The following is a 71,596-nucleotide window of genomic DNA, read 5'->3' on the forward strand; positions in this document are numbered from 1 at the left end:
GCGGTTCCAACTGCTTAGTTAAGCAAACCCTAAGTCGAAGTGGTGTAACTGTAAGTAATTCTTTCCTCCTCTCCCCTCCCTATATCTGTTTTCTCCCTCAGAAAAATAAATAAATAATATATATATCTCTAATCATCTGATAACAACAGAATATCACAGAAAAATACAAAAGAGTAATACAAAAATACACAGTAGCAAGACAATCCTTATTCAGCCAGCCAGATGAACATAGGAAGCATCTTCAGACACAGAAGCAGATGACTACTGCTTTGATAGTGACTTTCTGTGGTATCCCCTGGGAAGGATTTCCTCAATATAAGAAGTAAGAGGCATTTTCTACCCTTTACCCAGTGTGATGCCGTTTGAAGCTGTAAAGCTCTGCCGTGCTCCCAGCTACACTTGGCTTTGCCCTTCCTCCAAATTTCACATCTATGACTTTTCAATTAGATTATAAACTGTTTGGCTTTGCCTTTTGTTTCTGAAGTGCCGGGTGAGCTCTTACTGACACTTGCATTAACTGTATCTGTTTAAAAGGGGCATGCTTTTTAAAGGACAACATTTGCCTGCAGACAAAGAGCTCCTACACATCATCTCCCTTGCTGACCTAACTGGATATTTGAATATGACTTAAGTGTTCCAGATGTGTCCTTCACATAAGGGTGAATTTTACCGGACTGCCTGATTGAATTCTGCTCATTCCTCTAGACCACACTACTTTGCCTTCTCTTCCTGTTTATTGATATTAGAAGCACTTTTATTCAGAAAAATAATAAAAAGAAATCCAGAAAAACTCCAACCTTTCCTGCAGAAGGTGGGCCATTTATATGAAGATAAGATTTGTTTACTATGGTGGGACAGTGATGGCACCCTGAGTCCTTGAGTTGTATCATCCATTTCCTTTTCGTAACATACTTTCTTTAGTTTACATTGAAGAGTATGACTAAATCACCTGTGTTTATATAAATAACAGAAGTATAGCACATGTTCAGGTGAATTGAACAAAACTCCATTTGATGATAATGCCATTTTGCTTGTGTGACGTTACTTCTACATAATTCTTCATTATTCAAAAGAAATATCAGAAGAAGTCAGGATGCAGATAGATGAAGGACTTTTCCTCAGAGGAATAGCTATAGATAAGTAAGGCTAGAACATATCTGAACATACCATGCCATACATTGTATCTGGATAGGTGAGGGAAAGCAAGTATTTAATGATTTTCTTTTTTGAAAAAGCTTTCTCACTTTCTCGATATAGAACAAACCTCTTCTGATGGTGAAAGAAAAGGCAGACAAGAGCACTGATATGTCTGTCCATCTGATTCTTAGATGCCTGTTCTGCATCTGTCATCTTGGGCTGGGTTTCAAGATCACCAAAGTCAAAGGAAAGATCTGTGCCCCCTTTCCACATGTGGAGTTTTCCAAATACATATATAGACACATAAAGCAATGTTTATTCAATTTAAATCTGTTGTGATTAATCTAGAAAGGTTTCTTTCCGTGTGGGCTCCCTCGTTGTACTAGTACTGAAAAGACTACTCATGCAGGGAACTAGCAAAAACTTTCTCTCTTGCAACATTTAATGTTAAGTGAGAGACAGGAAGAGGAAAAGAAAAGGCTGAATTCTGCAGAACTTTGTCTCCCTCAGCACCCACTATAGTCGGCAGAAGCAAAATCATGGGGGTGGCCAGGGAGCATAAATTAGGAACCTGCTCTGAATCCTGCAGTGAAGGATTTTCCCCTCCTGTCTCCTTACACAGAGGTAGCTTATGGAGTAGCTTACGGAGGGAATCTCTCCCAAAACCCAATAAAAGTTAATTCAGGGAACCAGTCCTTTAGTAGCTCTTAGCCAACGACAGAATCAGATAACTAAAATGCCTTTCCTAATCCCCACATTATTTTTTTTTCCTTGGTTATTAGTACTACTTTTTTGACAGCCTCTTAATTGTGCAGTTTTCCTGAGAGAGTGAGTTTCCCTTCATTTTCATTAATGTATTCCTCTTTGATTTTAATAGAGTACTACATTAAAGTTTATTTCTTTTTTTAAACTCATATTATTAACGAATCCAGCACATATCTGGTTTTGCTCTCTAGCTCAGGCACCCTCTGCTGGTCTTCCCAAAGCAAAACACAAAATATCAGAGAATTTTCATTAACAACCAACATTTTTAAGAGAAAAATCCAGATTTCTGTTTCTAAACCTTTTACTATCAGAACAGAAATTACGAGGAAGATCAGCTTTGGAGCTGTAAACTGACCGTGGAGGGAGTTTTTAAATGAATTCAAGAATATAATTGCATAATGAAGCATGTGAACCTGTGGAATTTCTCAGGCAAAAAGTCCAAAAGTGAACGTGGCCTAAAAAGCTGACGACAGTCTGACCTGGCTCTTAGCAGAACCCTGTGATTGTCATTTTAATGAAGATATTATGTAAGGAGCTCTAGAAGCATACACTATTGGGGATGGTTTTTTTCTATGTATCTCAGTTAACAAAAGTCACAGGCAGTAGTCCTGCTTAGATAATGAGGTAAAGAAGTAAGGAGATACAGTGGCTAAATACTAGCTTCCATTCCAGCCGCACAATAAAACAGGGAGCTGATTTAATTATTCATCTGGGGAAATCCCTGGGTGTCAGAGAAGTGGATTACAGCACAGCGCTTTCTTAACCAGTTGAAGGAGAAGGCATGCCGGTGTTGGGAGAGGGGAAGCTTGGTGCACCTGGAACGCCAGTAGGCCCTTTCTGGTAACCTCACCCAAGACAAAGTAGCTCTAAGTCTGCTCTAACTACTATCAACACCTAAAAAAGTTTCCTGCTGCCCAGGATCAGGCAGATGTGGGTCTGTCAGGAAGGTGGCCTTGTTCATCTTCTGAGGTGTATGGGATGGTATGCTGCAAGAAGTTTTGTTTTAAATCTACGGGAACACAAATCCAAGATGTATACGATCTGATGAGCATTTCACCTATTCCACTTTCTCAAGTCAACTTTTACTTTTACTTGGCATTAAGCCTCGGTGTAAGCAACCAGGTGCTTTGAGGATCCATCAGCCGGCTGTATATGGTAGCACAGATATCTACCCAGAGAGCTTCAGAAGAGTTGCAAAAGATAGTAATGTTTTATTTTGCATAGCTGAGTTTTTTAATTATGTTTAAAAGCACCTTATATGTTATAGCAACAGGCAAGATACTAGCCACAAGTATTTAAATCAAAGCTATGTAAGCAGCCTCCCATTACCTTTCCTGCATAAGTGAATTCTTCAACATACTGGACAAAGTGCAGCAGAGGGCCACCAAGATGAAGAGAGACTTAGAGAACCATCTTTGCTCAGCTGTAAGAAGAGAGGGCTAAGGGAAGATATTATCGCTGCCTTCAACTGCAGACCCTTTTCAGAGGCACACGGTGATAACACAAGAGACAACGGACACAAATTGCAACGTGGGAAATTCTGACTGGAAACACAGGAACAGGTGCCCAGAGAGGTGGAATTTCCATTCTCAAAGATGTCAAAACTTAGCTGGACAAAGACCTAAGCAACTCCATCTCACTGGACCTGCTTTGAGCCGGGGGTTGAACTAGATGACTTCCATAAGTCCCTTCCAACCAAAATTATTCTATGATTTCATGATAAGTGACTACTGTATCATTAATCCATCTTAAACAGATGAAAGTAATTTTGACAGTACTGATGCTTCCCCGAGGAAATACATTTAAACCCAATCCAGAATTGCTGAAGTCACTGAGAAACTTGAGTTTAACTTGAAAAGCATTGGATCAATTTCAGTGCTTTTAGCATTCATGTTCAGCAAAGATCCTACAATTTATTTGTGTAGACAACACTAGAAATAGCATCAGAATGGTGTTGGGGTTTACTGCGGCTTCTCAGTAGGTTGCTCTCGCAGCAAGATGAGAACGAAGCATTCCACAACTGCTATCTTTGAGTATTCACAAATTCTACCTAGAGAGTTCGCAGCAGAATTAAGTGTTTGCTCAGTGTCCCGAAGGTATGTAATTTTGCTTTTCAGTTTGCACTTGCAGGAAGATTCCTATTTGCTAACTGGTAATGAGCCTTTCATCTAACTTGGGTTCAGCTCAGGTCAACTGCTACTTTCATGTTGAGACACTGTCTATATTAATTGAAATTTATGTCATAGAATGGCAATCTTGTGACCTCTGTAGAGTGAGCTAATGATTCCAATCCCATTTTCAGCAGGCTGCTGTGAATTAACATCACCAGTGCTTTCCCTTTTTCACCTCATTGTTTTTCTCATCTTTGTAAGACAAGCTTTTTTCCTTATAATATAATAAAAATATTTAAAATAATATAATCCAGGGATTAGAGTATGTATTTTGAACATAAAACAGAGTAAAACAACACAAGGGAGTAATCAGAATACAGCACAATAAATGTCAAGTACTAGCCAATTATTCTGATTATTCCTATAAAAGTTAAAAAATGAAAAAAAAGAAGTGTGCTTGTAAAAATATAATGTATGCCTCTACACACAAATATATGGAAACAGAATTGCCTTGATAAATACGAGTGATATACTACAATGAATGAAAACAAGCAAGAAAACAAACTTATTTCAAATCCTTGAAAGAAATCACATTCCCAAATCTCTCAAGAAGTAGTTGTACTCCTAATCCATTGGATTAATTGAAATTTCCTGAGAAGGAAGGATACTTTTCTGTTTAGGGTGGAGACCTGAACTATCTCCAAGTAGCATCCACATTTTGAGTAATACTCTAACATGAAGCTGCACCACATTACTTGCACTAAAATGTTCCACAGAAGAACTTAAGCTAATGTGATCTGCAATATGAGATTTTCCTTTCCTCATAGGTTCCTCCTCCTGAAACTCTGAGAATGAGTTGCACAAGTTCTTGCTACACAGATTGTTTTCGTAACGGCCTTTATCGCTTTGCTAGTATTTTGTTCTGCACCATTCCCAAAGTAACATAACACTGTTGAGGGGTGGGGGGCGAGGGTTGTCATAAAAATGGTAAAATCCAAATTACTACTTGGTTTGCTTTCCTAAGAAATCCATCACATATAGCTTTTGATCTCATACCCATTTTTATTATGTCCCTTATGCCAGAAAACATGAAACAATGTCTTTACTTCTTAACAGCCATACCACACCAGCACCTATGTAATGCAACTAAACTTCACTTATGTTGTCAACTAAAAAAGGCGAAGTGGCAAAACCAGAATAAGGTTATCCTTTAGATCCTGGACTCTCCAGAACCCCTGGTACTGTGGAAAACCTATTATGCAAAATACTGAGCAATGTTTACATTTAAAATATCTCCACACCTTGACTATTTGATTCTGACATGCTGATTTTAGTTTAGTTTAACTGTTTAATTGACACAAAAAAATTATCCCCTCAGCTCTGTCCAGATAACAGGCTTGTTAAAAGAGACAACTGCTTCAACATATTTATATGAATGAATGTAGCAAAAAGTAAGTTGTGTTTGGTTGTACAAAGAACATGACTAGATCCAACTATTTAAAGAAGAAAACGACCAGTAATTAAAAAAAAAATAGTTTTACAGAATATAAATCTTATCCTCTCATCAGGACTTATCTCCTTCACATCTGGAAATTCCAGTCTTTATTGAATTTCAGTCTTTAGCTTGAATGTTAATAATTATAAAACTTTAAGAGCATCATAAGACTCATGATGACTCAGTATGAAGTATTCTTATGCATCAACAGTCTGACATGTAATTTTCGCTGTGATTGCTAAGCTAATTTTTAGGTTAAACAACTGACAATTGTAGGCAGGCCCATTAAAACTGGCTGGGATAACAGCCGTTTTTACAACATGCTAATGACTAAGGGTTTGATCCTGCCACGCTGAGGTCAATGGAAGCTTTGTCACTAACTTTCAGGGTACAGGCTTTCATGCACGGACTACTAATAGCAAATGAAACCAGCAACTTACATATACCCTCACATTTTTAAAACAGAAAAACCATCTAATGAACAGAATAAGCTAAAGCCTAGCTGATAAAATATTCTGGTTGTTATCTACTTCACGGCTTGTCTTATAGCAAAAGATGATCTTGTCAAGAAAATTAAACTTTCAGCAATGGAACACAAAGATGTTGTAAACATTCACCACTGACAGATGAAGATTCAATAAAGTGTACTCCCCTCAGGTTGGAAAGGACCATGGAAGGTAGCTGTGCTGGAGTCCAGTCAGGTGTGAATTCAACCCAGCCCGTAGAATACTGCAAATCAACTGATGTTTTCTACTAATGTTGCTTTAAGCTGATTCATGGTTTCTGCGTTGAGGAGTAATGCAGATGGTCCCAAAGAGACCATTTCCGTTGTACCATCACAAATGGGGTAGATAGCACAGGGGCCAAGATGAACTGGCATACCCTGGCACGCCATGCCAGCACTTCCTCAGACATTAAACACCTCCCTGGAGGTATAGAAAAGACATGTAGATGTGGCACTTAGGGACATGGTTTAGGGGTGGGCTTGGCAGTGCTGGGTTCACAGTTGGACTCGATGATTTTAAAGGTCTCTTCCAACCTAAACAGTTCTATTATTCTAGGTCTGTCTTGTCCCTTTTTATATAACAAGTTCAGTGCACACAGGCTTTCTATCAAGACTTCTCCATTTCAGTTACTGAGGCAGCTGAGATTCTAAAGGGAGGGGAATAAAATCAGTATTTAACTGGTTCTCTTTTTCACCCCTCATTTTTAATTTTCTTTAAAATGCTCGTAGACTATATTGATGCTCTTAATTTCCCCATTTCACATGAAAAGCAAATTTTCCTGGCCACCAGGTCTTTAGTGACGTCTTGCTACAGGTAGAAGGAATTGCGAAATGTAGGTGATTTGCAAATGAGCTCTGAAAACCTTGACAAACTGCAGTTAGCTTCCTGAGCTGCCTGAATTTTTGTCATCTTATTTTGGTCTTTTCAAGACATTGGGAAGTGTCATGCTCTTCCCATATCTCCCATACATAAAAGTAGGAGAAAAATGGAGGGACAAAAATAATAACAATATTCTAAAATAAAGCTTTATATTAATTTTCAGCATAAAAGGATTTTCTCTCTATTTATATTTTGGTCTTTACTGTACTTTGCTTTTGCTGATTTTCCAGAATTGCAAGTTACTTCCATCAGCAAATTCTCACTGGAACCCCCCCCCCCTCATAACCAAGCACTGCTTGCTTTCTCTTATAGCTAGAATAAGAAAACCACATTGTGATGCCCTAATGATTTTGCACCTAATTTTGTCAACTGAAAATTACTAGAATTGTTTTTTAACAAATGTCCCAACTATCTGAATGTTGTATTGAAAAGCTGTCAGGAAAGCATAAATCTCATCTCAGAGGAGCCTGTGTGGCAGTTCGTGTAGCACTTTTCAAGACTCTAGCAGAAAGTGACTTTTATCAGAACTCCTGCATTTCAAGAACGCGGGATATTCACACAGGATGTTCTTCAAAAGACCAAAGTGTTTGTGACATCTTTCAGATAAATTCACTTTGGATACAGGATACACCCTAGGTGTGCGCTTTTGATGATTAAACATCATGTGATTATTAATCATAGCTACAGTACTGGCATTTTATGAAGTTCCCAATGGCACAGCTGCCTTAGCAGATACCTACACATGTCATCACAGCAGGGCGTTGCAGCAACAGTACCAAGAAGACATAAAGCCTGAAGCATAGTCATCCAGCTGGCTTTTAGATCCCAAAAACAGGTACAGCCCACTGGAGAAGAGATGAGGCAGGGCATCAGTACTTCACAAGCCAAGTATAAAGTTCTGGCAAGTTCATGATCACACTATTACAAGCTACACATTTCATTAATATGACAGTTTCTATTAGGTAACTTCTAAGTACCACAGGTGATCCATTTTAGCCATCTGAAAATTAGGGGTCCAGTTTAGGTGATCATCTGAGCTTCTTCTGTAGTCACGGAAACTATAGGAGAGAAAAAGTCACCTTCAGTAGGCAACTCACCCAACCTGCTTTAGACAGCAGTGCAAGCATGGGAGTAATGATTATCTGAAGGTGCCTGTCTCCCTCCACTGAAGCAAGACAGCCTGGACAACACCTTGATTATACATCTAATATTTAATGAGTATTATTTGGTGATACAAACCCTATTCCAAACAATCAAAACCACAGTCTACCAGTTTTCTAGGCTGCAGAGTAACTTCAAATACATTATTCCCTGCCTACATTCAAGGCACACAATATAAGAGAGGAGAAACAGGGATGATAAGTAAGGGAAGCTGAAACCAAAAGGCTCCATTTTTTCTGACCTTTTGAATAAACTACAGGTGAGACACTTGGAAGAAGTACAGCTTTTTTATTTAGGGATCAAGAAATCTAAATCCGGCAACATAACAGCTAATATTTGTATTAAATGTCTCCTGTTTAAGGAGCATACAGACAAAATTCCAACACCTCATGATATACCTTCTAACAGAAGTTTAACCAACTGGTATTAAAACTGAATGAGTTAAAAGAAGCAATATTACACACAGCAATTACAGCAGACTCCTACAGAATATGGCCATTATGATGGAAATAGATTCCAAAATGCAGTTAAATTGCCATGTGATCCTGTGACAACTGCAGTCCCCTATTCTCTTTTTATAGGAAATAATGTCATTGGGAACAGCTTCATTGGGCAAAGTGTGGAATTTTCTAAATTGACAGTTTTAACTGAAAAAAAAATCACCCTTCTGCCTGTAATAACCAAGTGTGCATAGGTGGAAAATATCTATTTATTTAGATACATAGATTTTTTTTGGAAATGCTCTTGGCAAATACCATCCATCTAAAGACTTTTTTAAAGCTGTAACAGGAAGCAGAAATAATTCTCTAAAACTAGTATTATTTAAAAATACACTGTGGAACAGCATGTCACTTTGAATATGCCTTATTATACTAATAGAAATTTCTGGTTCCAAACAGTGAAATATGAATATTCTCCATAATTCAGTTATGGTTTATGATGCAGTGTTGAAATAGTTTCACAGTGGTTCTTGTTACTGGCTTCTAGGTGCTAATGGCTCTAGTGACTACAGGTTCCAATTATCTGTATCCCATCTTGATCTACAGCTAAAGAGAAAATAGACCTGTATGCTGGGAGATGTAGTCTCAGCAGCTAGCTACAAATATACATAGTAAAGGCATACATTACACACAGATTTTTTTATCCTAATTACATGTGATGTTTGGATTTCTTGTAAATATTTATTACCATTGTCAGTACAACAAGCCAGGCAAAACTAGCAAAGTAAATAAAAGTTACACTTTAAGAAAATACTGTGGTAATTTGACTCCATCCAATTCCCCAAGAAAAACATATAAATAGAAAATGACAGCAGCAAACTCTCTGCTGTCATTACATTCTTGCAGCTTAAAAGTAGGGCATCACAAAAAAAAAAAAAAAAAAAAGAAAAGCTGGGCCATGTTTTCATTCACTTTTATTCAAAAAAACGCCACACACAAACCCACAGCTGTAGGTAACAGAATCTAAATGAAATTCACAATTGTATATAATTCAGTGTCAGGGGAGACTTACTGAAGCGGAAAAGGAGGATGAAGAATTAAATTTATGTTTGTAGAGGTTAAGGAAGCATGGCACATGCCTGCAGGAAACAATTCTGCATAACCTCTACCTTGTCTGTACACTGTTAAGGTGTGGGGGGGATGGGGGCACGGAGAAATGCAGTTTTAAAAATCTGAACTGCATCAAAATTGTAACCAATTGTCTTTAGATACCAAGAAGAAATTCAAAATTGTATTGATGAAGATGATGGGAATTACCCCATAACCTTCCAAAATGTCCCCCTCCTTGTGGAATACGCTACATGTATGCTGCTCCCCTGAAACGTATTTTCAAGGTTTCTTTCTGCTAAGGAATTTTGCTGCTCTGTATCATGCTAACAAACACGATTAGGATGAATACAGTGCGATTGGGTCCAAACATACCATTCAGCCAGAGTCAGCAATGGAAACTGGAGATGTTGTAACCGCACTGAAACAGTCAGTTTATCTATTACAGGAAAGCCTTACAACGATGAGGTTTTGTTACGTGTTACAGCTCTTCTAGCTATCTCTGGGTAGGGCTTTGCTGTTGCTGTAGGTCTTATCTGAGCAAGAGCCCTCCATTAACTGCCCTCAGCTGCTGGCACGCTCCAGATGCTGCTGCACCGATTGTTATCTGCAATGGCTAGGGCAACATAACCAGCAGTTTGATGTCTTTCCAAATACTGTTTCGGTAAACCTTAACGTAGGGGTGTTCACTCTGATTGCTGCTGAAGACAGGAACTATCTAAGTAGACAACCTTCCCGATCCTTTACCCAAGTACCTGCTTCACCTTTCCCAAGCCCTCTTCAGTATCTTGTCCTCTGTACTGAATTCCTTCTTCACAGCCTCAAAACTACTATGCATTCCTAATCCTGCCGTTAAAAGCACTCCTTGAATCCACCTCAAAAATCCCCAGCCCTGTGATTTAACTCTAACTTGGCTGGAATTAGCCGTACAGGAGTCCCTGAGCCACCCCGCTCCCAGCGCAACCTCCCCGAGCACCCCCGCCACATTGTCACCCTCCCCCGCCACATTGTCACCCTCCCTGAGGCGAAGCAGGTTTCTCTAAAAGCCCATCCCCTACATGTGCTCCCCGTCGCTCCCTTAACGGGCTCCTGTCCCTTTTGTCAACAGGCCAGGCTTCATCAAAGGGCTACTGAAAATCATGGGATTATGAAACCCATTAGGCATTCATGGCTGGTAATCCGCTGCTGATTTGGCCAGCAGTTGTGCTGCCAGCGGCGAAGCCCGCGGGGCTCTGCTGCAGCAGGGTGAGATCCCCCAGCGTGTCCCTGCGGCCTTGGGCCGGGACACCAGCGGGGCGGCGCGGCCCCGCCGAGCGGCGAGAGACGCTGCTCCCCGCGCCCCCTCAGGGGGACAGGCACGCCACTGCGGCCGGCCCCGCCGGGGCCGCAGCTTGGCCCTCACTGCCCGCTCCCCCGGCCTCAGGCGAGCAGCGAGCGTGAGCTGCCGCCACGACACCGGCACCGACTCCCACCGCCGGAGCCGCCAGCGCTCGCCCCGGTCCCTCCCCTGAGAGAAACAGGCGGCACCCATGACGTCTCCCACCGCCCCAGCCCGCCCGCGCTCGTGCCGCTCCCTCGCGCCTGCGCAGCGCGGCGAAGCAGGGGGGTCGGGGCGGGGGGTGATGTCATACCCGTGACGGCGCCCCGCCCCCCCGCGGCTCTGCCGGCCCCGACATCCGGGTACCCCGCGCGCGGCATAGGGCGGGGTTTTGCCCCGAAAAGCGGCGTTTGTCGCGTTTGGCGTTTTGTTGCGTTTCTGTTCTGTTTTGGTTTTTAATGGCGGGGGCGGCCCCGGCGGGGAGGGAAAAGGGCGACGGGGCGCGCGCGCGCACCCACTCCCGCCTCCGCCCCCACCCCCCACCCCGTCCCCTGCGGCGCGCGCGCGGTGGCCGCGGCGGGGCGGGTGGGGGGAGGGGAACGGCGGCAGGCACGAGCGCGCGGCGGGCGCGCGAGGCGCGCCTGCGCAGAGAGGAGGCGGAGGCGGCGGCGCAGTGCGCGCGCGCGCGTTTGTGTGTGTGTGTCTGTGTGTCCGTCCGCGGGAGAGGCGGGGGGCGGACGGCGGTCCGCGGCGCTCCGCGAGTGGGCGCGGAGCTCGGGCGGGCGGGAGGGGGCCGGGGCGGGGGGCCGGCGGCGGCGAGCGAGGAGCGGAGCGGAGGCGAGATGAGCGCTGGGCTCCCCCTGGGCAGAGAGCCGCCCTCCGCAGCCGCCGCCTGTGAATGAGCTGAGGCGAGGCCGCCAGCCGGGTGCCCCCCTCCTCCTTCTCCCCGTCCTTCCCCCTCTCCCCCGGCCCGCCCGCCCGCCGCCGGCCCCTCCGCGGACGTCCCCGCCTGCCCCCGGCCTCCCTGCCCCCACGCACCTTCGGGAGCGCGGCCCTGCCCGCCACAGCCGGCGCCGTCCGCCGCGGCCGGGGGGTAAGTGGTGCCGCGCCGCGCGGGGCTTCCGGCGGGCCGGGCTGAGGGGGCAGCGGCGGGGCCGGGCTGCGCCGGGCGCTGGGCGAGCTGCGGCCGCCGCCGCTTGGGCCGCGGGGCCTGTAAACAAGCGGGGGCGGCCTGCGCGGGGGCTGCTCTGCCTCTCGGCCCTGCGGGAGCGGGGAGCCCGTGGCGGGGGCCGTGCCTCCTGCGGCCCGGGTGAGGAGCCAGGCGCCATCCCTGGCGGCGGCAGCTGGTACCTGGTCGGGGGTGGCGAGAGGGAGGGAGATGGGGCGGGGGGCGGCGCGGGTGCGGGCCTGTTCGAGATGCTGCTGCCGGGAGCCCCCCCCCGCCCCCCCCCCCCCGGGCTGAAGGTGGCCTGGCCGCGGAGCTCCGCTGCGCAGCCCCTGCATTGCAGGCGCCTTTGCAAAAGGGTGGGGGGTGGTAGGGCAGCCCCTTGGGGCTGGGCATGGGGAAGGAAAGGGAGGAGGAGGACGACGACGTACAGAGGGGTTTGGGCCCGGCTCAGGTAGCAGCAGCTTTCCTTTTCTCCCTCCCCCCTCCTTTTCTTGGCCGATCCAGAGTTCATTTAATAATGGCTATAAACAGCCTGCTCTCCCATCGCCACCCAAACGCTTGGGGCACGGCACTAGGGAAAAAAAAACCCGCATCTATTTATAAAGCACCCCACCCTAGCGAGGGTCGGAGCATCAAGCACTCCCCAAATAGTGACATTATTATGCAGCGGGCGGTTTTCCCTTGCCAACGCCTAAAGTTTGAGAGAGATTTCGCTGCCTTTGAAAACAATGTCGTGAGCAAAGGTTACGCTGATGATCTGAGATCTGTCATAGCATGCGTGTTAAAAGCAACTCTCCTGTATTAAAAAGTTGTCCAGTGATGTACTGGATAATTGGGCTTGCATGTTAAATGCCAGAGTTTCTGAACATATGTGTAACCTTTTTATTACATTAGCTGCATTATAATAGATAGGATAGGATACAGTTTTAAGACTGTCAGCAAGTTAGTTTCAGAAGAACTGATTTTGTAGACATCTGTTCGTTAATGTATTTGTATTTAATTAGTACAGCTTCAGTTTTTCAGTGTTGCCATGTGTATGGCAAAGTTTTGGTGTTGCAAAACTAATGTTTAAGTTTACGGTAGTATGTGGGAGGAACTAATTTTTTTTTTGAGTTGTACCTTTTGTGAAAAGAGAAAGTCCTAGTTATTAAGATGGCCTGTGTGGTAACCCTAAGGTTTAAGGTCCTGCGTGTCATACAGAAGATTCATTTATTTATTTGTAAACAAAAGGCAGTGTTTAGATCCTGAGAGCAGTAGGTTTGAAGGTAGGTGATACGTTCTCCTTAGATTGTGACATTTAACATCAGAGTAAGTAGAACTGTAAAGTAGAAGTTCTAACTCCTGTGATTCTAGGAAATAACTTTCCAAACATGAGCCTGTGTAGGTAGCACTTTGCTGAGCCTGTACATGTACATTATCAGTGGTTAGGTGGCTGAAGCAGGATTTGTGAAGCACTAGTGAAATTAAAGGAATACGGCTGCTGTTCCTCGGGACCCTGTGTGACTTGCCAAATGACCAAGAACTGTGCAAGTTCTACCCACATTTCTTCTCTTGATAGCTTCCTTTCTGTTGCTGTTCATAGTTTTTCTGTGAATAACATCAGAGATGCCGGGGGGTGGGGGGGGGAATGTGGGTCAGGAAGTTTTACAGTTGACCTATCCAGTCAAAGTGGCAATCAGGAAAGGCATTGAAGGAAAGCAGTTTTGATAGGTGTACCAGCGTTTTTCCCTGGGGTAGGGATAGCTGCCCCTAAAGTTTTCTCTTCCAGGCCTTTCTGGGTCTATCTTTTGTTTGTGAGATTGGGCTGAGAGTAAAAGACTTGCTGATGCATCATGCCAGTTATTAATGTTTTCCTCACAGACATAGATATCTGATAAAACCCTCTAATAAATGTAGCTTGTACTGGAGAGAGCTGGTCTGTACTCTCACGCTTTTCTGGCATAGCCGTGTTTTTCTGGTATACAGGCAAGGCTTAGCTCTGGTTTGTAGGTGTAGTCCTTTGGCTGGTGGTTGTCTGGTAAATCTCTCCCCTTGAGGTACAGTAGAAAACTGTACTTGTTTCCCAAGTATTTGCTTAACTGTCTATAGGTAAGCTTAAGATACTTTTGTTGAAATGAGGAGGAGAGATGGAAATGCCAAATGACTGGTGAAGCTTGCAGGTCTAAACAAGCAAACTCACTTAGTGCAATTTGGATTAAAGCAGAATACAAAAAAGTTTTTTCTATAAAATCAAGCTAGTTGCTTATCTGAAGTGCGGCTTAGGCAGTGAAGTTGAGTCATTCTTGCTGAGATAGCATTTTAACGACAGTTCTTAAAATGCTTAGATATTTAACTGGCACAGTATAATTTGCAAACTTATGTAACTGGTATGTTTTTGAATGCAGCTGTCAATAAGAGATCTTACTGCACTTTTCCTTTTTAGTGGAAGTAGGGAATACAAAGCAGCTGCTTTCACAAGGCGACCTGAATATAAGTAATTTAACAATAACGTATTTCCTCCTAAAATACTGATACTACTATTGACTTAATTTTTATATGTTCAGGTTTATTCTGATGTAAAAATACTGTTTTATGTAATTGGCTGAGCAGAACTGCATTGCAATTAAGTGATTGAATGATGTAGGTTGTGCTGTTAAATAAGCACGTTTTGGAATGAATATGAATTGTATTTGTTCTGTGTCTGCAAACCTGCAGCTCATTTTAAGACTTGAACAGTAACAGTGTTTGAAGTCAAGACAGTAGTGGGTTATCATAGCTACACCTGAGTCAGACAACATTTATTCTTACTATTGCACATGGCCCTTTGTAATTTTTGTTCCTCTTCTCTCAGAAATTATACCTCACTTTTATGGGTTTTTTGAAACATTGTTGTATCGTCTGTAACTGTTCTAAATGATGGAACCCGTAGTGTCATTTGTTCTTTTGAAAATTAAGCTCTTTTTGGATACTACTTTGTTGCTGAACTCTTACAGATCTCTGTAGTTTAAGTCACGTGACCCAAATTTCAGTTAAAAATACTAGGAAAAGAAATAAACATGTAAAATTTAAACATTCTTAACTCCATTGCTCTTCCTTGAAAGAATGGCAAAGTACAAAGTCTGTGTAAACACTATGTAATCCCTGAAAAAATGCTGGTGTTCTTAAGATATTTAGGAGATTGAGGGAATTTACATAGAATGTGGTTTATATGGCATTTTATGTACATTCCATTAGCCAGTGCATAAAAATGATCTTTAAGAAGGATTCGTCTATTTGAGCCATGATGTGGTGTAGATCACAGTGGAGACAGCATTATCTGCTTGTAGCTTCTTCATGTTGTTCCTGTTGCTATCTGTCTGTGAAGGAACAATTTAGGATTTATTAAGATTTGATATTGATAGAGTAAGTAATTTAAATCTTAAGACTAGGAAGAATGTTTGGACCAAGGAGATTGTAATTGGGCTGGAGAGGAAGGCAAGTGTGATACTATGGGAGTGAGTAGACTGATTTTTTGTTCCTGAGTAGAGGCAGCACCTGGCTGAGTGTTACTGGTGTTAAACCAGTGCTGTATGGTCTGCTTTTCAGTATTTCTGTCTGCTAAACTCTGCTCTGTGTTAAACCACATACTAAGTTACAGATGTATGTCAAGTCTTTTTGTTTTGGTTTTTTTTTTTTGAAATTTCTGTTTGTTTTTAAGCTGAACAAGAGTTTGTTTTACTGAGTGTTTATTTTAAATTTTTTGTTTTCATGTACTGTTAAAATTAACTAATGGATATTTCAGCTTGCTACTGAAGTCTAAAAAACAGAGTGTGTTTATAAATATGTGAAACAGTTGCTCAGATTTTTTTAACAGCTTTTCTAAAAAGGTGTTTATATGTGACTAAAACAACAGAATAAAAACTTCCTTACTATACACATAGTTCCAATGAAGTACATTTCTGCTGTTTAGAGTATAAACTTCGTAGCAGTATAGTAGCAAAAGAGCATCTAAGTGATGCAGAGGAAAAAACCAAAACTGGCTGATCAGGTTTCAGTATTAAAATGTAGAGAAATGCTAGCAGTTTACACATATAGAAAAAAGTACATTAGCCTTTTAATTGCCAACATCTTAGTTCTCCATTCAGATAAGATTATTTTAGTAGATAAAAAGGTCTCTAAAGTGTTCTACGATAATAGTTTACAAACCCAAGAAACTCAAGTGTAACGTGACTTGTGTTCTGATAGCTGCAGTTTAAATAAAGCAAAGTACTTAAATGTGCTTACCCAGATGTGCCACATGCAACTGAATTATGTGGGACTGATCAGATGAATGATGTTGCTGTCATACTTAAATGTCTTGCTGGATTGTGGCCTAGAGGATGAAACAGGGTCTCAGCTGTAACTTGAAGGATTTTCTGTATCTATGCGTACAATCATTTTAACTGCCAACTTTAATTTTGATCTGGAATTTGAATGGTAGCCTGTATTCTCCTTGACCATATATCATAGCTATTTGTGCATAAAACTACGGCGCATTTTTTACTTATGAAATGCCCTAAAATGCAATAGCCATGAGAACTGTGTAAACTCTGTAAAGCCTGAGTTCTGTGTTTGGAGATGAGTTTAAGGAGTTCTCCAGCTGTCTGCTAAGTTAAGTAAAACCTGATATTTGGAAAGGGGTGCAGAATGCAGGAAAATGTGGGCAGGTAAGTGGTTAGGATGAAATTGTAGTAACATTTCATGAAGAAATAAGCAGTTTCGGTCAATAGTTGTCTGGTTCCCCCAATCAATTATACTAGATATTTGGACAGGTCCCTCTTAAAAACCTAGTACTACTGCTTTCCATGAAGAACTACTTGGAGGCTGCAGAATGAGGCCCTGAAAGCTTTGGAAATGCTGGCACTGGCATTGTTTATATTTTGAAGAGCAGGTGAATTTGACAGTGACATTTGGTGACCAGAAGATTTAGAGCTGTGGTGAACTTAAGTTTGGACTCGGGAGAGCACCTTACTGCCTTGTTCATCTAGGCAAATGTCAGCTCCACACTGATATTGATAGAAGGGAACTTGGTAATCAGTGTGACCCTCTGAGGAAAGCTGCCTGTCCTGCAGGTCATTGTCTGCATAAAAGGATAAAACAATAGGGGGTTTCGCTTGGTTTCTTTTTTTATATTTTTGTGTAGTCTTGAGGGGGGAAAAAAATCTGCTTTATTGCAGCAGTCATCCTCTGTCCTTGTTCTTTTAATGAGATAGGAATGCTGGGGACGTGAGGGCAAAATAGCTTTGTAAAGAAAAGCTGTGTGTGTGTACAAATGAACAAACTCCAGCTTTTCCTAAGCCTTGAGGCTTTGACTTCCACGTCTTAATGTGCTTCTGGCATAGTTTTGATGTCATTTCCTTGCAGGCAAAGCCAGGTTACAGCTGTACACTTCACAGCATTTCCTATTTTATTCCCATTCCCATGTGTAGTCATCAGGTTTTAAGTATCCTGTATGCTACTTTTCCTATGTCCACCAGAATAGTGGTTATGTTGCTGAGATTAGAGCTCCACAAATATTTTCATGTAGAATGAAGGGTCTGGGAAATGGCTTATGTATCTTACTTGGAATTATTTCATAATATTGAGTACTTGGCTAAACAGGAAATTTTGGGCCCTTTATGCAAACATCTTCTAATCACTGGGCACATGCATACCAGTTGCGTGTTCTCTGAATAGTTTATTTTATTCCCAAGCACTATCTGTATAAACCATATTTTCACTTGAGTTTTATTCTTCCATACTGATTAATAAATTACTTGTAAGACAAATCAGAAATAGGTGGCTGATACTTATTGTTGAAGTTAGGAGGATCTGAAGTTTGAAAGCTTTAAATAATTGTTTCAGGAAGAGCTGTTACTTTGGTGAGCAACTGGAGACAGAAGTAAAGAGGAGATAGATTTTACGTTAATACAGTCCTAGATACCTAAAGAAAATGGAATCATCACACTAAGTTGTTTGTTGTGAGATTATTGGTGAAACAGCGTGACAGAAGGATGGTGGGATTCTACAAGACTTCATCCACGCTACCACAGGTGACAATGCTAAATTATGTTAACTGTTAAGAAACCCCAAAAAGTGGCAGTGTCCTGAACTTCATCACGACAGATGAGAGAGTGAGTGTGCATGTAATTTTTTAATGTTTTTATATTTTTTTGCCATGTTTCAGGAATGGTTCAATTAATGCACTTGGTGTTCTGTTGTTTTTTTTTAATTATTGTTTTTGTTTTTTGGAGTCTCAGTGAATAATCCCACTGGTACCTTTTTCCATGTAGCATCATTTTCCTAGTTTATTGTAACACTTCACCTAAAACACTGACAAAGACAAATTGGCCGTAGCTTGACTTTACTCCGGTGGCTTTTGAGCAACCTGAACAGTCCTGGTCATTCTAATAAGTCATTCTGGTGTAGAGGCTTTTTACCCAGGAACTTCACTTTCCGGTTTGGGAGTAGTGGCAGGATGAGCTAGGACTCCAATTCTGCCTTGGTTTTTCTAAATATCTTTAGCTGGACTTGATGAAAAAGCAAATGCTCTTTGGGTTTTGTGTGGGTTTTCTTCTTTCTGATGCAGAAGTAGCAGTGGAATAGTATGGTTCTTCCCCTAAAGAAAACATTCCGCTATGAATCCTCAACTTGGTTTTTTTAAGGCAGGTATTGTTTGATTGGCAACACTGGCAGTGAACGAAGATGCTGAGGCTTCAAGCTGTAAATAAGAGATTTTTAAAAAAGTAAATGTAAAGAACATGGGGTTATATTAGCTATTACTTGAAGCATGTGATGTGTTCAGATCTGTTTGATTCTTGGGCTTTCAGAGGCTTATACTCAAGTAAGAATTGCCAGTTAGGCCCATGATGCCTAGGAGTGGGGTAGTAGTCTGTTGTGATGGTAGGTGACAGTGGCAGAGCCCGCTTGGTGGTACAAATACGGGGGGGGGGGGGGGGGGGGGGGGGGGGGGGGATGTAATTCAGTTCTTAGCACTTACTGTAACTCCATTCTTCTGTTGTCATTTTCTGTTTCTTTTTCACCTGTATTTTCTCTCTGGTGAAACTTGCTGTGTGTAGTTCTGTTGGAATAGCTGCATAGCACTGTGTACTCTTTCTGACATGAGCAGTTTGGTAGGGATTCTTATTTTCACTTGTTTGCCTTGCTCTTTTAAAAATTTTGAATCTTTCTCTCATTGATATATAAGATGAAGCAAGGCCTTTCCTCCTCCCAACTTCTGTCTACATAGACTGCAGCTTCCTTGGATCTTCCAGTTCCTTTTTACAGTGCTTATTCCAAAGGAGCTTTGAATTTTGGCTGGAGTCTGCAGGAGTTTGTGTGCTATTAACAAAGTAGTTGTCTAATCTCCGTGTCTAAAATGGGTGTCTTTTGTTTATCTTCCAACACTTTTAAGTAAGAAATTTTTGGAAAATTAAGTATAACCAGAAAGGTGCTGAGCAAGACACCAGCATGGGCATGTTTTCTGCTTATTAATGTTTCAAGCAAGGACCTTGGCTTTTTCATTCTCATACTGTTCAAACAGCAGTATATGAATTTATGCAGAGCTACCTGATTGATTTTCGAAGTCCTTACACAGTTTTGGTTGTCTACGCAGTTTTCCATAGTGATTGGGCTGCTTGTACTTTAATACTGCTGCCTGGTGGGGGGTTTTCTTATGCTTTCCCACCTCTAATTTGTAGTATAAATATTGAGAAAGAAGAAAGAGCTCTTTCCAGACCAAGAATTGTTACCTTAGTTGTGTTCTGAGGGTGCAAGTCATGTTAGGATCATGATGAGCAAGTGGTACTTGTGGATATAAGTTGTATCTCCTCTCAGAATCAATATAATGATTTTTCTGTTTCTGGTAGTGGTGCTAGTGATTCTCGAAAGAAGTTAATTTTCTGCAGTAACTGACCATAGTAAAATGAAAGCAACTCCATAAATCTTGAAACTACATCACCATCTTTCAAATTTCTGCAGGAATAATTTATTAGAGGTTAATTATCTTTTTCAACATCCAGGGCTTTCTTTTTAAAAAAATCAGATTACATACATCTCCTTTGGAGAGAGTTTGGACCTCAGCCAACATACATTCATATTGAGACTAGAAGCTCCTAGTTTAACTTTGGAACAGGTTTAGTTGTCTGCAGGAAAGTTAGGTAGGAAGAGGAAAAGGTATTTTAAGAAAAAGCTGAAATGTGTTGTTGGAGGGATAGTGTTAACTTATAGTGGTTACTTTGTGTTCCAGAAAACTTCTGGAAGCTTTAGCAATTCTCTCCTAAATCCTACCTACTCTACCATGTACACACGTAAAAAATAAATTGACATAGGAAAACAAGTGAGATAAAATGTTTTGCTGCTTAGTACGGGGAGGCATTTGGAAAGGTTGTCTGCTCCTAGTGGTTTTAAGCAGAAGTTAAGGTTTAAACAACAAAACAACCTAGCTCAGTGAAATGGCAGTGCCTGTGGACCAGCTATCAAGAGGTCAGAGTTCATAGGAGTGTATCAGAGGTGCAGTGATTTAATGTTTTCTGCTGTGGTAAGAAGTTGTAATTGTAAGCACTGTTGCATATTAATTACCCTCCCTCCCCCCTTGTAAGTGGGGAAAGGTTGAAAGTATTCATACTTTCCCTTGCACACAGTGTCTCACACACTTGCTTACCTTTGGGGGTTTTGTGCCCTGTCTCACTTGTGTCCAGTCTGAAGGCCTGTTTCTGAGAGCTTTGATATTTCTCTTTACTTTCTTTAAAGTAATGTTTCCAGCTGTCTGTTTTTTCCTGTTCCCTTTGTCCACCATGTGCCATAGCTCCTACGTCTGTCCTAAAGCAAAAAATTCTTAATGTTATTACAGACTTTTTTTTTACCCATATGGTAGTTTCTTCGTATGTTCTATTTGCAGTTGTGTACTGAAATGCAGTGCAGACTAGTTGCATCTCCAGGAAGCAAGTACTCTGATGGGGAAATCGTGTGTTAGTCCATGTTTATTGAAATAGCCCGGTTTCTGTCTTTTACTACTTTTAATTCTCTTTCATGGACAATTCATGTCTACTGGTTGGCAGTGTATTCCTGTGTCTGCAAATATACATTCAGAAACATCAACTGTAATTTTCAGGACTTTGTTGATGTTGTTGAACTGTGAGTGCCAGAACTCAGTCGTATAGCCTCCAATAGTTTTTAAATAGTTTCGTTGGCAGGAAGCTTTTTCATGACTTCATTCGGCCCATGACTGTGGTGTAATTATGTCTCCTCATCTGCGTGTTCTGTTTTATTTTAGTCATTCTTCCGATCCTTCAGATGATCTCTGACATGTTGTTTGTTAACATAAATTGATTTGGGGCATCCAGTATGTACTGTCAGTTTTTCATTCAACAGGCTTTAACTTCTGAGAATGTTTCCACATTTGCACAGTTACGTGCTGACTGGTTACTGCATCCAGCAGCCTGCTTAAGGCAGGAGGAAAAGTACCACGGATCAGATTGGAGTTGAAGTGATCAAATGCCCTTTTTCTGTTCAGGAGCAGTCTGTATAATTTGGTGACTTGGTCTGTGCCCTGTAGTTCAAGTAAAGATTGTAATCTTTCTTTATGGTGCTCATTACAACACACAGGGCATGATGTCACTTGGAGAATTGTTCCAGGAAATTAAGAGTATGGGGATGTTTGTCACTGTAGTTTGAACAAGTGCCTATGATTTCAGTGTGATTCAGATAAGCAGCTTATCCTAGTAGAAGGACTACAACTTGAACATTGTTTAAAAAGGATTATTAAATTAGATGTTGTTGAAGTACAAGTTTCAGATGGGGGTAGTTGATTTTCTTGGACAAGACAGTCAAATCAGTGTCTGGATTCCTTGGAAAAATAAACTGTGTTTTTACAGGGGTGCATGAAGTTACATGAACTGTCTTTTGTGAACAACTTAAGACTTACCTTCGTTTGAACCTTCAAGCAAATGAATAACAAATAGGAAAATAGCAGAACTTACTTTCCTGTGTATCAGAAGGAGTTATAGTTCTCCTGTCTGGATAGCGTAATTTGAGAGACAAATGAAGGGGCAAAGAAATTTCATGCATTCCAGTGATGTATCTGTGGTTGTCCATGGTTGTCCATGGTCCAGTATACTAATTACCCCTCTTTTTCTTTGCCACTCTGTTCTCCACTTGTGTCTGTTTTCAAGGAGTTTAGCTACTGACTCTTTGGCAAGCTCCATTCAGTATTTCACTTTTGTTTCTGATGCTGTAGTCCTTTGAATTTTGGCACTCTTGTGTTTTAAGATAATGTTACCTGTGTTGATTTTTCTAGACCCTGTACAGTATTCTTGCTTTTCTGTCTGCAAACTGCAACTTGAATTTTTCCTGCACTTGCTGTAGAGATTGTCCTTCAGTTTGACCTCCACAAAATCAGCATTTCAGAGTTATAGTTTAGATACACTTGCAGATGCACGGATGTGTCCCCTGCATATTTGTTTTTATGGGGTCCATTTTCACTTTTAGTTTTGTTCAGAAGCTTCTCTGTTCTTCAGAGCCAAAACCTAGGAACTTAGACTGCAGAAAGCTCTTCTCTTTTAGGAGAAACTAATGGAAGTCACTAATAGGGAGATTGTGAACCAAGAATCATCTTAGGTTAATATTGAAGTTTGCTTGACTAATTGTTGTGGCAGTTGCAGTACCAGGTGATGTTTTAGAGCTACTGTTTCTGAAGGAAATGTTGCTCCTCTGATCTTTTTACAGGGCACCGCTGCTGTAGTACTGTTAAGAGTTTTCCTTCTCTTAAAAAACAACAGCGGGTGGTGTAATTTGCCACTAAACTTCATGATTAAAGTGCATTTTCTCTTACTTTGGCTTTAATAGGAATATGAAATATGTCTGTCGCTTATAGTATGTACATGCATTGTTCGAGCATCCTGAAAATTGAGGCTTCAAGAGCAGAGGATTTGTTCTTTTCCCCCTATGAGGCTGCAGTTTTCTAGTGTGATTGCAGAAATGTGTGGCTGGGTTAAGAAGGGCAAGGGGAAGGGTAGTAAAATTATTTGAATAAGGGTCCTAAGATGAGAGCTCTTGTTTAGGAAGATGACTGAAATAATGTAAGAGAGGGCTAAGTTCAGTCATGTTCAGAATCTGTTGCTTTATTACACATCACGCACGCAGACTGTTCTGGGTCCGGCTTCTCTCTCTAGTGTTATTACATAACAAAATCGTGCTGTAACTTGGGTGCTTGTGCTGCTGTAGGTTAATCAGATTTGCATACAGTTATATGCTTAACTAAAGGTGTCATTCTGACTTAATCAGTAAAGCGTACAAACTGCCTCATGAAAGAATGAAGAAACGTACTAGTGATTTAGGTAGACGCTTATGTGGGAAAGATGTTTCTGTAATATGGACTCAAAAACAGGTCTAAAAGGTACTTTTAGTAGAAAGGAGGCATGTGTGTCTTATGTCAGCCTTTTGTGTGTGTGTGAGTATGCATGTCCCTTTTAAAATTATTTTTTCTTTGTTTATAACTAAGACTTCTAAAATTCTCCAGGTTTTAGCCACACGTAAGGGTATGGGAGGAGAAGTAGCAGGTAGCCTCCAATTAATAAGAATTCACAGTCACAGACTGGTCGTATTAAACTCAAATTTTTCTGAACAGGAATTGGAATTCTATAAAAACTAAAGGCTTGGCACATTCATCCTATCCACAGAAAACTGCTTTCCCTTCAGATACAGTGAGGATTTTGAAAACCTGGCCTACTTTCCTACAGGTTTAGACTGGTGTTCTGGTGGAAGTATGACGAGCTGGAGTGTTGCAAGGAAGGGAACTGCAGTGTGTTACTGCAGTTTTCAGAAGGTGACTACTTCATGCTATGGGCTGTGAATAATTTCCTAAGGAGAAGTTATGTGACCACATTGTGGTTATCCTTCTGTCTGGTTGTATTCACTTCTACAGTGGGTCGCTCACACCCTTGAAGAATCATGTGTCAACAATGGCTACAAGGCTTAATTTAGAACAGCAACAGCTTTCAGTTTACCTTCTGGGGGAGGGATAGAGGGACTTGATTTTAAATGGAGGGCGGATTTGTTAACTTCTGAAGTGTGGTAGGATTTCTGTATGAGTTGCTAGAACTGCACACGACCTGTCTGTAGGTATTTTTAATTGTGGTTTAAGTGACAAATTACTGAGAGGGACAGCTTACAATACACAACTGTGAATACTGAGTACCTAATAATGCAAGAGATTAGAAGGAAAACTGCCTTTCTTAGCCCAAATTTGACAGAGATTTTGATCAGTTTAACTGTATCTTGTTCTTAATGCTTTTGTTTTGTTTTAAACACAGTAATAATGTGAAATACTTCCAGGGCAGTTTCTGCTTTTTGAGCTTTTAAATTAAGGTGAAATAGTTGAGTATCTACATTGTATTTTATGATCTCTTCAATAATAAGAGTTAGGTGTTAAACTGTGCTGCTATTATGGAATGAATAAAAAGTCTATTATTCTGCAAAATAATTTCCCACTTGATTTATGGCAGCGTTCTGTAATTATTTTGATCACTCTGACTTCACTAGAATTGTATGTGAAGATAAAAAAGTCTAAGTTGTATTTTTTCCTAGCAACTGCAGTAATGTGAACCTCATGCATGTGCTTAGGATACAAGACCAGTGTACTATATTTTGTTGACTAGTTACAGTTTGTGTGGGCATCAATATTTTGTGTTCACTTGAGAAGAGACAGAACTTAAAAGCAAGGTTTGGGGTGAGAGGAAGCAGTTGTTAACAAAGCATGTGAGCCAAAGAGCCATTTGAATCACTGTTGTGGTGAGATCAGATGAAAACATTCCTTGACAGTTCCTTGTAACGCAGATATTTTATAAATGCCTGGACGAGACAATGTGAAAAGCTTTGTTGGATATATAGTGTCACTTATAGCTGGAGCTGTATTGCTGTAAAAGTATGTTATCAAAAAGTGTTTATCACTTGGAAAACTGATCAAATATATTCCATGTATGAGTTAAAACCTTCTAAAACCCCTAGCGTACTTTTCTTCTGGTGCAGCTGCTTAGTTGGGGCCCCAGGTAAAATCTGTTTCAGAAATTCTTCTTGCAGTTAGTTTTTTGTCCACTGTTTTCAAATAGAAAAGCTTGTAGTCTTGTTCCATTACCTTGTATTGTATAACAGTGATTTGCACACTTTGATGTGTCCCAGGGCAGAATTTGCAAGTATGTAAAATATGTGACCTATTTTGTATGATTTTTTTAATAACGAATGCGCAAATAAACTGATGTGCATTAGAAGGGTGGGTTGGGTGGTTAGGGTGTGAAAGTCATGAAGATAAACCAGTCAGTTTATGCTGTCTGCAAATATAATTCTTATTCTCTTAAGCATGAATATTTACTGCATCACATCCCAATGATAGGAGGTGGAGGAGGACAGGGTGTGCAGTATATTGGTCTGGCTTGAATAAGGAAGCGTGAATTTACGATATGTGTGATTTTATTTCCATACAGATTTCCTTAAACTTGTCAGGGGCAGTTGTCTTTCAGTGAAGCATGAATACATTAAGGTTTTAAGTAAATCTGCAGCACAGACATCAAAGAAGCTTGCTGCGTTATTTAACTGAAAATCTAAGGATGAACTTTCACAAGATGGCCGAGCCAAACTAATGGCTTGCTGCTGCCTAAAGGGACAACTGCTCTGGTCCTTCTGAGTCCTGCTCCTGGTTATCTGGTGTTGCCTCTGCCTTTAATGCAGGCTCTGGCATCACTTGGATCATTCAGATCACTTTATCTGTTGGTTGTTTTTTTTTTTAAAATAAAAACCCACAAACCAAACAAAAACCCACAAACCTCCTGCCCCAAAATAAAACCTAATCAGTTTGGGTTTTTCCCCATTACCATCGGAAAGGCAGAGCATGAGCAGGACTTTGTGGCCAGCAGGTAGGGGTGTAGGGAATGCCACTGTCCTAGAAACATTGAACCCTTTCATTGGTTCAGTAATTGCAGGGAGCATAGCTATCCAGATGTGTGCCAGTTAACAAATCCTCTTTCAAACCAATCTCATACATACTTATACTAGAGGCTTTTGTCAAAACCATGAATGACAGTGGAATATAAGTTTTTCAAGTAAAGCAGCTGAAAATAACTGCAAAAAAATGAAAAGTGCAGTTCAGCTAGTAGCAGTGTCCTTGTTCAAATTAGATGAATGCAATGCAAATTTGACTTGAGAGAGAGAGAGACAGAAAAGTCAGCTTTATATCTGTGTATTTTTTGTCATCTGAATGTTATTTGGGCTGTTACTTAATAATTTTCAATAGGATTTTAAACAAGAGATGTTTAAGAAATGTCTTATTAATCTTTTTTTTTTTGTTTTCTTTTAGAACTGAGGGAAAGTCATCATGGGAGCATTTTTAGACAAGCCAAAGATGGAGAAGCATAATGCCCAGGGGCAAGGGAATGGGCTTCGTTACGGTCTGAGCAGTATGCAGGGCTGGCGAGTTGAAATGGAGGATGCACATACAGCTGTGATTGGTTTGCCAAATGGACTCGATGGATGGTCATTTTTTGCTGTATATGATGGGCACGCTGGATCACAGGTTGCCAAGTACTGCTGTGAGCATTTATTAGATCACATAACGAGCAACCAGGATTTTAAAGGACCAGATGGGCCACCATCTGTGGAAAGTGTAAAGAGTGGCATCAGAACAGGTTTTCTGCAAATTGATGAACACATGAGAGTCATCTCTGAGAAGAAACATGGTGCAGACAGAAGTGGGTCAACAGCTGTGGGTGTCATGATTTCTCCCCAACATACATACTTCATCAACTGTGGAGACTCGAGAGGTTTACTTTGTAGAAACAGGAAGGTTCACTTCTTCACACAGGATCACAAACCAAGTAATCCACTGGAGAAAGAGCGTATACAGAATGCAGGTGGCTCTGTAATGATTCAGCGTGTAAATGGCTCTCTTGCTGTCTCAAGGGCACTTGGGGACTTTGATTACAAATGTGTCCATGGGAAAGGTCCTACAGAACAGCTGGTCTCACCTGAGCCTGAAGTTTATGAAATTGAGAGATCGGAAGAAGATGATCAATTCATCATACTGGCTTGCGATGGTATCTGGGATGTTATGGGAAATGAAGAGCTGTGTGACTTTGTAAGATCCAGACTTGAAGTCACTGATGACCTTGAGAAAGTTTGCAATGAGATAGTTGACACCTGCTTGTACAAGGTAGCCAGACTTGAGAGAAGCAGTTTACTGTGTTTTCACTATTAGAAGCTTATGAACAAGTTAAGAAAAAGTTTCAGTTCCAGTCTATAAGTATCCAATGGTTTATTTTAGCACTACTTTGACAGTAATCACCATGATTCCCATGAAAATGGTTGTAAGAGGGGAAATGAACACCCAACAGAAATCATACAGCTTTTTGGGTGCTTTTGGGTAATGAAGAGTTTAGAACAGTGTACAGATGCATTGTGATTGCTGGGAAACTAGAAGCTGATGGAAATCTATGGGCAAGCAAAGTACAGTTACTGCCCTTTTCTGTTTCACAACATACTTTACAAAAGCTTAACTCCTAAGACTTAATCAGGCTACAGAATATTCTTTCCCTTCCTAATCTTCCTCTCCTTTCTTGGGCATATAGTAGTAATGTTACTGTCATAATTACACCAAAATAAATACAGAATGAATGAACCTTGCCTTCATATTTTGCAGTTTAAAATTTCTTTTTGACTATATGAAGATCTGACTTCCTAGGTTCATTTTTATTCTGGTTTAATTACTGTATTTCTTATTCAGTGTTGTGCAATACAGGCCTGAAACTAGCTCAAGTAGAAGATGGGACTGGTTTATTTAACAAATCTGTGTAATTTTTTCTACAATAACTTTTACTTTGTATTAATAAGTTGCAGGATGATGCAGTTAAAGAAGAGATTTGAAATATTGAGTTTTGTAGCTTGAACTTAATTTTCCAAAGGCAAGCTATCAGTCATAATGTAAAAAAAGCCAACATTTTTGATGCTAAAGAGATGAGACAGCATCTCCGCTCTTGCCACATGGCTAACAAGGTCATTCTTTCCCTTTTGGAGAAATGTAACTGCTTTTCAGCATTTTGGCAGATTGATAATACATATATTTTTGTTTACAATTTTGGGCTGTTAATCCTGAGAACAAATACCTGGAAAGGAGCAATGGCTTGTGGGTGCTGTAAGGTTTGCAGTACCGAACTGTCAGCACCTCCTCATATGCCCATATACTCCTGTTTTAAACACTGGTTTGTTTTTGATCTTGCTGACTTCAGTTCATTTAATTGGTGTTAATAGCAGAATGTGTTTATATTTTAACATTATTCAAATATTAGGGTTCTGTTTAGTTGGAGTTTTAAACGTTTCCATTTCAAAGAATGCTTTTGTAAAGGGCTGGGCCCCTTCCAGCTGATCTTTTAACAGATTCTGTCACTTGTAACTTTCCTTGTTTTAAAAGAAGAGGGTAGGGGGGGAAGCTAATAGCTGTGATTTTAGGTTGAAGCACTGTCTGAATTCAGCACCTCTCTACTTAGTGCTTTTAAGCAGTAATGCTTTTGTTTACCCATCTAATATTCAGCTGTTTTCCCGAAATGATTGGATAGTGCTTAAAACAAGATGGAATACAACTTTGTAATTACACATCACTCATTAGTGATGTCAGTTTTTAAAGGCAATGGACTGTCTGTAATTGACTCATGTAGTCTTCAGACCATAAAAGAGGAAAGAACAAAGAGTGACTTCAAAGTTGTACTAAATGAATGGGCAGACTTCTGGAATTCTGTAAGGGGGTAGGGGGAAATTAGGATTAATATTATCTTTAGCCGTCAGTAGTAAAAGCTGTCTTCTAGGACCATATGATTTGTGATTATTTTTTTGTGTGTGTGTGCGTGTGTAAAATGCTTTGTGTATCCAGCCTGGTGTGTATACGTTCTCAAATAATTTTTTCTTTTCCACCAGGGAAGTCGAGACAACATGAGTGTGATATTGATCTGTTTTCCGAATGCACCAAAGGTATCACCAGAGGCGGTGAAAAGAGAGGCAGAGTTGGACAAGTACCTGGAAAGCAGAGTAGAAGGTGGATCATTTAAAAAAAAATAAGTAACTTTGTTTCTAAACAGACCCCCGGCCCCCTTCCCCTTCCAACAACTAAACTCTTTAACACATACAGGCTTTTTGATAACCTTCAAATGCCGTTGGCCATCTAGTGTATGTCTGAAAAAGGCACTCATAGTCCTGTTTAATGTGCTGAAAAAGTTCTGTTATGAATGTGCAGCAGCCTGTAGCCCTCAAAGTTACTCAGGATGGCAGAGAAATAATTCATTTGTGCTCAGTGTTCTTCATGAGTCTGTTGACAGCACTGACTTCTGACCAGTAAATTCTGGTTCCTGTTACATGGCATTAGATGGAATAATCAGAATATCTTGCAAAGTGTCTGTGAAGATGGTAATTTGAGTGCCATTTTTCCATGTAGTTACGTACAAATTAGCCATAATATGTTATTATCCAGTTATGGTAGGATTACAGCTTGATTACTGTCATCTGCTAACATATTTACTTATTTGAAAGTATGTCAGAAATTTGTCAAAGCTAATCTTTAAGCATTCATGATGAAAAAGACCTGGGAGCTCATCTTACTGTAATAACTTCAAAATTTTGCTTTAAATTTTTATTTTGGGAGTTCTTAAACTTAAAATTGAAACTGCAAGTCTTGGGCATTTTGGGTCACCTAACTAAAAATGGTATTTCAAATCAGTTTGTTTTAAAAGATTTCTCATTAAAACTGGATTTATAGTGCCTTTCAGTATTTAAAAATGACCACAGCTTGGGGTTTGTTTCTGAAACATAAGACATGCTGTATTGCATTATTTGCATAGGTTGAATCTATTTTTGTAGTGGACTCTTCTAGACCTATATGTTACAAGTCTAATTACATTTGTGTAGTCCGAGAGTCCTCAATAGCACACAGGGCACAATACACAGAGTTCTTCACAACTATGGTATCAGTGATTAGTAAGTTAGAGGAATATATCGTGCACTCCCCCCCCCCCCCCCCCCCCCCCCCGCCCTTAACTTGCTTGAAGATAAGCCAGTGCTGCTTCAGAAATTCCACAGAGAACTTGCCTACATGGGAATTCTGGGTTCAGACAAATTAATGTGCAATTTTAAAGCACTTACTACGTGTGTAGGTAGGTGCTCCTTCAGAAAGTATCACCATATTCAGCGGCCTCATTTGCAAGGTCTTGACCAACTACATCTGTTCTGCCCCTGAACAAATGTCCAGACAGACACTTGCCTAATAGAAGTTGGTGCATAATCCAACACTTGCCTAAAAGAAGTTGGTGCACAGTAAGGAATAGCGTGAATCTTTTTGACAGCGTAGCAGGAATATCCAAGTGCATGGTAACACTGCATGAGTAAGTGTCAGATGGCTTTCTCCATTTCAAAGCAGTGAGCAGTTCTGCACCAGGCATTTGAAGAGCTTACTATGTTGCCCACTCACAGAATTGGTGAGGAACAAGTATGCTGTCAGTTCACGTACGGATTTACAGCATGCTAACTCTCCTAATCTGGGCTGGTATTACCTTCGTATCTTAGATATTTTGTCTAAGTTTAGACAAACTCATGATCTGGAATATGAAAATACGTCCGAGTTAAAGCTGCATCTTCAGCTGGCCTCGTATGCCAGGGATATTATGATGAGGAAAGCTGACATTTTTCTACAGGCAATTCAGTTTGTAAATGAGGAACCTAAACACTGGAACCGCATCTGACTGCTACATACAATGAATTTGGCTGCCAGTACTTTACATTTATACAAATAGAAAATTTCAGTAATGAGTCAAGTGTGGTACTTGCATAGAGGCAGGATTCTGTATGTAGTTATAAAGCACTTTAATGGGATGATGTCTGAACAACTTGAGCAAATACATTGTAATTCCTCTCAAGGGTCTTTGCTTTTTTTTAGTTGTCCTCAATCTTTTGTTTATTGTTGCACAAAGATATTATTTAAATTAATTAATACATAGCAAACACTATTCAACCCAGCAGTGGTTTGTATCAGCTATGTGCACATTTGGCCTTTTAGGTCTTATTCCTGAGGAAAGTTGAGCAGCTGAACTAAGGCAGAGCTTCAAGAACAGGAGTTGAATAACTTTATGTTTAACTTCATAATTCTCATGCAGTTAAATTGTTTCCTGGTGTAAGTGGATAATGCGGTATTGGCTAGTAAGATAAGACTGCTACAGTGTTTGAAACTTTAAACACTACAATGAATAATCTTGCCGTTATCCTAGGATACTTTTAAGGATGGCAGTGCTTACCTTTAAAAGCCTCATCTTCCGCTGAAGGAACTAGAAAATGTGAAGAGTATCATTTCAGAATGATCTTACTAACCTGTAATATCAATTTAAAATTAAAATGCATTAAAATGGGAACTTGGTAAAAATGCATATTATGTGTTATATGCACTGCAGTACTCAGTGTAGTCCAACAAGTAATGAGATTTGGTGCTTACTATTGTGCATTTTTTTCTGGTTGTATTTTTATTCCCTCAGCCCAAACTATATCTTTATACTGTTAAGGAGCAGTATGAGTTTTAAGACTGAATAGGGCTTAGTACTGATGATCTTGAAAAAGCACAGCTGATTAAGATTTTAAAAACATAGGAAGATTTTTGCTTTCCATGCCACCTAGAACTCTCCTCTTATTAACTTTGATGTGTTTGTGGTCTGGATTTGTAGCTACAATGAATGAAAGCTAAAGTGTGGCATCTTTGTGCCATTACTTGCAATAAGTATCAGTCATTCCAAAATGTGTTGCTATTATTTGCACTAATATGTGTTATTGGTATGTTGACTCTAAAAAGAAACTTGTCTAAGATTTTTTCTGTTCTCAGTTTTTGATATAAAAACATTCCGTAATAGATAATCCTTGCAATATTTATACCGATATAGAGATAAATAATTTTAAGCTAGCTGTTAAATGTTCTTTCCAGTATTTTCAAAAAAATCAAAGCTCTGGCTTTTTCTTAACCTTTGTGTGGAATTCCCATTCAGAAGATAAGAAAGCATATATGTTTTGAATCCTTTATTTTAGGGTTGTAAGTACATTTTTCCAGTACTTGATGCCATGAAAATGTATAGAAGGTTTTAAAAGTAAATTAAAGGATGGGGAGAGGGTTGTAAGATGTATTGAAAGAAGGTAATAAATTACACAGCTAGCAGACCGACTCCATTTGTTGTCTTCAGTGTTCATTCAGTCTGTATCTATAGTTTTATCAGAATATAAATGTATTCATTTAGTGGAGACTGTATGTTAAATGTACTGCAGTTACAGGTTGTGAAACTGTGTAGTATAGGTAAAGTATAAATTCCTTATTTTTGTACAGCAGAACTTTAGCATTAGCACAATGTAGAATATACTAGATGTTCAAAATTGCACAATAAAGGAACTTGGCAAACCAAATCTGAGATCTTCGCTTCTTATTCAGATATAAGTGTAGATTATTTACTAAATACTAGATGATAAAATGAATTTTGGCTCTAGATTTTGAGGAAATGGCAAGTTTTTGAGGTGTCTGTGGTGTGTGGTGTTGTGTATTTAAAATGTAAGTTTTTAAGTAAACAGTTTAAAGCTTTGTGTTGTAGCATTTAACACTGGTTGAGGGCTAGGCAGTCTTTCCACTGTACCTTGCAAATAATTTACACAGCCTGACTGCAGAATAGAGCTGATGCTTTTTCTAAACACTCACAGCCCTGAAGAACTATTACATGCACAAAAAGTAATTCACAATTGCTGGTTTTAATTTTTTAACTAAAAAGGACTGGATACATGTGGGTTTTAAAAGCTTTTAATGTGCCTTATTTCACTAATGAAATTATAAAATAGAAACTGGTGTGCTCTTTTGTAATTATCATTTAGGGCAAAAACAGAATGCTGGAGTATTTTTTGAAAGTGGTACTGATGAATTCCAACTACTCTTCCAGCTGTGTAAATGCTTATTAAATGAAGAGTAGTGTGCAAGTACATAGGTGCATGTATAGATATATATGCATATATGTACACATTATGGTGTGTATGCTGCAGAATTCACTTCAAGATCAACAGCGCCAAGTCTTAATAATTTGTATCTCTTACAGTTTCCAAGAGCTCATGTTTACAGAGAAACGGATTAGATGCATTTTAAACAATGTGCTTGTTCCTTAAATTTCATAAAATCCCTGTTTAAAGAATGACTCTTCAGGGGCGGTATAGTCTGAAATCTTCTCGGTTCAAATAAAATTGTGTGCTTATGGCCTGGGGGACACACACAACAACAACAAAAGAAAAAAAAATAATCCCAGGCCTAAGAATAAAGTTAAAGAATGGATTTCTTAGCAAACGTGGCTGTGGCTACAATACAGATTCTCTTCACCCAGAATTTGGAGTGGATCAGCTTTAAATAACTGCCCAATATTCACATATCCCCTGAGTGAGTTGAGGATGGAAAGTTTCTTGAATGTGTTGTCCCTGGCTTTTAATTTGTATGTCATAGTTCTTAAAATTTACGTGTTGCTGTAACGCAGTGGGGTGAAAGTTTTGGCTAATACACATACGGCCATGGGAGTTTTTTCATACGTCTAACATTTGTTTCTTAAAAACATATTATGTGTTCTATGATGGCAATAATATTTTATCCTCTGTTGCGATGATAAAGCTGATGCTAATATCTGCCTCATGCCCAGGGCATTTTGTTGGGAGGATGTTACATCTTCTATTATAGCTAATGTATAGCAGGAAAGCCATTAAATAATTTTTTCCCCCCACTTTTGTTAGGTAGCTCTGTATTTCAAAACCCAATGTGCATGTTAACAGCAGTATATCTTTGTCAAATCTGTTACAGGTTCTTTTTGTTACGGAACCAAACTTAACAATTACCACGTTGAATATGGTCTGTTATCTTTTATATACTTATATTAACAGAAGTTAAGCTGACTTTTTATAAAACTGAGTGTTTCAATCTTTTAAAGTTAAATTTGGACTGCACTTACAAAAAAAGTACTTCTGATTCCCAGAGATCATAAAGAAGCAGGGTGAAGGAGTCCCAGACTTAGTCCACGTGATGCGTACGTTAGCAACTGAGAGCATCCCAAACCTCCCACCGGGGGGGGAGTTGGCAAGCAAGTGAGTTCACATCAGTGTAAATGTGGTTTTTGATTTAAATCAAAACTTTACTGTAAGGCCACTCTTAAAAGTGGGGGGAGGGAAGAAGGGTACAGGACAAAAGGTGATCTGTTCTCCAATTTTTATTACTCGGTTGTTCTGAATGAAAAGGACAAGCATAAGAACAGAGTTAACTGAATCACTACTAAAACATCAAACAGTAGTTTTGGGAAGGACTGAGAGTTTTTTAAGGGTGGCCTGAGTGTCTGTGTTTTGTAATTAACTGGGTTTTCTGGGTGGGAGGTTTACATTTGAAGATGCAAAAATAATGCACTGACTTTAGTTACTAGTTACTTGGATAATGTAGTTCTACACTTTAACAAGTGGTATTTACATGATGTTTTGCTTGGCAGTTTTCTTGTCTGTAGCTAAAGCAGCATTGTAATTGCTTGAAAGTTTGCTTTTGTATCTCTCCTTCTGACAAATCTGAAAACTAGATAGTCTATCAAAAAAGAAAAGTGGGAAGTTAAACTTACAGCTTTATATAGGCTGGCTTTGTCCTTGAAGAGTTCAGTGTTGATGCTCTGTGGCTTCTCAAATTGATGTTCAGTCTTTAAGGAAGCAATGCGCTTAGCTCCTTTGCATGCCAAACCAAGTGCTTTTTGGTTGAATAGTTTGTTCATGAACCTGTGCTGTGTGATTGGGCACATACGGTACAGACTATATTTTTAACCTTTCAGAGCATGATTTTTGTACTGTTACACCAAAACATCAAGACTCTAGGTATGTAACTGAAATCTACTTTGGCTAGCAGTAGCATCGTGATCCTGGGGAAGAGCTGAAGTGACTGACTTCTGTGGGATTTTGTGTCTTAGTCACGCTAGTTTGAATAGGGATTGATAGAAGTATGGATTTAATTGGATCTTAGTGTAACTCAGAGCACTACTGCCAGTTTGGAAGGAAAATAATGCTTTTCAAGAATCCTGCCTTTATTTAGAATCAAAGATACCCATTTCTTGAAAGATAAGGGAAGCTTTCCAGTTCGTATGTGCAACGTACTTTGTGTGTAATTGCTTGTTTTTATTGCTTTAGATTCAACCTCTCCTATTGTGCCCTATAATCACTCCCTAGGTTCACTATGGTGTTTATGCTGCTGCATGGTAGTTCCTGACTTTTCAGTGTTACAGGATGATTATAAAACCTATCATCTACTTTTTTTTTCTTCTAATGCACTCCTTTGCGATTCCTATGCATGCTTTCATGAGCAGTTAAAAGGTTGTTCTTTGAAGCCTGTTTTGTATGGCACTTCACTTGTAGTCTGCTACTTCATCATACTTGATTCTGCAGAAGGGGATCTGGAAGAATGTTGCTTTTAAAGGCCAATCTATCATTCGTGCCTTTTACTCCCCTCTTTCCTTCCTGCTCCCCCTCCAAAGCTGTTTCCTTATATGTTGGGTAAGGCAAAGGCTGCTGCTTCCTTCAGCCTCACATTGGCTCTTTTTTTTTTTTTTGAATATCAGTTTTCAAGAAGACTTTCACCCTGTGTTTAAAAAAAAACAACGAAAATGTTGCTCATTTACATGTTGCTTGCAATTTTTCTATTAATATTTTATCAGTGTATTGTCTCTCAATATTAGAAAAGGTGAGAATCCCAGAGATGAAAGTTAATTACAAGCTGTCTTAAATATGCTAAGCAGATTTTTTTTTTTAAGGAGGAAACTGTCAAGATGCTTGAATCGATTTTTTTCATATTTTTTCCAGAAAAAATACTTTCCAATCTGAAGATACAATATGTATAACTGCTATTTGCAGATTAAATTTCTTGGAGAAAAGTTGCAGGAGAGTATTGGACATATTATTGTAAGAGTATTGCTTCAGAAATAATTTTTCCAGGTTTACACATGCAAAGTACATTTCAGAATGTAACACAAACAAAATTGTACTTCAGAATGCAATTTTTGTGCATCTAGAAAATAAAAACCCCACTGTTCCCCTGTGAAAGTGCCATAATACATGAAGTACTACTGCAGTGTTCATCAGACACAAATGACCAGGGCATTCAACATCCATCAAGTTTTCTGACATTCTTTTTCGAAGTCGGAAGATGTAGCACCAAGCAGCACCACAGCTTCAACTGAAAGTCAGATTGTGTTCTGCTGAACTCTGGGTGGTGCTCAGCCTTGTTTTTCTTGAACCTAAAGGTTTTAATTATACAGTAGCTGTGGTCAGTGTTTGATGACACTTAGTGATAACTTGCAGTAAGCTTGGTTCTGTGAATTTAAAACCTTTTAAAGTTTGCATCTTAAATTAAAATTGTACTTGGGGAATTTGACTTAGGAAAAAACAAACAAAACACAATCTTAAAATCTTGTGGGTTTTTTTTGCTCTAGACGGAGTGTGATTGAAGCTGTTTATAACAGACTGAACCCCTACAGGAATGATGATACTGTAAGTATCCTTTCTCATACATTATCTTTCCCCCTACCCCAATTATTTTAGCTGTTTTGTAAAGAAACGTATTGCTAGTTCTTGTTAAAAGACCATTTGCCCCAAAGAAGCAATAGCAACGTTGTTCTCTTTGGACTGGTTTGTAATTGTCTTCTGTTGGCTTCTGCTGATCATAATCTCAGAACTCTCGTATCATTGATTCATTTGTCCCCTGGAATTTTCTTCTTTGAATCCTGCCTGGGTTTCCAAATGGTGCGGTCATGTATATCTTCTTTTCTCTTTTATGGGAGACGTTTTTCCCCAAACATCAGGAAGAAAAATGCTATACTTGTAGGTTAAACAGATTTGTAACAATTTTAAGGATATATTAAGTTTCCAAATGGACTGCATAAGCACTTTTTATTCCTCAGCATAGAGCATCCTACAGCAAGCATACAGTTTACATTCTTGTATGTCAGCGGTCAGTGACATGAATCCACCATCAGTGGGGGGAAAAAAACCACCCCAGAACTCTTAAAATATGACCAGTGATCCCAATTTCAATTAAATCACGGGAAACAGTGTTCTATCATTGAAAGTGCTGTACTTCATAAAGTAGTTAAATTGATCCTTTACCTATTAGCAAAATAACTTAGATACGATGTGAAGTGCATCCAGACATAAAGAATTGTGCATTGGCCTTACAGCTGGGCACTAGTTTATTTGGCAGTTTCATTATTTCTTCAGCGTAAAAATTCCTGAATAGTTGCTTGAAGAGGATGCTTTACCTTCAAAATACATTCTGTAGTATGTTACTGTTCTGCAAGTGGTTTTGTTTTGTGATGATGTTGGCAACTTGGATACAGAAATTTGCATGCTGAATAGCTGGCATGCAGCTCCTGCGTTTTTACTCGCTACTGTTCTTATTCTTCATCCTTGCACTTGAAACAAACACAACCATTTTGGTCTTTTCATATAATTGCTTGCCTTTGCTACTTCTGGTCTTCAAGAAAAAACTGGAGGTGGTACTTTTGCAAAGGGTAATTTTAGTGATTTTGGGTTGTGTTTTTTTTCTACACCTCCATGCCAACTGTTCTTCATGGCTTGTAATGAATTCTATGTGCAAGTTTGAATGAAGGGTGCAGAACCTTGGTGCTAAGAAATTGTCATATGTGGCATTGCTACAGACTTAACCTCTTTTTCTCTTGACGGTATTGGTAAGGCAGTGCTTTTAAGGAGGAGTAATATTTCTGCCTCCCACAGTCTTAGTAATGATTAGGAAGTGTAGGTGTGGAAGCACCAGCAGACACTGTTCTTAAAGCCCATCGTGGCCCTTAGTTACTTAGGGGAAGGTAGCAGGCAACACTACATCAACCAGACTGCTGTAGAGAAGCAGTTTGCTCTGATGTCTGTGCTACAGACTTAGCTGTTGCTTCACTACCCATCTGTGGTACCACTTCTTAGTTGTGGTGTTACGTACCCAACTGATGAGGCAGTACAAGAAAACTGAATATAGAACAATCTAAGCAAGGGAGAAGGAAACAGACAAAGGCATATGGATTAAACCCCACTAGAATTAAATACTCTATTTGTATTAGGATTTTTTTTAACTAATAGCAAGAATTGGTTAAACATTTTTCAGGGGCGTGGTAGTTGCACAAAATCCACTCTTGCCCGTGGGCCTGAACATACCAAATTCTATGGGTACTCAGTTATTGAATGCATGGTTGTCATGCCATGTAGTGTGGTCGTACAGTTACAATTCAGAGCATGTTATATACGTTTTTCTTCCTCCTTATGGTTTTATTACCATCCAAAATTAGGGTTTCCTGTAGTTGCCCAAACTACACTTCTGTAACCTTAAATTATAGGTGCTACAATTGATCTGAATTATAAGAGTGTCATTTGACGACTGTTTCTTCCTATACAGCAAGGGAGGGCTGAAAACAAAAGATGGCAATGATAATAACAAATGGCATGAGGCACATCCTGCTCTTTTAACACACCTGTGTAATAAGTGTATTTGTTTTGTATTACTTCTAAATACTCTAGGAATGCTTTTGAATAAGGCTCCTAGGGTATTATTTTGAGGATCGATAAGGCTGTTATAAAATATTTGGTTAGACTTTGAAATGCCTTGATACTAATGCTTTGCTAATTAAGCATGTATGTTTTTTAGATACTTCTTAAATGCTATTTCTTAAAGGGTAGAGAAAACAGACTTCTAAAATGATTTAAGTCTTCACCCTTTTCAGTCTGGATTATCCAGAAACCACTGTAACTATGGGCACTCCAGACTTTAAAGGGTTCCTTCTTTTTTCTTTAAGGATTCTGCCTCAACTGATGATATGTGGTAAAACTGCTCATCTGGCTGTGGAGTTCACGTTTCATCCTTCAAATAAAAGTGCAGCCCAACCTCAGCTGACCCTTCTTTACATCCATCCTCAACCTTAAATAAAGAAGGGAATACGCTGTGTTGGTGGGAGTGACTACAGCAGTACAACATCTAGCCCAGGAACTGATCTTTTTTGTAAAACAGACTTCTGTAAACGTGATTTCAAACCATAATTCATGTTGTAAATCAGACTCCAGCAATTTATGTTGTATGATTTTGTTTTTGTAAAGTGCAATTGTCTGTGTACAAAATGCTCATATTTAATTATGAACTGCTTTAAATCACTATAAAGGTTAGAAGAAATGTTTGGCTTGTGTGATGCAACAATATATATCCCTTCAAATTCATGTTGTGGTTTTGGATTGCAAGGAGCAGCAGCCTAGCCAGCTAGGTGCTCAAGAGGTGCACAAAACTGTAAAGATAACTTTTTGGTTTATATGAAAGCTGAAGTTGTGGGCAACTTACTAGAAATTACAGTGTGTGAATTTGCTTGGCAATGGAAAAATAACTAAGAGTAGTGCACGTTCTTCAACAAATGTCTGTCGTTTTCTTGGACACTCTCCTGCTCTCACATTGAGTTAAAGGGAGTTCTGATTTTGACTTCAGCGGGAGTTAAATCACGCCCTATTTATAGTATCATGTTCATATGTGTATGAACCTTGGGATTAGAATGCCTTGATTCTTTGCGCCTCTTTTTTCATTAACCCTTACCTGAAACTACTAATCACTGAGCACGAACAGGCAGCTTTCTACATATCGTAGGAGTCTGCAGCATTTTTACAATCCTGATTGGTTCGGTCTGCTGCTGTTCCAAGTAAAATACTTTGGATTCCATTTTATCAATAAAGCTTGATTTAACAAACAGGACATTTATCCATAAATGTGTAATTCCTTTTTTCCTGCCTTTTAAAATGTCAGTGCCATTGTAAATGATACTTTACTTGTGCAAGAATATTTTTATTAATTGGTAGCCCATTTTTAAAATGGGAAGGATTTTGATTATTGCCCAAGACATAGCCATATGCTAGAGGATGATGTGGGATTAATCCGTTACCCTATTTTTTACAAGTGTGGGTTTTTTCAGGCTTTTTGGTGTTTTATTTTTTTTCTCCCCACTGAAGATGTGCATTGGTTTGAATTTGCCTACTGTTTGATAAAAATACATTTGTCAAAGCCTGACAATCTTTAACATTTTATGGTGTGTGTTTTTAATTGACCCACTTACTTAGAATGAGAGACTAGTGGTTAAACAGTATTTGTGATTTGAGATATAGCATGTTGACAATATTTAACTGTTTGTTGTTTAAAATTCTAATTTAAAATTTTATAAGATAATAAACTAATTTGATTTAAGCTTAGCTTTCTCCCATTGAGCATACAAAAATTAAGTTTTCAAGTCAGTCGTGTTTGCAAAACTGCTGTTTTGTGCACCTTGTATTGTCTTTTTGGTTGAGAATATTGTATTTAGTATGTAGTTTACTCATTTAGTAGGCAGATTCCCCAAAAGGAAAATCAGTACAACAAGTAATTGTAACATTTACTGCAGTTAAACAGAATCAAAACGTGGTGTATAATTACTTTTTGATAGGAAAATGTAGTACAATGCATTTTGCTCTATTTGTCTTTCCCTAACTTTGAAATATACATATTTGTATATATAGCCTTAAAATTAATGCAGAGTTAGGGAACACTGAACAGTGAAAAAGTAACTTATAGTGTCTTGGAACTAAGTATAGTATATACCAGCAAACTTTCTTTTATCCCTCTTGTCTATGTGGGGTGCTTAAACGTAACTTCATTGTATTCAGTTTGTAATCTGTTCAAGCATGAATGAAGAAAACATAAGCACTATTTGTATTTATAAATTTATAGCAATTTTTGCTTAAAGAACCAGTTCCTTACCTACCTATGAATAAATGTTTAAAATGTCTAATTTTGTTGTAGAGTGCAAAACTATAATAATGTTAAGTTGTAGCTTCACAGGCACCTAATTAACAAGCGTATTTAATAATACATGGCGTATTAGTGCAAAAAGCTAAACTTAACTTAGGAGTAGGCAGATACAATTCTGTCCTTTTGCATAGAGACTGAAGTTTGGTTTTGGAAATGGCAAAACCTTGAACTGGACTGTGGAACCTCTGAGTTTTAAACTTTAAAAAATTGGAAGCAAAACTGTGGTGTGAAAAGCCATACTTCAAACCATAATCACTTAAACTGTCTCAGTGACAATGATGTATTTGAAGCCTCTTCTAACGAGGTCTCCTAAAGGTTACAAAGGAAATAATTCTGCTATTGCTGCAGGCGATGTAACTAGGTTTGAGGGTAGCAGAAGAAAGCCCGTTTCAGGCCTTTCTCTCTCCCACCGATGTTCAGCATTTTGATGAGGTCAGAGCACTGAATCTATTATGTATGCATAAACACTGCCATTTTAGATAAAGATTTTGATTACAAAATTTACAAACTAAGTATATAAAGCATCCTAGAAAAGAGGCAAGCTGTACTTTTCACTGCTCTGAAAAGGAAAAGGCACTTTTGCACCTTTGTGCATCTCCTTCTTGCACCAGAAACTTCTTTTTAAATGCTAAAAACATTAGCACCTCAGGGGCAAGGCAGCTTTTTTTTTTTTTTTTTTTGGAAGTATTGTGTGCTATTTATTTCCCTCTTGGAAAAAGATTCTTGTGTGACAAAAATGAAAATTGTGATGTTAAAAGATGTATTTTGAAATACATGTTCAAATAGGATGGTCCCAATTTGCTTGTTTTTAAAAAGAAATTACATTTGTAAAGCTAATTTTCTTCGTATGCCATGCAACTTTGTTTTCCTTCTACTTTTGACAGCTTCACTGGCTTCAGTTTCTGTGAGTTTTGTTATAGTCAGATTAAATGTTTCACTGATCGTTCTGGGAGAATACCTGTACTGCTTTATAGACAACTGTTTCAAGTAATTCTCACTAATTCAGCATTGAAATATGTTCAAGACAGAGGCTTCAAAAATGCAATTTAAAACCAATGTTGGATTAACTAAATGCAATTGCATTAACTGGGGTCCTAGATTTGCAAGGCTTTGTAAATCCATTGTATCAATGGAGTCCCCGATACATGTGGTGGGGCAGAAATGTGTAGATCCCAGGCAACTTATGAAGCCAGAGCCTCTCAGCTGGCTTGATCTTACCTAGCCAGGAGCAGCACCACAAAGACCTCTGTGTGTGGCCATCGTTCATTTTAATCTTCCAGTGGAAGTGAGAATTGAAGAGAGAGATTTCATCTGCTTGTCATTACACTGCTGAGTTGCAGTAATCCTAGGTTGTGTCATATAGCAAGGTGCCCGATGAATATTAAGCAGCAGATGAATAATGGTAGCACTTACCTTGATAGTTCCTGCAGGTGCCAAAGCTAATCACTTTAACATGTACTTATGGTAAAATGACTTCAGCATCCATTAAATTGTTCATTGCAAAGCTGGTGCTGTCTCAACTCTATAGGTTAGACTGAGCTATTTTGTTCAGTTCCAGAATTGAAAATGTAAAAAGGTGATTTAACAGAATTAGGGAAGTTTTCACTTCAGTTGATTCCTCGATAAGAATCCTGACTTAATTTGATACACTGGGTTAGGGTGGACTTCATATTGCGTTTCATTTTTAGTGATTTATGAGCTAAGGATACGGTTTCATGTTCTGCTTCTGTCAAGACTAAACTGGTTGCTAGAAGTTTGCTCCTACTGGCATTGTGCCAGCACTCATGCTTATGTGGCCGTGCAGTTAGGAGGAAGGAAAAAAATGTGTACTCTCTGGCCTGGGTAAGTTGATAATCCAGCTATGGGGTGCTGGTACTAGGGCAAGATGGAGAGTGGGGAGGCGGGACTGAGAACGAAGAAATGGTTGCATCACCGTCCTGCCACAGTTTGGGAAACCACACACTAAACCAGATAAATGAGTGACCTGTGTAGGGAGCATCAAAGCCTTTGCAGATCATTCTCAGCTCTATAGCAGACAAAACATTTTGCTTTGGGAAACATTCTTTTTCTTAAAATGAATCACGAGACTTTGGTTTTAATGTTGTCTTGTGTACGAGTTCCATGCTGACAAGGCTATTTGCTTTCTCTAGGTGTATGTAGCTCTGTCCTGTGGGATAGACAGCATGGCTGCCGCAATTAGGTTAATGATAGGGTCGTTACAATTTACCTTATTTCAGTGTACATCAGGTTTTCATCATGCTGAGATGTTCTCATTCATCTCTACCTGCACCTTCTTGAATTGCTTTTATGCACAAATGACTTGGTATATTTAAATTTCTTGATATTTAAAGTTGGCCATGTCTGAAATGGGCAAACATTTAGTAAAATGTTACCCATTTCCTCATCATTGAGCAAATACGGTATTTTAATGCAAACAAGTACCTTGCATAGGTTCAGAAACAGCAAAGCTGTGGAGCTGTACCTGACATTTTTCTGTAGAAAATGCAATTGTTACTCTGTGCTGAGCTTCATAAGATGTGAAAATGTCTCCTAGATAACTAGTATACCTGCTTGTTCCTATCACTGTGTGTGTCCGAGATGATCATAACGAGCCTTTTTGTATCGTTACAGGGTATAAAGTCTCTACTTGGCTGGATAGTGTCTTTTAACTCTTAAAGTGGTAAGAAGAGGCTCCACATGTGAATTTCTAGGGTGCTGTAGTGCATAAAATGAACGTGATTCCTGCTATAAACTGTAAAAACGAGATAAAATTCAAAAGTAACTATCTGGGGCTAAGAACTTTTGGCCGACCTGTCTGAAATATTGATCCAAGAATCCCATCTTTTGCTGAGCTGTTTCTGAGCTGTCTCTGTGGAGTGCTTGCAAAGTCTGCAGGTCTCTGCAGGTCCAAGCTGCACCTTCTGAAGCACTCTGTAGCCTTATTTTGCTTAATGACATTGCTTTGTAAATGAGGTAGCAGCCACTCGCCGGCGTGGCGTTTGTTCACAGAAGTTCAGGAAGCTGTAGGAAAACTTAAAGCTTGTCTTTGTTCTCCTGGACCACTAAATGCTTTCAAGTAGAAAAGAAAAAGAATGTACAACGTGCTAAAAGCTGACTGTATGTTATCTCCCACTGAAAACTTGTTTCTGGAAAATTCTACAAGTATTTCAGCTGTTTACTTAATGCATGGGGAAAAAAAATGTGTCTGGAGCTTTAACCTCCTGATTGTGTCAGAGTTGGTGACCTATGGTGACCTAGGCTCTATGCATATTCTTTGCTTTATCTGTGGTTTTATTTGTTGCTCTTTCGAGTAGCAGCAAACCAGATCTTCCCTCCCTGCTCTGCCTCCCCCCTGTGTAGACACTCTTGTGAAGTCTTTGCTTCTAAGCCAAGAGAACAGGAGCGGTAATGGTGGCTTAGGAAAGGGGTTTTGGGGGTTGCCTTAAAGGTGGCAACAACAAAAACAAAACCCCTAAGCTTTGCAACCACAAAATTTGGGAAGATGGGCCTAATTTTAAATATGCCTTTTATAGAATTAGTGAAATCAGTTCTATTCTGACAGTGTCAAAACTTCAGTAGAGCTGGGATAAGTCAGATTTCTAGAGTATAGTTTTATTCCTGGTTGGATTTTTATGCTTGTACTGATTCCTGCCCAAATGCTTTTTAAAGTAGCACTATACATCTACTTTTTTCTTCTTTTTTTTTGTTCCCCAAAAGAAAAGAAAAATAAACCCAATGGTCCTTAACGATTGTGTAACCAGCCATTTATTTGCAAGGGTGAGTGCTGTGTCAGATAGGAACATTTTCTTTTGAGAGTACTACGCCTGCACTTCTCAGCTTGCTCAATCGCGAAGCTGAAATTCATTTTTGCTCCCATTCACTCTGAAGAGCTGGTGGGAGCAGGGAGTTTTTACAGCTGAAGTAGACAGGACTCTCGGTATGCATTGTGAGTAAGCCTGCAGAGTTGAAGGAGGTGCTATTGTTGTTTCTTTTGAGAAATATCTTTGGGTAGAAAAAGAGAAAGCTGAGACTGGTGGGTCATAAAACCTCACATACTCTTAGTTCTATCAACGCCTCTGGACTAAGGTCCAGAGTTTAATTGCACTTGAGTTACTGAATTCAGCCCAGTCTGAGCAATGGAAATACTAAGTAGCCGATTTCACTTTCACTGTTAGTATTTCAAGCTGAAGCACAGTATTTTTATTCAAACTACAGGGGAAAATTAAATTGAGATAATCTTGGGAAAATTAGGCATGTACTTAACTTCATATCCTGCTGATATTGATGGAGCTTCACACAGCAGTATATAAAGTTTGCACATGTATTGTTGGAGCCTTAACTGTCCCACTGTCCTTGGAATGAAAAAGAAATGTAATCTTTATTCAGTTTTGGTTTTAAAAAAGATTTCTGAAGCCAAAGGGGAGAAGATGGTAATGTTAAAGCAAAGTGTTAGATTCATTGGAGAGAACAATTCTGTAATTCTTCAAACATGTAACAGTATTTTTTTTTGATCTTTTAAAACATCAGAAGGGCACAGTTTATGAGGTTCAGTCTTTGATGTAGTGCTTTTAGCTGTAAAGAATAAAAAGATGAAACCCAAAATTAGTTACCTGGGATGGAAAAACAAGGAGACCCTAAAAACCTAGGAATAAATGTGCTGAATTTACGTGGCATTATGTCCATGTCCAGTGGTGGATCTACTGGAAGGGTCTTCGTTGGTGTTTTTAGGGGAACTTTTTATTCTTGCTGAGTGTTTGATGCCAGGCTGGCAAGTCTGCTGCAGTTCGAAATTTCCAGGCTCTTAAATTGGAAACTGGGTATTATACAATAGAGTCCCCAATACACAAGATGCTGCAATACCTGTTACCGCGTGTTCTTTGGGTTAATGCTGTGCGACCATTTGATGCTGGAATTTGGGATTTCCTATCATACGTTTTATTGCTGATGGTGTGATTCGCACTGCCCTTGAGTACCAAGAGTTAAGTGGTATTTATTAACCAGATCTAACTCTTTGGTGCCAGGAATCTAGTTTTTGGAGTAAGTCCTGAATTATGCAAATGTTCTTGGCAAATTGTGCCAGGTAGTTGGAAAACTAAATGACTAGCAATGAAGGGTTAATACAAGATAAAAGCATAGATTCTCCTAGCCTGGGAATACTGGGTCTTTGAAAAGTGTGATATTTGATTTCCAGGACCAGCTGCTACATAAATCTTTCAAAACAGACATTTTGGTTTCTAGCATCTGTCTTGTTACTAAGACCACGTACAAACATGCTGAATTAGAGAGTTTTCACCTATCTTCTCACAGAATTGACTCCACATTGTAACATGAGTCTCATTTGTAGTGACATGCTGTGCCTGTCTTTTTAGAAAATTAATTACATCTTTATAACTATTTTGTGGAAAGTGTAACGTTTTTTCATTGATGACCTGTATAAATGTGTGTTACGAATGGAGAGATTTAAGCTTGAAAAGCATGTTTGCAGATTACACAGCTTCATTATGGAATTTATAAATTTAACAGAGTAATATACAAGAGCATAACTATTTTCCTTAAGTAGAATGTATAACAATATATAATAAATTATTCTCCACGTAGTTCACCCACTATTTACAGTTTTACACTATTCAAACTGTGTTTACAGAAAGTTCAATAAATGTATATTTTGTACTATGTACAGATTCCTGGTCCCAAAGAAAATGTGTCAACTTAGTTTCTAACTTAACTTTTGAGATTGTACTTTTTTTTTTTTTTTTTTTTTAGTTTGGATTCAGTTGAACAAACTGCATTATGCCTGTCGATGGTGGAGGCTTGCATTGGAGTACATGGGAATTGGAAACTAATCTACAAAAGTGATTCCACTAAATAAAACAGGCAATTACATCATGTGTGTGTATTTGAGTGGTATGCTATATATAACTGGTTTATTATCTGTTTTATTTTCACTGATTTATAAACTTAGCGGGTCTCCTTCAGTTTTCTGATTCAAGCTAGTTATATTAAAATAGAATATTGAATGCTTCTCATTTTTAGTTACAATAATAAAAATCCCCCTTTTCACTGTTTTTCTACTTATATGTTGAAATTCCAAGATGAAGCAGCGTTCACTTGGTTCCAGTCACAGTATTTCCCAGGGGCCCTCTGATCTGGGATTTTCAAGAAAGCTAGGGATTGAGAAGGAACTTTCAGAAGACCATGTCACACAGGAGCAAAATACATTTGTTTATATCTTGTGCCCTGACTGAGTACTGTCAAATACAGGATAGGCTTTTGTAATATAATTCCTAAGAATTTAAGGATGCTAAAGGCTAAAATAAATCTTTACGCTGGTTTTAGCCTGTATGATTTGGAGGGGAAATTAGCTTATATGTCATCAGTTCACCTTTATCTTCCCTGGAAATCTTTATAGGCAGAGAGCTGGTAAGATTCTGATGTGGACTATACAAATTAAACCAGGGGAGGAGGTGGGAGGGTATTCTGCTGTCACCTGTGACCTGGATTCTCAAGTTTCAGTCCCAACCCTTTAAGGATTAAAAATTGGAACTACTGACTTGTCTAGTAAAATGAGGGAATATTTTCTGTGGATTAAAAAACTGAAATTGCTGTGATATGATTGACTGTTAGCCTCAGTTCACGTTAACAGAGCAGACATGGGAGAGAAAGTATATCCCTTTGCTTTCTAGCTCAAAGTTTATAAAAAGAATGTTCTATCCCATTTAATTGGAAATTTACATTTTAGTGTCTTTTTTCCTTAAAGCCAAAGAATAATATACCTCTAAATAATATTGTTGGTTAATTTCAATGTGTTTTTTTTAATCTTGACATAATAAATTTGAATGTCACTGGAGCTGTTCAGATAGAAATATTAAGCTAACTTAAGATGTTCATTGTGGCTGAATTTAATCAAACTGCATTTACATGGGCTAATTTAAGAGGAGGTAGAACCCTGAAGCCCAGTTAAATAGTTTAACTGATTTCAATCTTAAATTTCAGCAATTTTTAAGAATATAGGAGTTTATTCTAACATGATGTTCTGAAGGAATGAAGGTGAATGTGGCAAAGAGTAGCAAGAAAAATTGTTTATACTTACTGATAGAAATAACTCAAGACAGTTATCCCTGCAAATACGCGTACAGGAGATGCTCTGGGCAGTGAATGAATTTGGTGTATGGCTCTCACTTGTGAGCTTGCGGGACTGGAAGTTCATCAATATAACAAGAATTTAATATGAGTAAGTTAATTTGCACTTACCAATTTTAGTGCAAACTTTCCAATGTTTTTACTGAAAGTGGGAGAGCTTAAATTTATCTGCAAACTTTCAAAGATCCTACTTATGAACCACAGCTGTGAAAGATTTATTTTCTTTTTCCAATTAGCAACTTTTTCTGGTGTTCATCCTCTGCTTCAAGAAAATGGTTGCTAGCCAGGTTTTTAATCCTATTAAACAGGACTGAAAACTTTGCTGTGAATACCACTTAGACTTGTCTTGAATTAAAAGTTTGCCAAATAGACATTTAAACCAGTGAATGTATTTGTACAGTAGAGCCGATATAAAGTAAATACACTTGGCTATATGTGTTTTCTTGTCTTTCCCTCTACTCCTTAGTAGTAGAAGTGTCTGTGACACTGTCCAGTGTCCTGCCAGATTCTCTTTAGGAAGTATCATGTTGCCAAAGCTGCATCATGGCTTTTCCCCTTTACTCTGAAATAGTATGTCAAAGTTTGCTGCTGGGTCATGAATAGCAGGTATCACTTGGTGTGAACAGTCACCTTCTCTGACACTTGAATCCTGTCACATAAGCTATAAGAAGGTACAGGATAAAACAGCTTTGTATGATACATTTAAATGAAATAATTCAAGATACGTTACAAGCATTTAAAAAAAAAAAAAAAAGGCACCAGAGGAAACAAGCTTTTCAGGTCTGTTTAAAAACAGTAACCTGGGGAGTCCCTAGACTAAGATCTAGACAGTAGGAACAGGGTATTTTGACATGGCTGTCCTCCAGGTCTTTTGTAGCTGGGCTTTTCTTTTCTGCATTTCCTACTTAGGCAAATTACTTTTTCCAAAAGTCCAGAAGCCTTTTGAAGTACTCCATTAGAAGAGTAATGTATTGGTTTTTTAGTGCTCACCCTTGCCATGGATATAGTGGCAGTCTGTTACCTAAAGAACATGAAGTGACACAATCGGCTTAAATCAGTCTTAATCCTAATGTGTTTTACTTCATGTTACAAGTATCCTAAAGTGTGCCCTTCAGAGTGGTTTTGGATTTTTCTGCTGTTGTATGTGTTTTTTTTTTACTTGGCGCTTTTTAATGCTCACTATCAGCTATCTTAGAAGACTGTACAATTGGAATATGAAAGTGAGTGAAGTCACCCTCCAGTTGATTGTTATTGACTTCCAGTAATGAACTGGAGACTAGCGGGATATCAGCAAATCAGTTTCAGGGGGAAAAAAAAACCAAAATAGAAGGCTGATTTTAGAAGGCTTCTACTGAAAATAATAGCAATGAAATGTACAGCATGAACTGAAATAACATAAATTTTTAATTACAGAAATATATTAGCTTAATGTTTTTACACTCTTAAAATGTACAGGAGTTTCATGATGAAAAATTTATTGTTCTGTTAGGAAACACTAATAGGTGGCCAGCCTAACAGGCAGAACCTTGCCCTGGTTTCAGGAGTAAAGCTGAGTGTGAGGGTCTTAATTTACCTGCATCCAAAAACCTCAGCACAGGCATGAGTTCAGTGCTAGAAGGAAACTGCTCCAGGCCACAGCCCAGCTTTTATTATCTAATACCCAATAAAAGTGATTCATATTAAAATTTGATAAGGAGCTGTACTCACCTTAGCACCTTGATTCTAGGTAGGTTGTAACCTTTAGCCCAATTTTTATATTCCCTGTGTACACAAATCTGTTGGGTCTTGTTCTGTGGTTGGTTCTTGCTGTGCATGTGGTGAAGCACATGCCTTCTGCCACCTCTCACATACACCCAATCCCTTTGATTTTTCTTTCTTAATCATCTCTTTTTGGCCTGAAGCTTTCAGACTGTTCTGTAAAAGTCTGCAAATCTTCCAGATGTTGTTGTATTCCCTCTTGCATCTTCTGTATGTTTTCTACGTTTTCTCATATTAGGAAAGAAGTATGTTTTCTTTCTACAGCACCTGGTCTAATACGGTTTCACGCTCTTAGGTGAACTGCTAAAACTCAAAACTCTTTCTAGCATATCTGCAGGCAGCTTGTTCATGGTGTAGTGTGAATACCTTCTCTCGGCTTATCTGACTGCAAGTAGGCATTTAGTCCATTCCCACTCGGTAGGTCCCACATTGTCAGAGCCCTGTGGCATATGCTGAATATTCTGTCCCACCTGAAGCCAGTGACCTTCTCACATACTTAAAAATAAGATCATTTATATGTTTTTATGGCACTCGACACACAAATAATTTCCTCTAATGTTGCTATGGATTCTTCTGAAAGAAGAAAGTGAAACAAAGGAAGACACAATTCAGTGATCTCCAATAGCCACAGCAGTGAAAATTAATGGACTTACTTTTGACCCTTTTTAATTTTTTTTACTTCAGTATTGCTTCACTTCAAAGGATATTTGCACGATTGGCTGGAAAACGTGTTTAATCTAGTGAACTGGTTCTGGTATATCATGTTCTCTATGTTTTTAAGTAATGTAATCCCTGTACTGCAATTCACGAGTTTCTAAGAAGTAGTGGTCCCAAACCTTATTCCCAGTTCAGAGAATCACAGACGCTTTTAGGTTGGAGAAGGCCTTTAAGATCACCGAGTCCAACCGCAAACCCAGCACTGCCAAGTCCACCAATAAGCCATGCTGCGGTGCGCCACGTCTGCGCGTCTTTTAACTACCTCCAGGGATGGTGCCTCCACCACTTCCCTGGGCAGCCTCCTCCAGTGCTTGACAACCGTTTTGGTGAAGAAATCTTTCCCAGTATCAATCTAAACGTCCCCTGGTGCAACCTGGGGCCTTTTCCTCTTGTTCTAGCGCTTGTTACGTGGGACAAGAGACCGACACGCACCTCGCCACAACCTCCTTTCAGGCAGCTGCAGAGAGCGCTAAGGTCTCCCCTCAGCCTCCTTTTCTCCAGGCTCAACACCCCAGTTCCCTCAGCCGCTCCTCGTCACACTTGTGCTCCAGAACCTTCACCAGCTTCGCTGCTCATCTTTGGACGCGCTCCAGCACCTCAGTATTTTTCTTGTAGTGAGGGGCCCAAAACCGATCGCGCTGCTCGAGGTGCGGCCTCAGCAGTGCCGAGCACAGGGGGACCATCATTCCCTAGCCCTGCTGGCCGCACTATTTCTGACACAGGCCAGGGCGCTCTTGGCCTTCCTGGCCACCTGGCCACACTGCTGGCTCATATGCAGCCGGCCGCTGACCAACACCCCCAGGTCCTTTTCCTCCAGGCAGCTTCCCAGCCACTCTGCCCCAGGCCTGTAGGGTGGCGTGGGGTTGCTGTGGCCCGAGTGCAGGGCCTGGCACTGAGCCTTGTTGAACCTCATGGAATTGGCTTTGGACATCAACCCAGCCTGTCCACACCCCCCTGCAGAGCCTTCCTGTCTTCAAGCAGATGAACGCTCCTGCCCAGCTTGGTGTCGCCTGCAAACTTACTGAGGGAGCACTCAAGGCCCCCGTCCAGATCGTCGAGAAAGAGATTAAACAGAACTGGCCCTGGGACTGAGCCCTGGGGAACACCGCTTGTGGCTGGCCACCAGCTGGATTTAACTCCTTTCGCTACCACTCCTTAGGCCTGGCCACCCAGCCAGCTTTTGGCCCCGCAAAGAGTGCAGCCGTCCAAGCCATAAGCAGCTCATTTCTCAGCAGAATGCTGTGGGAAATGGCGTCAAAGGCTTGTCAGACGCTCACAGCTTTTGACCCAGGCGGCTCCCTTGGTGCTGACCACTGTGCTTGTGGTCGAGGGTGTGCTCTTGGTGCCTTTGGGACAGCAGCGGGTGCGGGGTGGTATATCTCCCGATATCCTGGTGGCGGGACGGGGCCTCTCCACGGCAGGATCTCTGTGCTGCTGTGCCACTGCGAGAGGACATTGCTTCCAAAGAGATGTTTCCCAAGGGGCATGACGGGGTGCGGGTGGACGTTTCCCAGCAGGCAACTCCCGCTGCCGAGAGAGCACCGTCTTCTCCATGTCCAGCATGTTCACTTCTGCGGTACCAGCTCCCTGGGGAGTGTCTGGCACGGGCAGATTCTCCAGCCGGACCCCAGTGAACACGTGGAGGCACATCAGCGGTGCCTCCCGCTTGGTCCCTGCCCAGCCGCAGCTGCCAGGGAGTTTCTGAGCCTGTGTGGCATTGCCACCGTGGCCGTGAAAGTGTGAAGGGGAAGCAGGGTGACTATCATCTTTGCAGCCACTGTGGTCTTCAGCGGCCGCTGCGCTGGGATAGACCACTGAGAGGAGGATGCTGCCGCTCTCGTCAGAGGGCCGCTGTGCAGGCATTTCCCTTCCGTTTCGGTGTCCCGCATTCTGCCCTCTCCTGCCTTGCGGTATGAGGTCAGGTGAATGTCCCCAGCTCCCAAGAGACGCAGCTTCTCAAGGGTAGATCCACGATGATGGAAGCCAAAACCTTGAGCCCCAGCTACGCAGCCAGGCACTCTTCTATTCAGCATGTCTCCTCCTTGCTGAAGCCCCTCCTCTGCCTGGGAGGATGGAGGAGAACACCACCTGCGCTCCTGATTCTTTTAGCATTGCTCCGCGGGGCTACAGTTTGATTTGATGGTCCTCAGCTGCCTCGTCACAGCATCACTAGACCTCACATTGCATAGTAGGAGTGGACGATAACCTGTAGGCTTCAGCAGGCTTGGCAGCCTGTCGGTGACGTCACGACTGTGAACTCCTGGTGGGCAGCAAGCTTCTCTAGAGAAACTGTCTGGGCAGCAGACAGGTGCTTCGGTGCCTCTCAGGACAGACGCTCCAGCTGCTAATACTTAGGCGCTTTCCTGGTGGCACTGGTTCTGATGCAGGTGGCTGGGTGGGTGGCTCAACTTGGCCTCCTGGACTTCTCCTGGATCCTGTCCCTTACTCACGTGCTCTGAATGCCCCAATCGCAGACTACCATGCCTGCCTCCGAGCCCCTCTAACACCTCTGTGAAACCCCCCCGTTGCCTGGCAGCACCGATAAGTAACCGTAGCGAGACCAGCTCCAGGGTCGTTTACATCAAGAACGCGGCAGGTGGGACGTGATGCCACGTGATGCCATAGAATTGCAGCTGCTTTGCAAAATAATAGTATCTCTGAGTTAAAGAGGGATTGGTCAAATCATGTTGAGGTCTGAGAACCTCGTGTAAAGCCGTGTTCGGGGTGCCCCAGTTTGAATGGGACACCTCATGCGCACGAGTAAAGAATCACTCTTGTAAGTCCATACTTTGCCTCCCGGCCTCTCTCCTGGCTTGGCCTGGGCCAGTTGTGAAAGTTTCCTAATGCTTCCCATGATCCAAAGTGGCTGTGGGGACAGCCAGCACCGCCCGACTCTCCCAAGACCTGCTGCCTTCTGGCCTGGCCCTCCCACATGCAGCCCAAGGGTGGGTTTCTGTTGCTTTTAATTCTTTTTTTCTTTCCTTATTTGAAAACCACCAAGATAAAAAGGGAGTATCTCCTGCCATGTGCCCACTCACACCACATGCTGGAGGTAAACAGAATGACAAAATTGTGCTGTAGCACACTGCCCTGTATGAAGATTGCTGGGGTCTGTAGTGGGTCTGCAGACGAGCTAGTTGCTTTAAAGACTTAGCCGTGTACCTTTCAGACAGCCCCAAATTGTCAGGTATGTAAACAGGATGTGAAGAACCGGAACTTAGAACCGTAGCATACGGGCACCTACAGCAACAGCAAATAGCAAACAAGAAGGACACAGAAAGCCTGTCAGGGTCTGACACATGTACTATCGAAGATATTTATATACAATTTATATAAACAATAAAAGGCATTTTTCCATTTTGTCCGAACCCAGCCACGTAGGCATAGTGTTTCTCAGTCTGCCTCCACTTGCGTCACCACCTTAGTTCCACCGCAACGGTGTTTCTTCGTGCTTAACTTCATGAAAAGTGCTGCTGCATGCACTCTCGCGTGGCCTCATCCAGCTCCTCACCAAGGCTCCTTGCATCGGTCCCTTCCGCTGCATCGGGCCCCGCGCCCCACAGTGCGCTTTTGCTGTGGAGGAAAGGTGCGGCAGCAATTGCCGTTGCAAACAGAGCAGTGTGTTGTGCGTGTCCGATGCGCTCCGTTGTGCAGCACCAGCTCTCCGGGGAGTGTCTTGAGGACTGGCCCTGTGCATGAAGAACTGAACCTCTCCCATAGCACAGCTCTCTGGCTGCGTCCTGCTGCTGGCAACAGTGGCCTCTGCCTACCTGATGCTCAGGAAGATGTCCGTGTCATCCTGCTGCAACCCAAACATCATCTCAGTCAGGAGGGCAGCTTTGGAACCGGACATCAGCCGGACCTTGCAGGAGCGCCTGGAGGGCAGCACTGTCAGACCGCAGTGTTCCGACTTAGGCAAACGCTGCCAGGCTGCTTTTAGCAATATCTGGAACCAGCGGGTGGTTTCCTCCATGTCCAGGTAGGGGCCAGTGCAGAGGGTGCCTAGGAGGCTGGCACCCTGATTTTCCATCAGCTCCTCCTTGGGGTGGTGGATGAAGCACAGCGCGCCCTCCACCAGCTGTTCCTGCCCGCAGGTGCACTTCAGCTCTACGCGGAGCATGGGGTTCCTCAGCAGCTCCCCCTCTGTGGTGCCCCTCTCCATGTGGAAGGCATGTCCTTGGGGGGGCTCCAGGGGCACGAGCAAGCGGTAGACAGCGTAAGTGTTGTGCGGAATCCAGTCTTGTAAGGCAATGCCCACACTGATGGCTGGCTTCAGTCGTGGCACGAAACTGGTCCTGGAGAGTTTTTGGCAGACACAGAGCATTCATCAGCTGCTGCAGCATCACAGACCGTTTTGGGGGGCACTTGGTCGAAACTTGCCACATCCAGCGCAACACTGGGTTTCTCTTCTTGGTCCTCCTTACACGCCTTGTTTTGGGAGCTGCCCTCCTTGCTGCTGCTCTCTGGCTGATGGCTGCTTTTGCTGGGACAGCACCACAGCATAAAGCACAGGACCAGGGGTGCAGCAATGGCCCGTAACCAGAAGAGCTGCTGGGCAGCCAAGAGCAGGGCTCCCCAGGTAAAGCTGCTCTTCTGCTCCAGCTCCTGCAGCAGCCGAGACATCTCCTGGTTCAGCTGCTGGGCACGCTGCTGCATGCGCTCATGTGTGGCATCATCCAGCTCATCACCAACCATCTGTTGTTGCTGGATGAGGCTTACTACCAACCAATAGAAGAATGTTGCAGCCATGGCCTGCAGGAGGAGAGAGAGAAGGGCTTCAGTGGGGCTGGGCAGGAGGGAGCTGGCTGTGGGAGCCGCAGGGAGCTGGGGGCAGGCAGGAGAGGGGGTGAGCCAGCTGGGAGGCAGCAAGGCCTGCGCCCAGCCCCAGCACCCGGGCGTCCCCATGCCCTGCCCAAGGCGCTCCCGCCAGCGGCTGGGCCCTCGATGCAGGGTGAAATAACTAAAACTTTGCACCCCGTAGTAGCAAACCCATATACGCTTTTAACAAAGTTGAGGATCACTTGATTTGGGTTACAGTGTTAGACTTAAAAGATGCCTTTTTCTGTCTACCCCGAGCTCAGGAAAGTCAAAAGCTTTTTGCTTTTGAATGGGAGTCTCTCAACAGAGGGAGAAAGGTGCAGCTAAACTGGACGGTTTTACCACAGGGATTTAAAAATAGTCCCACTTTGTTTGGTAACCAACTAGCCAAAGAATCGGAACAATAGCAACAGCCACTGGGAGGTGGCGTTCTTCTACAATCTGGAGATGACTTATTAATAGCGACCGAAACAGAAGAAGAATGTGTACAACGGATGATCTCTCTTGTAAACTTCTTGGGTTTAAGTGGCTATAGAGTCTCCCAACAGAAAGCACAGCTGGTGCAAGAAAAAGCGGCATACCTGGGATACGAAGTCTCCGCTGGGCAACGCTCCCTGGGAAGAACAAGGAAGGAGGCTGTCTGCCAGACACCCAGACTGGAAACGGTGAGAGATCTACGAACCTTTCTAGGAACGACAGGTTCGTGTCGTCTATGGCTATATCAGTATGGACTACCTGCAAAGCCTTTATCTGATCCGCTGAGCACAACCCAAATCAACGTAACATGGACTCCCGAGGCAGACAAAGCATTCAAGGCTGAAATGAGAAGGCAGGGTGAGAGCCCAACCGCGGGGGCCAGCCTTTCTCCCCCAGCCCTCGTCCAGCCCAGCCTCCCGCCACGTGTGCACTCACGGTTGGCCCAGGCCTGCTGGCGCCCCTGGTAACTGTCCCCATTGTGACATCTGACATCCCAGGCCTGCTGGCGCCCCTGGTAACTGTCCCCATTGTGACATCTGACATCACCAGAGCGCATCACAGGCACGGCCACCGGCCAGCCCGGCCTTTGGCCCCAGCCCGCCTCAGCGGCTCACAGCTGCCCTGGTGTACTCCTTGAGGCTGGGCTAGAGTTAATTTCCTTCACAGCCGCTTGCCATGTGATACGCACGCTGCTATAGTTTGGATGTATTGTCATATAGAATCAGAGAGTCGTTTAGGTTGGAGAAGGCCTTTAAGATCACCGAGTCCAACCGCAAACCCAGCACTGCCAAGTCCACCAATAAGCCATGCTGCGGTGCGCCACGTCTGCGCGTCTTTTAACTACCTCCAGGGATGGTGCCTCCACCACTTCCCTGGGCAGCCTCCTCCAGTGCTTGACAACCGTTTTGGTGAAGAAATCTTTCCCAGTATCAATCTAAACGTCCCCTGGTGCAACCTGGGGCCTTTTCCTCTTGTCCTAGCGCTTGTTACGTGGGACAAGAGACCGACACGCACCTCGCCACAACCTCCTTTCAGGCAGCTGCAGAGAGCGCTAAGGTCTCCCTTCAGCCTCCTTTTCTCCAGGCTCAACACCCCAGTTCCCTCAGCCGCTCCTCGTCAGACTTGAGCTCCAGAACCTTCACCAGCTCCGCTGCTCATCTTTGGACGCGCTCCAGCACCTCAGTATTTTTCTTGTAGTGAGGGGCCCAAAACTGATCGCGCTGCTCGAGGTGCGGCCTCAGCAGTGCCGAGCACAGGGGGACCATCATTCCCTAGCCCTGCTGGCCGCACTATTTCTGACACAGGCCAGGGCGCTCTTGGCCTTCCTGGCCACCTGGCCACACTGCTGGCTCATATGCAGCCGGCCGCTGACCAACACCCCCAGGTCCTTTTCCTCCAGGCAGCTTCCCAGCCACTCTGCCCCAGGCCTGTAGGGTGGCGTGGGGTTGCTGTGGCCCGAGTGCAGGGCCTGGCACTGAGCCTTGTTGAACCTCATGGAATTGGCTTTGGACATCAACCCAGCCTGTCCACACCCCCCTGCAGAGCCTTCCTGTCTTCAAGCAGATGAACGCTCCTGCCCAGCTTGGTGTCGCCTGCAAACTTACTGAGGGAGCACTCAAGGCCCCCGTCCAGATCGTCGAGAAAGAGATTAAACAGAACTGGCCCTGGGACTGAGCCCTGGGGAACACCGCTTGTGGCTGGCCACCAGCTGGATTTAACTCCGTTCGCTACCACTCCTTAGGCCTGGCCACCCAGCCAGCTTTTGGCCCCGCAAAGAGTGCAGCCGTCCAAGCCATAAGCAGCTCGTTTCTCAGCAGAATGCTGTGGGAAATGGCGTCAAAGGCTTGTCAGACGCTCACAGCTTTTGACCCAGGCGGCTGCCTTGGTGCTGACCACTGTGCTTGTGGTCGAGGGTGTGCTCTTGGTGCCTTTGGGACAGCAGCGGGTGCGGGGTGGTATATCTCCCGATATCCTGGTGGCGGGACGGGGCCTCTCCACGGCAGGATCTCTGTGCTGCTGTGCCACTGCGAGAGGACATTGCTTCCAAAGAGATGTTTCCCAAGGGGCATGACGGGGTGCGGGTGGACGTTTCCCAGCAGGCAACTCCCGCTGCCAAGAGAGCACCGTCTTCTCCATGTCCAGCATGTTCACTTCTGCGGTACCAGCTCCCTGGGGAGTGTCTGGCACGGGCAGATTCTCCAGCCGGACCCCAGTGAACACGTGGAGGCACATCAGCGGTGCCTCCCGCTTGGTCCCTGCCCAGCCGCAGCTGCCAGGGAGTTTCTGAGCCTGTGTGGCATTGCCACCGTGGCCGTGAAAGTGTGAAGGGGAAGCAGGGTGACTATCATCTTTGCAGCCACTGTGGTCTTCAGCGGCCGCTGCGCTGGGATAGACCACTGAGAGGAGGATGGAGGATGCTGCCGCTCTCGTCAGAGGGCCGCTGTGCAGGCATTTCCCTTCCGTTTCGGTGTCCCGCATTCTGCCCTCTCCTGCCCTGCGGTATGAGGTCAGGTGAATGTCCCCAGCTCCCAAGAGACGCAGCTTCTCAAGGGTAGATCCACGATGATGGAAGCCAAAACCTTGAGCCCCAGCTACGCAGCCAGGCACTCTTCTATTCAGCATGTCTCCTCCTTGCTGAAGCCCCTCCTCTGCCTGGGAGGATGGAGGAGAACACCACCTGCGCTCCTGATTCTTTTAGCATTGCTCCGCGGGGCTACAGTTTGATTTGATGGTCCTCAGCTGCCTCGTCACAGCATCACTAGACCTTACATTGCATAGTAGGAGTGGACGATAACCTGTAGGCTTCAGCAGGCTTGGCAGCCTGTCGGTGATGTCACGACTGTGAACTCCTGGTGGGCAGCAAGCTTCTCTAGAGAAACTGTCTGGGCAGCAGACAGGTGCTTCGGTGCCTCTCAGGACAGACGCTCCAGCTGCTAATACTTAGGCGCTTTCCTGGTGGCACTGGTTCTGATGCAGGTGGCTGGGTGGGTGGCTCAACTTGGCCTCCTGGACTTCTCCTGGATCCTGTCCCTTACTCACGTGCTCTGAATGCCCCAATCGCAGACTACCATGCCTGCCTCCGAGCCCCTCTAACACCTCTGTGAAACCCCCCCGTTGCCTGGCAGCACCGATAAGTAACCGTAGCGAGACCAGCTCCAGGGTCGTTTACATCAAGAACGCGGCAGGTGGGACGTGATGCCACGTGATGCCATAGAATTGCAGCTGCTTTGCAAAATAATAGTATCTCTGAGTTAAAGAGGGATTGGTCAAATCATGTTGAGGTCTGAGAACCTCGTGTAAAGCCGTGTTCGGGGTGCCCCAGTTTGAATGGGACACCTCATGCGCACGAGTAAAGAATCACTCTTGTAAGTCCATACTTTGCCTCCCGGCCTCTCTCCTGGCTTGGCCTGGGCCAGTTGTGAAAGTTTCCTAATGCTTCCCATGATCCAAAGTGGCTGTGGGGACAGCCAGCACCGCCCGACTCTCCCAAGACCTGCTGCCTTCTGGCCTGGCCCTCCCACATGCAGCCCAAGGGTGGGTTTCTGTTGCTTTTAATTCTTTTTTTCTTTCCTTATTTGAAAACCACCAAGATAAAAAGGGAGTATCTCCTGCCATGTGCCCACTCACACCACATGCTGGAGGTAAACAGAATGACAAAATTGTGCTGTAGCACACTGCCCTGTATGAAGATTGCTGGGGTCTGTAGTGGGTCTGCAGACGAGCTAGTTGCTTTAAAGACTTAGCCGTGTACCTTTCAGACAGCCCCAAATTGTCAGGTATGTAAACAGGATGTGAAGAACCGGAACTTAGAACCGTAGCATACGGGCACCTACAGCAACAGCAAATAGCAAACAAGAAGGACACAGAAAGCCTGTCAGGGTCTGACACATGTACTATCGAAGATATTTATATACAATTTATATAAACAATAAAAGGCATTTTTCCATTTTGTCCGAACCCAGCCACGTAGGCATAGTGTTTCTCAGTCTGCCTCCACTTGCGTCACCACCTTAGTTCCACCGCAACGGTGTTTCTTCGTGCTTAACTTCATGAAAAGTGCTGCTGCATGCACTCTCGCGTGGCCTCATCCAGCTCCTCACCAAGGCTCCTTGCATCGGTCCCTTCCGCTGCATCGGGCCCCGCGCCCCACAGTGCGCTTTTGCTGTGGAGGAAAGGTGCGGCAGCAATTGCCGTTGCAAACAGAGCAGTGTGTTGTGCGTGTCCGATGCGCTCCGTTGTGCAGCACCAGCTCTCCGGGGAGTGTCTTGAGGACTGGCCCTGTGCATGAAGAACTGAACCTCTCCCATAGCACAGCTCTCTGGCTGCGTCCTGCTGCTGGCAACAGTGGCCTCTGCCTACCTGATGCTCAGGAAGATGTCCGTGTCATCCTGCTGCAACCCAAACATCATCTCAGTCAGGAGGGCAGCTTTGGAACCGGACATCAGCCGGACCTTGCAGGAGCGCCTGGAGGGCAGCACTGTCAGACCGCAGTGTTCCGACTTAGGCAAACGCTGCCAGGCTGCTTTTAGCAATATCTGGAACCAGCGGGTGGTTTCCTCCATGTCCAGGTAGGGGCCAGTGCAGAGGGTGCCTAGGAGGCTGGCACCCTGATTTTCCATCAGCTCCTCCTTGGGGTGGTGGATGAAGCACAGCGCGCCCTCCACCAGCTGTTCCTGCCCGCAGGTGCACTTCAGCTCTACGCGGAGCATGGGGTTCCTCAGCAGCTCCCCCTCTGTGGTGCCCCTCTCCATGTGGAAGGCATGTCCTTGGGGGGGCTCCAGGGGCACGAGCAAGCGGTAGACAGCGTAAGTGTTGTGCGGAATCCAGTCTTGTAAGGCAATGCCCACACTGATGGCTGGCTTCAGTCGTGGCATGAAACTGGTCCTGGGGAGTTCTTGGCAGACACAGAGCATTCATCAGCTGCTGCAGCATCACAGACCGTTTTGGGGGGCACTTGGTCGAAACTTGCCACATCCAGCGCAACACTGGGTTTCTCTTCTTGGTCCTCCTTACACGCCTTGTTTTGGGAGCTGCCCTCCTTGCTGCTGCTCTCTGGCTGATGGCTGCTTTTGCTGGGACAGCACCACAGCATAAAGCACAGGACCAGGGGTGCAGCAATGGCCCGTAACCAGAAGAGCTGCTGGGCAGCCAAGAGCAGGGCTCCCCAGGTAAAGCTGCTCTTCTGCTCCAGCTCCTGCAGCAGCCGAGACATCTCCTGGTTCAGCTGCTGGGCACGCTGCTGCATGCGCTCATGTGTGGCATCATCCAGCTCATCACCAACCATCTGTTGTTGCTGGATGAGGCTTACTACCAACCAATAGAAGAACGTTGCAGCCATGGCCTGCAGGAGGAGAGAGAGAAGGGCTTCAGTGGGGCTGGGCAGGAGGGAGCTGGCTGTGGGAGCCGCAGGGAGCTGGGGGCAGGCAGGAGAGGGGGTGAGCCAGCTGGGAGGCAGCAAGGCCTGCGCCCAGCCCCAGCACCCGGGCGTCCCCATGCCCTGCCCAAGGCGCTCCCGCCAGCGGCTGGGCCCTCGATGCAGGGTGAAATAACTAAAACTTTGCACCCCGTAGTAGCAAACCCATATACGCTTTTAACAAAGTTGAGGATCACTTGATTTGGGTTACAGTGTTAGACTTAAAAGATGCCTTTTTCTGTCTACCCCGAGCTCAGGAAAGTCAAAAGCTTTTTGCTTTTGAATGGGAGTCTCTCAACAGAGGGAGAAAGGTGCAGCTAAACTGGACGGTTTTACCACAGGGATTTAAAAATAGTCCCACTTTGTTTGGTAACCAACTAGCCAAAGAATCGGAACAATGGCAACAGCCACTGGGAGATGGCGTTCTTCTACAATCTGGAGATGACTTATTAATAGCGACCGAAACAGAAGAAGAATGTGTACAACGGACGATCTCTCTTGTAAACTTCTTGGGTTTAAGTGGCTATAGAGTCTCCCAACAGAAAGCACAGCTGGTGCAAGAAAAAGCGGCATACCTGGGATACGAAGTCTCCGCTGGGCAACGCTCCCTGGGAAGAACAAGGAAGGAGGCTGTCTGCCAGACACCCAGACTGGAAACGGTGAGAGATCTACAAACCTTTCTAGGAACGACAGGTTCGTGTCGTCTATGGCTATATCAGTATGGACTACCTGCAAAGCCTTTATCTGATCCGCTGAGCACAACCCGAATCAACGTAACATGGACTCCCAAGGCAGACAAAGCATTCAAGGCTGAAATGAGAAGGCAGGGTGAGAGCCCACCCGCGGGGGCCAGCCTTTCTCCCCCAGCCCTCGTCCAGCCCAGCCTCCCGCCACGTGTGCACTCACGGTTGGCCCAGGCCTGCTGGCGCCCCTGGTAACTGTCCCCATTGTGACATCTGACATCCCAGGCCTGCTGGCGCCCCTGGTAACTGTCCCCATTGTGACATCTGACATCACCAGAGCGCATCACAGGCACGGCCACCGGCCAGCCCGGCCTTTGGCCCCAGCCCGCCTCAGCGGCTCACAGCTGCCCTGGTGTACTCCTTGAGGCTGGGCTAGAGTTAATTTCCTTCACAGCCGCTTGCCATGTGATACGCACGCTGCTATAGTTTGGACGTATTGTCATATAGAATCAGAGAGTCGTTTAGGTTGGAGAAGGCCTTTAAGATCACCGAGTCCAACCGCAAACCCAGCACTGCCAAGTCCACCAATAAGCCATGCTGCGGTGCGCCACGTCTGCGCGTCTTTTAACTACCTCCAGGGATGGTGCCTCCACCACTTCCCTGGGCAGCCTCCTCCAGTGCTTGACAACCGTTTTGGTGAAGAAATCTTTCCCAGTATCAATCTAAACGTCCCCTGGTGCAACCTGGGGCCTTTTCCTCTTGTCCTAGCGCTTGTTACGTGGGACAAGAGACCGACACGCACCTCGCCACAACCTCCTTTCAGGCAGCTGCAGAGAGCGCTAAGGTCTCCCCTCAGCCTCCTTTTCTCCAGGCTCAGCACCCCAGTTCCCTCAGCCGCTCCTCGTCAGACTTGAGCTCCAGAACCTTCACCAGCTCCGCTGCTCATCTTTGGACGCGCTCCAGCACCTCAGTATTTTTCTTGTAGTGAGGGGCCCAAAACTGATCGCGCTGCTCGAGGTGCGGCCTCAGCAGTGCCGAGCACAGGGGGACCATCATTCCCTAGCCCTGCTGGCCGCACTATTTCTGACACAGGCCAGGGCGCTCTTGGCCTTCCTGGCCACCTGGCCACACTGCTGGCTCATATGCAGCCGGCCGCTGACCAACACCCCCAGGTCCTTTTCCTCCAGGCAGCTTCCCAGCCACTCTGCCCCAGGCCTGTAGGGTGGCGTGGGGTTGCTGTGGCCCGAGTGCAGGGCCTGGCACTGAGCCTTGTTGAACCTCATGGAATTGGCTTTGGACATCAACCCAGCCTGTCCACACCCCCCTGCAGAGCCTTTCTGTCTTCAAGCAGATGAACGCTCCTGCCCAGCTTGGTGTCGCCTGCAAACTTACTGAGGGAGCACTCAAGGCCCCCGTCCAGATCGTCGAGAAAGAGATTAAACAGAACTGGCCCTGGGACTGAGCCCTGGGGAACACCGCTTGTGGCTGGCCACCAGCTGGATTTAACTCCTTTCGCTACCACTCCTTAGGCCTGGCCACCCAGCCAGCTTTTGGCCCCGCAAAGAGTGCAGCCGTCCAAGCCATAAGCAGCTCGTTTCTCAGCAGAATGCTGTGGGAAATGGCGTCAAAGGCTTGTCAGACGCTCACAGCTTTTGACCCAGGCGGCTCCCTTGGTGCTGACCACTGTGCTTGTGGTCGAGGGTGTGCTCTTGGTGCCTTTGGGACAGCAGCGGGTGCGGGGTGGTATATCTCCCGATATCCTGGTGGCGGGACGGGGCCTCTCCACGGCAGGATCTCTGTGCTGCTGTGCCACTGCGAGAGGACATTGCTTCCAAAGAGATGTTCCCCAAGGGGCATGACGGGGTGCGGGTGGACGTTTCCCAGCAGGCAACTCCCGCTGCCGAGAGAGCACCGTCTTCTCCATGTCCAGCATGTTCACTTCTGCGGTACCAGCTCCCTGGGGAGTGTCTGGCACGGGCAGATTCTCCAGCCGGACCCCAGTGAACACGTGGAGGCACATCAGCGGTGCCTCCCGCTTGGTCCCTGCCCAGCCGCAGCTGCCAGGGAGTTTCTGAGCCTGTGTGGTATTGCCACCGTGGCCGTGAAAGTGTGAAGGGGAAGCAGGGTGACTATCATCTTTGCAGCCACTGTGGTCTTCAGCGGCCGCTGCGCTGGGATAGACCACTGAGAGGAGGATGCTGCCGCTCTCGTCAGAGGGCCGCGGTGCAGGCATTTCCCTTCCGTTTCGGTGTCCCGCATTCTGCCCTCTCCTGCCCTGCGGTATGAGGTCAGGTGAATGTCCCCAGCTCCCAAGAGACGCAGCTTCTCAAGGGTAGATCCACGATGATGGAAGCCAAAACCTTGAGCCCCAGCTACGCAGCCAGGCACTCTTCTATTCAGCATGTCTCCTCCTTGCTGAAGCCCCTCCTCTGCCTGGGAGGATGGAGGAGAACACCACCTGCGCTCCTGATTCTTTTAGCATTGCTCCGCGGGGCTACAGTTTGATTTGATGGTCCTCAGCTGCCTCGTCACAGCATCACTAGACCTCACATTGCATAGTAGGAGTGGACGATAACCTGTAGGCTTCAGCAGGCTTGGCAGCCTGTCGGTGATGTCACGACTGTGAACTCCTGGTGGGCAGCAAGCTTCTCTAGAGAAACTGTCTGGGCAGCAGACAGGTGCTTCGGTGCCTCTCAGGACAGACGCTCCAGCTGCTAATACTTAGGCGCTTTCCTGGTGGCACTGGTTCTGATGCAGGTGGCTGGGTGGGTGGCTCAACTTGGCCTCCTGGACTTCTCCTGGATCCTGTCCCTTACTCACGTGCTCTGAATGCCCCAATCGCAGACTACCATGCCTGCCTCCGAGCCCCTCTAACACCTCTGTGAAACCCCCCCGTTGCCTGGCAGCACCGATAAGTAACCGTAGCGAGACCAGCTCCAGGGTCGTTTACATCAAGAACGCGGCAGGTGGGACGTGATGCCACGTGATGCCATAGAATTGCAGCTGCTTTGCAAAATAATAGTATCTCTGAGTTAAAGAGGGATTGGTCAAATCATGTTGAGGTCTGAGAACCTCGTGTAAAGCCGTGTTCGGGGTGCCCCAGTTTGAATGGGACACCTCATGCGCACGAGTAAAGAATCACTCTTGTAAGTCCATACTTTGCCTCCCGGCCTCTCTCCTGGCTTGGCCTGGGCCAGTTGTGAAAGTTTCCTAATGCTTCCCATGATCCAAAGTGGCTGTGGGGACAGCCAGCACCGCCCGACTCTCCCAAGACCTGCTGCCTTCTGGCCTGGCCCTCCCACATGCAGCCCAAGGGTGGGTTTCTGTTGCTTTTAATTCTTTTTTTCTTTCCTTATTTGAAAACCACCAAGATAAAAAGGGAGTATCTCCTGCCATGTGCCCACTCACACCACATGCTGGAGGTAAACAGAATGACAAAATTGTGCTGTAGCACACTGCCCTGTATGAAGATTGCTGGGGTCTGTAGTGGGTCTGCAGACGAGTTAGTTGCTTTAAAGACTTAGCCGTGTACCTTTCAGACAGCCCCAAATTGTCAGGTATGTAAACAGGATGTGAAGAACCGGAACTTAGAACCGTAGCATACGGGCACCTACAGCAACAGCAAATAGCAAACAAGAAGGACACAGAAAGCCTGTCAGGGTCTGACACATGTACTATCGAAGATATTTATATACAATTTATATAAACAATAAAAGGCATTTTTCCATTTTGTCCGAACCCAGCCACGTAGGCATAGTGTTTCTCAGTCTGCCTCCACTTGCGTCACCACCTAAGTTCCACCGCAACGGTGTTTCTTCGTGCTTAACTTCATGAAAAGTGCTGCTGCATGCACTCTCGCGTGGCCTCATCCAGCTCCTCACCAAGGCTCCTTGCATCGGTCCCTTCCGCTGCATCGGGCCCCGCGCCCCACAGTGCGCTTTTGCTGTGGAGGAAAGGTGCGGCAGCAATTGCCGTTGCAAACAGAGCAGTGTGTTGTGCGTGTCCGATGCGCTCCGTTGTGCAGCACCAGCTCTCCGGGGAGTGTCTTGAGGACTGGCCCTGTGCATGAAGAACTGAACCTCTCCCATAGCACAGCTCTCTGGCTGCGTCCTGCTGCTGGCAACAGTGGCCTCTGCCTACCTGATGCTCAGGAAGATGTTCGTGTCATCCTGCTGCAACCCAAACATCATCTCAGTCAGGAGGGCAGCTTTGGAACCGGACATCAGCCGGACCTTGCAGGAGCGCCTGGAGGGCAGCACTGTCAGACCGCAGTGTTCCGACTTAGGCAAACGCTGCCAGGCTGCTTTTAGCAATATCTGGAACCAGCGGGTGGTTTCCTCCATGTCCAGGTAGGGGCCAGTGCAGAGGGTGCCTAGGAGGCTGGCACCCTGATTTTCCATCAGCTGCTCCTTGGGGTGGTGGATGAAGCACAGCGCACCCTCCACCAGCTGTTCCTGCCCGCATGTGCACTTCAGCTCTACGCGGAGCATGGGGTTCCTCAGCAGCTCCCCCTCTGCGGTGCCCCTCTCCATGTGGAAGGCATGTCCTTGGGGGCGCTCCAGGGGCACGAGCAAGCGGTAGACAGCGTTAAGTGTTGTGGGGAATCCAGTCTTGTAAGGCAATGCCCACACTGATGGCTGGCTTCAGTCGTGGCACGAAACTGGTCCTGGAGAGTTTTTGGCAGACACAGAGCATTCATCAGCTGCTGCAGCATCACAGACCGTTTCGGGGGGCACTTGGTCGAAACTTGCCACATCCAGCGCAACACTGGGTTTCTCTTCTTGGTCCTCCTTACACGCCTTGTTTTGGGAGCTGCCCTCCTTGCTGCTGCTCTCTGGCTCATGGCTGCTTTTGCTGGGACAGCACCACAGCACTAAGCACAGGACCAGGGGTGCAACAATGGCCCATAACCACCAGTGCTGCCAGGCAGCCGAGAGCAGGGCTCCCCAGGTAAAGCCGCTCTTCTGCTCCAGCTCCTGCAGCAGCCGAGACATCTCCTGGTTCAGCTGCTGGGCACGCTGCTGCATGCGCTCATGCGTGGCATCATCCAGCTCATCACCAACCATCTGTGGCTGGATGAGGCTTACTACCAACCAATAGAAGAATGTTGCAGCCATGGCCTGCAGGAGGAGAGAGAGAAGGGCTTCAGTGGGGCTGGGCAGGAGGGAGCTGGCTGTGGGAGCCGCAGGGAGCTGGGGGCAGGCAGGAGAGGGGGTGAGCCAGCTGGGAGGCAGCAAGGCCTGCGCCCAGCCCCAGCACCCGGGCGTCCCCATGCCCTGCCCAAGGCGCTCCCGCCAGCGGCTGGGCCCTCGATGCAGGGTGAAATAACTAAAACTTTGCACCCCGTAGTAGCAAACCCATATATGCTTTTAACAAAATTAAGGATAACTTGATTTGGGTTACAGTGTTAGACTTAAAAGATGCCTTTTTCTGTCTACCCCGAGCTCAGGAAAGTCAAAAGCTTTTTGCTTTTGAATGGGAGTCTCTCAACAGAGGGAGAAAGATGCAGCTAAGCTGGACGGTTTTACCACAGGGATTTAAAAATAGTCCCACTTTGTTTGGTAACCAACTAGCCAAAGAATCGAACAATGGCAACAGCCACTGGGAGGTGGCGTTCTTCTACAATCTGGAGATGACTTATTAATAGCGACCGAAACAGAAGAAGAATGTGTACAACGGACGATCTCTCTTGTAAACTTCTTGGGTTTAAGTGGCTATAGAGTCTCCCAACAGAAAGCACAGCTGGTGCAAGAAAAAGCGGCATACCTGGGATACGAAGTCTCCGCTGGGCAACGCTCCCTGGGAAGAACAAGGAAGGAAGCTGTCTGCCAGACACCCAGACTGGAAACGGTGAGAGATCTACGAACCTCTCTAGGAACGACAGGTTCGTGTCGTCTATGGCTGTATCAGTATGGACTACCTGCAAAGCCTTTATCTGATCCGCTGAGCACAACCCAAATCAACGTAACATGGACTCCCGAGGCAGACAAAGCATTCAAGGCTGAAATGAGAAGGCAGGGTGAGAGCCCACCCGCAGGGGCCAGCCTTTCTCCCCCAGCCCTCGTCCAGCCCAGCCTCCCGCCACGTGTGCACTCACGGCTGGCCCAGGCCTGCTGGCGCCCCTGGTAACTGTCCCCATTGTGACATCTGACATCCCAGGCCTGCTGGCGCCCCTGGTAACTGTCCCCATTGTGACATCTGACATCCCAGGCCTGCTGGCGCCCCTGGTAACTGTCCCCATTGTGACATCTGACATCACCAGAGCGCATCACAGGCACGGCCACCGGCCAGCCCGGCCTTTGGCCCCAGCCCGCCTCAGCGGCTCACAGCTGCCCTGGTGTACTCCTTGAGGCTGGGCTAGAGTTAATTTCCTTCACAGCCGCTTGCCATGTGATACGCACGCTGCTATAGTTTGGACGTATTGTCATATAGAATCAGAGAGTCGTTTAGGTTGGAGAAGGCCTTTAAGATCACCGAGTCCAACCGCAAACCCAGCACTGCCAAGTCCACCAATAAGCCATGCTGCGGTGCGCCACGTCTGCGCGTCTTTTAACTACCTCCAGGGATGGTGCCTCCACCACTTCCCTGGGCAGCCTCCTCCAGTGCTTGACAACCGTTTTGGTGAAGAAATCTTTCCCAGTATCAATCTAAACGTACCCTGGTGCAACCTGGGGCCTTTTCCTCTTGTTCTAGCGCTTGTTACGTGGGACAAGAGACCGACATGCACCTCGCCACAACCTCCTTTCAGGCAGCTGCAGAGAGCGCTAAGGTCTCCCCTCAGCCTCCTTTTCTCCAGGCTCAACACCCCAGTTCCCTCAGCCGCTCCTCGTCACACTTGTGCTCCAGAACCTTCACCAGCTTCGCTGCTCATCTTTGGACGCGCTCCAGCACCTCAGTATTTTTCTTGTAGTGAGGGGCCCAAAACTGATCGCGCTGCTCGAGGTGCAGCCTCAGCAGTGCCGAGCACAGGGGGACCATCATTCCCTAGCCCTGCTGGCCGCACTATTTCTGACACAGGCCAGGGCGCTCTTGGCCTTCCTGGCCACCTGGCCACACTGCTGGCTCATATGCAGCCGGCCGCTGACCAACACCCCCAGGTCCTTTTCCTCCAGGCAGCTTCCCAGCCACTCTGCCCCAGGCCTGTAGGGTGGCGTGGGGTTGCTGTGGCCCGAGTGCAGGGCCTGGCACTGAGCCTTGTTGAACCTCATGGAATTGGCTTTGGACATCAACCCAGCCTGTCCACACCCCCCTGCAGAGCCTTTCTGTCTTCAAGCAGATGAACGCTCCTGCCCAGCTTGGTGTCGCCTGCAAACTTACTGAGGGAGCACTCAAGGCCCCCGTCCAGATCGTCGAGAAAGAGATTAAACAGAACTGGCCCTGGGACTGAGCCCTGGGGAACACCGCTTGTGGCTGGCCACCAGCTGGATTTAACTCCGTTCGCTACCACTCCTTAGGCCTGGCCACCCAGCCAGCTTTTGGCCCCGCAAAGAGTGCAGCCGTCCAAGCCATAAGCAGCTCGTTTCTCAGCAGAATGCTGTGGGAAATGGCGTCAAAGGCTTGTCAGACGCTCACAGCTTTTGACCCAGGCGGCTCCCTTGGTGCTGACCACTGTGCTTGTGGTCGAGGGTGTGCTCTTGGTGCCTTTGGGACAGCAGCGGGTGCGGGGTGGTATATCTCCCGATATCCTGGTGGCGGGACGGGGCCTCTCCACGGCAGGATCTCTGTGCTGCTGTGCCACTGCGAGAGGACATTGCTTCCAAAGAGATGTTCCCCAAGGGGCATGACGGGGTGCGGGTGGACGTTTCCCAGCAGGCAACTCCCGCTGCCGAGAGAGCACCGTCTTCTCCATGTCCAGCATGTTCACTTCTGCGGTACCAGCTCCCTGGGGAGTGTCTGGCACGGGCAGATTCTCCAGCCGGACCCCAGTGAACACGTGGAGGCACATCAGCGGTGCCTCCCGCTTGGTCCCTGCCCAGCCGCAGCTGCCAGGGAGTTTCTGAGCCTGTGTGGCATTGCCACCGTGGCCGTGAAAGTGTGAAGGGGAAGCAGGGTGACTATCATCTTTGCAGCCACTGTGGTCTTCAGCGGCCGCTGCGCTGGGATAGACCACTGAGAGGAGGATGCTGCCGCTCTCGTCAGAGGGCCGCTGTGCAGGCATTTCCCTTCCGTTTCGGTGTCCCGCATTCTGCCCTCTCCTGCCTTGCGGTATGAGGTCAGGTGAATGTCCCCAGCTCCCAAGAGACGCAGCTTCTCAAGGGTAGATCCACGATGATGGAAGCCAAAACCTTGAGCCCCAGCTACGCAGCCAGGCACTCTTCTATTCAGCATGTCTCCTCCTTGCTGAAGCCCCTCCTCTGCCTGGGAGGATGGAGGAGAACACCACCTGCGCTCCTGATTCTTTTAGCATTGCTCCGCGGGGCTACAGTTTGATTTGATGGTCCTCAGCTGCCTCGTCACAGCATCACTAGACCTCACATTGCATAGTAGGAGTGGACGATAACCTGTAGGCTTCAGCAGGCTTGGCAGCCTCTCGGTGATGTCACGACTGTGAACTCCTGGTGGGCAGCAAGCTTCTCTAGAGAAACTGTCTGGGCAGCAGACAGGTGCTTCGGTGCCTCTCAGGACAGACGCTCCAGCTGCTAATACTTAGGCGCTTTCCTGGTGGCACTGGTTCTGATGCAGGTGGCTGGGTGGGTGGCTCAACTTGGCCTCCTGGACTTCTCCTGGATCCTGTCCCTTACTCACGTGCTCTGAATGCCCCAATCGCAGACTACCATGCCTGCCTCCGAGCCCCTCTAACACCTCTGTGAAACCCCCCCGTTGCCTGGCAGCACCGATAAGTAACCGTAGCGAGACCAGCTCCAGGGTCGTTTACATCAAGAACGCGGCAGGTGGGACGTGATGCCACGTGATGCCATAGAATTGCAGCTGCTTTGCAAAATAATAGTATCTCTGAGTTAAAGAGGGATTGGTCAAATCATGTTGAGGTCTGAGAACCTCGTGTAAAGCCGTGTTCGGGGTGCCCCAGTTTGAATGGGACACCTCATGCGCACGAGTAAAGAATCACTCTTGTAAGTCCATACTTTGCCTCCCGGCCTCTCTCCTGGCTTGGCCTGGGCCAGTTGTGAAAGTTTCCTAATGCTTCCCATGATCCAAAGTGGCTGTGGGGACAGCCAGCACCGCCCGACTCTCCCAAGACCTGCTGCCTTCTGGCCTGGCCCTCCCACATGCAGCCCAAGGGTGGGTTTCTGTTGCTTTTAATTCTTTTTTTCTTTCCTTATTTGAAAACCACCAAGATAAAAAGGGAGTATCTCCTGCCATGTGCCCACTCACACCACATGCTGGAGGTAAACAGAATGACAAAATTGTGCTGTAGCACACTGCCCTGTATGAAGATTGCTGGGGTCTGTAGTGGGTCTGCAGACGAGCTAGTTGCTTTAAAGACTTAGCCGTGTACCTTTCAGACAGCCCCAAATTGTCAGGTATGTAAACAGGATGTGAAGAACCGGAACTTAGAACCGTAGCATACGGGCACCTACAGCAACAGCAAATAGCAAACAAGAAGGACACAGAAAGCCTGTCAGGGTCTGACACATGTACTATCGAAGATATTTA

At 44.2% G+C, this 71,596-nt stretch overlaps 1 protein-coding gene across 6 annotated transcripts; it reads left to right on the forward strand.

The window, feature by feature from the left end:
* Positions 1–11,607: 11,607 nt before the first annotated feature.
* On the forward strand, positions 11,608–46,861 carry PPM1A (protein phosphatase, Mg2+/Mn2+ dependent 1A). Of its 6 annotated transcripts, none has more exons than XM_055801231.1 (6): positions 11,608–12,012; positions 26,411–27,262; positions 29,017–29,134; positions 34,113–34,221; positions 36,591–36,648; positions 38,883–41,921. In XM_055801231.1, exons 2-6 carry the CDS (start codon positions 26,429–26,431, stop codon positions 38,928–38,930), a joined length of 1,167 nt encoding a protein of 388 aa, XP_055657206.1. In that variant the 5' UTR covers positions 11,608–12,012; positions 26,411–26,428; the 3' UTR covers positions 38,931–41,921. The 6 variants fall into 6 exon arrangements, with proteins under 6 accessions (XP_055657206.1, XP_055657198.1, XP_055657220.1 ...); XM_055801245.1 differs by lacking the exon at positions 38,883–41,921 and adding an exon at positions 46,739–46,861 and having other exon boundaries at positions 11,609–12,012; XM_055801240.1 differs by having other exon boundaries at positions 11,611–12,012; positions 38,955–41,921.
* The last annotated feature ends 24,735 nt before the right edge of the window (positions 46,862–71,596 follow it).

This window comes from Falco peregrinus, chromosome 1, assembly GCF_023634155.1.
Source record: "Falco peregrinus isolate bFalPer1 chromosome 1, bFalPer1.pri, whole genome shotgun sequence".
Taxonomy (NCBI): domain Eukaryota; kingdom Metazoa; phylum Chordata; class Aves; order Falconiformes; family Falconidae; genus Falco; species Falco peregrinus.

What these genes read in the sequence shown, in the direction of transcription:
- PPM1A (XM_055801223.1), top strand. Translation starts at nt 26,429, where the DNA reads ATGGGAGCATTTTTAGACAAGCCAAAGATGGAGAAGCATAATGCCCAG. An exon ending in TTGACACCTGCTTGTACAAG is followed by an intron (nt 27,263 to 29,016) that starts GTAGCCAGACTT and finishes CTTTTCCACCAG; the next exon opens with GGAAGTCGAGACAACATGAG. An exon ending in GGGGGGGAGTTGGCAAGCAA is followed by an intron (nt 34,222 to 36,590) that starts GTGAGTTCACAT and finishes TTTTTGCTCTAG; the next exon opens with ACGGAGTGTGATTGAAGCTG.